Source organism: Zingiber officinale, chromosome 11B (genome assembly GCF_018446385.1).
Source record: "Zingiber officinale cultivar Zhangliang chromosome 11B, Zo_v1.1, whole genome shotgun sequence".
Lineage (NCBI taxonomy): Eukaryota > Viridiplantae > Streptophyta > Magnoliopsida > Zingiberales > Zingiberaceae > Zingiber > Zingiber officinale.
This window is the reverse complement of record NC_056007.1, coordinates 56,540,821-56,612,909: the sequence shown is the minus strand read 5'-3', so window position 1 is coordinate 56,612,909 and position 72,089 is coordinate 56,540,821. Positions and strand designations below refer to the sequence as shown.

The 72,089-nt window shown below is 37.1% G+C and overlaps 2 protein-coding genes across 4 annotated transcripts; one reads left to right on the top strand and one right to left on the bottom strand.

Moving 5' to 3' along the window:
- Positions 1-29,610: 29,610 nt before the first annotated feature.
- LOC122034975 (probable protein NAP1) lies at positions 29,611-32,073 on the top strand. Of its 2 annotated transcripts, XM_042594330.1 has the most exons (5): positions 29,611-30,267; positions 30,611-30,655; positions 30,726-30,868; positions 31,576-31,609; positions 31,868-32,073. In XM_042594330.1, the coding sequence occupies exons 1-5, from the start codon at positions 30,259-30,261 to the stop codon at positions 31,904-31,906; spliced, it is 270 nt and encodes an 89-aa protein (XP_042450264.1). In that variant the 5' UTR covers positions 29,611-30,258; the 3' UTR covers positions 31,907-32,073. The 2 variants fall into 2 exon arrangements, with proteins under 2 accessions (XP_042450264.1, XP_042450263.1); XM_042594329.1 differs by having other exon boundaries at positions 31,576-32,073.
- Positions 32,074-34,665: 2,592 nt separating this feature from the next.
- On the bottom strand, positions 34,666-49,197 carry LOC122033712 (phragmoplastin DRP1E-like). 2 transcript variants are annotated; one of them, XM_042592861.1, is made up of 16 exons: positions 49,032-49,197; positions 48,736-48,921; positions 48,578-48,641; positions 48,345-48,452; positions 44,661-44,762; positions 43,734-43,784; positions 43,591-43,652; positions 38,976-39,066; positions 38,699-38,763; positions 38,411-38,605; positions 38,202-38,321; positions 38,057-38,127; positions 35,771-35,996; positions 35,592-35,642; positions 35,063-35,506; positions 34,666-34,975 (listed from the first exon to the last, which is right to left on the bottom strand). In XM_042592861.1, exons 2-16 carry the CDS (start codon positions 48,874-48,876, stop codon positions 34,847-34,849), a joined length of 1,920 nt encoding a protein of 639 aa, XP_042448795.1. In that variant the 5' UTR covers positions 48,877-48,921; positions 49,032-49,197; the 3' UTR covers positions 34,666-34,846. The 2 variants fall into 2 exon arrangements, with proteins under 2 accessions (XP_042448795.1, XP_042448794.1); XM_042592860.1 differs by lacking the exon at positions 49,032-49,197 and having other exon boundaries at positions 48,736-49,010.
- Between the last annotated feature and the right edge of the window lie 22,892 nt (positions 49,198-72,089).

Below are 72,089 nucleotides of genomic sequence, written 5' to 3'. Positions count from 1 at the left end.
AGGCTACGAGGCCGATCGTTACGTAATGCTGTGCTAAATTACTATTGCGGAAAATCTGGATTGATTAAAATTTTTACTAAACTAATTACTGTAAAATGAACTTAATATTCTAAGTATACCTAGGAGTCGTACACATGCTAGGGGAGATATTCTATGCCTTTCGGATGTCCTGCTAGCTGTAATCAGGCATTTCAATCGATCCATGGATCGATTGGGATATCGGATCGATCCCGTGATCGATCCAGCTTGATACTGGCACAGAAGAAGGCCCTGGATCGGTCGGCTGACCGATCCACAAGCTGTCTTGTTTCTGTACGCGGCTGGATTGGTCTACCGACCGATCCAGGAGTGCACTGATCGGTCGGTAGACCGATCCAGTGGCTCACTGATCGGTCGGCTGACCGATCAGTGAGTTGCTGCACCCTCTGTTCGCATTTGGATCGGTCGGCTGACCGATCCTTAAACTCTTTGTTCGCGACTGGATCGGTCAACTGACCGATCCAGTGGCACAACTCAACTCTGATCGATCCGTGGATCGATCGGAGTTTCTGATTTCGCACTGAAACTCTGATTTCAGCACAAGTTCGTGCCAAAATCTCACATTTCACTTATATAATCCATAGAATATAATCTAATGACATAAATCTAGCATTCTAAACTGGATATAAAGCATGGTTTACTAGTTCGTAGCATTTAACAATTAAAAGTGCGTGAAAATAGAAATACTAAAGGTTCAATTGTTTAAGCTTGCTAGATCGCTAGATCCCCTAAGGATCTTTTATTCCATGTTCCTGCCACACACACCATCTCTGCATTGACCTCCAGCTTCCTCTGCTAGTCCATCTTCCCTTTACCTTTTATCTGCAGTATAAGGGAAAATAGTATCTGTAAGCTTTAAGCTTAGTAAGAAACCATCTACCTCACTAAAACATGCAACGATGCAAACATGCTTTTAAAGAATGATATTTGAAAACATGTACTGGCATGGCATACTATGGTTGCAAGCATAAACTGAAATAACTGAACATGTAAGCTGAAGCATGGCATAGCAGGCTAATCACATAGAACAATAATAGAGAACTAAGCTAACTGAAGCTAACCTGAAGCTGGAATCAAACTCAACTAACATAACTGATTTTATAAGTTTTGAAAACTAATAGCATAGTAGATCAAAATAATAATCATGTGTTGTTGGGCCCGGCAACTGTACTTACTGTGCGCGCATCCCTAACTAAATCCGGGTTTGCAAGTCCCGAATTTAGTAGGGTTTACTAGGTTATCTGAACCTAGGGACGACTGTGGGAGTCCAACCCAATGGATATCTAATCCGGTACAGTGCCAACTGATAAGTAAAAATACTGAATATAACTAAACTGTTCTAATTTACAATCATCTAATTATTGGCTCTAGGGCTCTAACTAACATGTGGGAGCCCACCCATTGGACCGTAGTCCCATATAAGTTAGAATAAACTGATTTACTGATTTAGATGCTTCTAATGCATTCAACTGAGCTGTTAAAATGCCTAGTTTGCATTTTTACTTAACTAGCTATTTTATCGAACACTTAGTGTGCCCCAACTCTCCTCTCTATTAGGGAGACCACTTCTAGGCACCCGACAACGTCTAGAAATCCCCACTGAAGAGGGATTACGTGTCCGGCCCATCTAGAAGTGCTCACTAAATCCCTAAACCTGCGAGGAGGGTCAATTTCACGCTATGCGTTGATAAAAATCTGCATATAGCTAAACTAATGCGTAGAAAATCCAAACGGAGCTACTTATACTGCAGGTGAGGGGTTTCTTACCTTGTACGCTAATTTCCTTACAATTCTATTCGCTAGAATTCCGGTGGAGACGACTTCTCGACGATCTTCTCGCGTCTAAGCGTTCCCCTCGCGAAGGAGAGCGTCCTCGTGCCGGAGTTATCGCCGGAAGATGTCCTTGGGGCCCTAGGGAGAGAACCCTAGGTCTTCCTTGTGGTTGGCGCCGAGAGAGGGAGGAGAGGAAGGGTGTTCGGCGTGAGGGTTTGGAGGGGAGGAGTTTGCCGAACCAAATTCTAAAATAAACCAAACCCAACCTAACTCTTCTATTTATATTAAGTGGATAATTGAACCCAACTCTAATATAAATATAATTGATTCCTCTTTCTTTCAACACGGCCCTGCTGGGTTCACCGGTTACTAAGGCTAACTAAAAGTTATCGTATCCAAGAGGTTTCGGGTTCGATTCCCGCCTAAGCTATTTTGCGGTTCTAATTATTTTTGCTGCTTCCGCTACTCGGAAAATTCCGGAAAAATATCTAAAAATTCCAGAAAAATCATAGAATATTTATAATGCAGTTTCGAGAATTTTCGGGCGCTACATTTTGATACCCAAAAATCACTCATCTAAATATATTGTGTGAAAAAAAAGTTTGAGGCTATTATTATGATCAGAAGATCGATATGAACTCATAGAAACTTGTTTCGTGTGATTCAGGGCCCTTTAGGTCCACCTTCCGCATTTTAAACGCATTAATTTTGATTTTTGAAAAAAAATAAATTTTGCAACGAACTTAGAAATTCGTCCCTAATCTGGGGCGAACTCTGAAGTTCGTCGCAACATTTAGGGACGAAATTTCAAATTCATCCCTAATTGTTTTTTTTAAGGTTAGACTTTTAAAAATTGGAAGATGACCCTAGAGAGCCCGGAATGACACGAAACAAGTTTCTATGGGCTTGTATTGATCTTCTGGTCTTGTTAGTAGGGCCAAACATAATTTTATACAAATACACTGACATTATAAATTTTTGGAACAAGAATTAAATATTTATTACTCGTTCGGGGTAAAAAATTTATAAACGTCAGTGTATTTGTATAAAAATATGTTTGACCCTACTAATAAGATCATGAGATAGATATGAGCTTAAAGAAACTTTTTTCGTATCTTTCCGAGCTCTTTAGGGTCATCTTCCAATTTTTAAAAGTCTAACGTTAAAAAAAAAACTGTTAGGGACAAATTTGAAATTTCGTCCCTAAATTTTGCGACGAACTTCAGAATTCGTCCCAAATTAGGAAGAATTTCTAAGTTCATTGCAAAATTTAATTTTTTTCAAAAATCAAAATAAATGCGTATAAAATACAGAAGGTGGACCTAGAGAACTCAGAATCGCACGAAACAAGTTCCTATGGGTTCGTATCGATCTCCCGATCACAATGATGACCTCAAATATTTTATAAAAAATTTTAATTGTAATAATAATTGGACGAAGTCTATAAGCCTTAAGACTTGGCTTAAAAAGAGTTAGAGTTTGAAAATGGTTAGGTGATTTTGATTTCCAAATATCACTCACCTAAATATATTGTGTGAAAAAAATGTTTGAGACTATTATTGTGATCGGGAGATCGATACGAACCCATAGGAACTTGTTTCGTGTAATTCCGAGCTCTGTAGGTCCACCTTCTGCATTTTATACACATTTATTTTGATTTTTGAAAAAATTAAATTTTGCAACGAACTTAGAAATTCGTTTCTAATCTGGGACGAACTCTGAAGTTCGTCGCAACATTTAGGGACGAAATTTCAAATTCATCCCTAATTGTTTTTTTTTAAGTTAGACTTTTAAAAATTGGAAGATGACCCTAGAGAGCTCGGAATGACATGAAACAAGTTTCTATGGGCTCATATCGTTCTTCTGGTCTTGTTAGTAGGGTCAAACATAATTTTATACAAATACACTGACGTTTATAAATTTTTGGAACAAGAATTAAATATTTATTACTCGTTCGGGGTAAAAAATTTATAAACGTCAGTGTATTTGTATAAAAATATGTTTGACCCTACTAATAAGATCAGGAGATCGATACGAGCTTAAAGAAACTTGTTTCGTGTCATTCCGAGCTCTTTAGGGTCATTTTCCAATTTTTAAAAGTCTAACGTGAAAAAAAAAATTGTTAGGGACGAATTTGAAATTTCGTCCCTAAATTTTGCGACGAACTTCAGAGTTCGTCCCAGATTAGGATGAATTTCTAAGTTCGTTGTAAAATTTAATTTTTTCAAAAATCAAAATAAATGCGTATAAAATACAGAAGGTGGACCTAGAGAACTCAGAATCGCACGAAACAAGTTCCTATGGGTTCGTATCGATCTCCCGATCACAATGATGACCTCAAATATTTTATAAAAATTTTTAATCGTAATAATAATTGGACGAAGTCTATAAGCCTTAAGACTTGGCTTAAAAAGAGTTAGAGTTTGAAAATGGTTAGGTGATTTTGATATCCAAAGATCACTCACCTAAATATATTGTGTGAAAAAAATGTTTGAGGCTATTATTGTGATCGGGAGATCGATACGAACCCATAGGAACTTGTTTCGTGCAATTCCGAGCTCTGTAGGTCCACCTTCCGCATTTTATACGCATTTATTTTGATTTTTGAAAAAATTAAATTTTGCAACGAACTTAGAAATTCGTCCCTAATCTGGGACGAACTCTGAAGTTCGTCGCAACATTTAGGGACAAAATTTCAAATTAGTCCCTAATTATTTTTTTTAAGGTTAGACTTTTAAAAATTAGAAAATGACCCTAGAGAGCTCGGAATGACACGAAACAAGTTTCTATGGGCTCGTATCGATTTCCTGGTCTTGTTAGTAGGGTCAAATATAATTTTATACAAATATGCTGACATTTATAAATTTTTGGAACAAGAATTAAATATTTATTACTCATTCGGGGTAAAAAATTTATAAACGTCAGTGTATTTGTATAAAAATATGTTTGACCCTACTAATAACATCAGGAGATCGATATGAGCCCATAAAAACTTGTTTTGTGTCATTCCGAGCTCTCTAGGGTCATCTTCCAATTTTTAAAAGTCTAACCTTAAAATAAATAATTATGGACGAATTTAAAATTTCGTCCCTAAATTTTGCGACGAACTTCAGAGTTCGTCCCAGATTAGGGACGAATTTATAAGTTCATTGCAAAATTTAATTTTTTCAAAAATCAAAATAAATGCGTATAAAATATGGAAAGTGGACCTAGAGAGGTCGGAATCGCATGAAACAAGTTTCTATGGTTTCCTATCGATCTCCCGATCACAATGATGGTCTCAAACATTTTATAAAAAATTTTAATCGTAATAATAATTGGACGAAGTCTATAAGCCTTAAGACTTGGCTTAAAAAGAGTTAGAGTTTGAAAATGGTTAGGTGATTTTGATATCCAAAGATCACTCACCTAAATATATTGTGTGAAAAAAATGTTTGAGGCTATTATTGTGATCGGGAGATCGATACGAACCCATAGGAACTTGTTTCGTGCAATTCCGAGCTCTGTAGGTCCACCTTCCGCATTTTATACGCATTTATTTTGATTTTTGAAAAAATTAAATTTTGCAACGAACTTAGAAATTCGTCCCTAATCTGGGACGAACTCTGAAGTTCATCGCAACATTTAGGGACAAAATTTCAAATTAGTCCCTAATTGTTTTTTTTAAGGTTAGACTTTTAAAAATTGGAAAATGACCCTAGAGAGCTCGGAATGACACGAAACAAGTTTCTATGGGCTCGTATCGATTTCCTGGTCTTGTTAGTAGGGTCAAATATAATTTTATACAAATACGCTGACGTTTATAAATTTTTGGAACAAGAATTAAATATTTATTACTCATTCGGGGTAAAAATTTTATAAACGTCAGTGTATTTGTATAAAATATGTTTGACCCTACTAATAAGATCAGGAGATCGATACGAGCCCATAGAAACTTGTTTCGTGTCATTCTGAGCTTTCTAGGGTCATCTTCCAATTTTTAAAAGTCTAACCTTAAAAAAAAACAATTAGGGACGAATTTGAAATTTCGTCCCTAAATTTTGCGACGAACTTCAGGGTTCGTCCCAAATTAGGAACGAATTTCTAAGTTCGTTGCAAAATTTATTTTTTTTCAAAAATAAAAAAAATCGTATAAAATACGGAAGGTGAACCTAGAGAGCTCAGAATCGCACGAAACAAGTTCCTATGTGTTCGTATCGATCTCCCGATCACAATGATGGTTTCAAATGTAACGACCCAAATTTCCTTATTCTGAGTTTCAAATGTCCATAAAGATATTTGAAAATGCTTTTAAAATATTCTAGAGATTTTTAGAAATTTTTAGAGTATTTTTGCGTAATTTCTGGAGGTCGTTTAGTATTTTTACAAAACCAAAGAAGTTTAGGCAAAAAGCGTTGGAAGCGAGGTTTGAACCCGGGACCTCGGGTCAGACTGACCTAAGCCAAAACCGGCCTGACCAACTAAGCTAGGAGATTTCTGTTAACCCTAGAGAGAAAGAATTAAGGATATAGTATAGTTTGGAATAAAACCCTTATATATAAAAGGGAATTAGGTTTTGGATTTTCCAAAAACCTAACATTTTCTCCCGAAATCTTTCTTCTCCTTCTCTCTCGCGACGGCGCCTTCTCTCTCAGCGGAAATCAAGAGGAAGCTAGGTTTTGTGTCTCCGGCACCGGCGAAGCCTTATTCCAGTCATCCTTCACCGTGGGTGGTGATCCCGACGGAGAGGAGCTCGCGGGTACAAGAGGAAGCCAAAATTTTGCAAGCCGCCGAGCCCTAAAAGTCTTCCCCTTTCTTCCTCGGTCGGTTGTAAGTCCAAGAATCGTCTGTAAGTGAGCATGATGTTTTGATTGGTCGGTGTTGGTTTGATGTAGCTGCCGTGTACCTCAAATGGGCAGCAAGTTCAACTTGAAATTTTGCAAAAATAGGGATACGAGCAGCTTCATTTGGAGCTTAGAACAGCCCCATGCCTTTTGCATTTCTGCAGGCATGAACCAAGCCATTTGGAGCTTACGGATTGGGTCTGTTTTTGGTAATTGCAGTAGATAGTTAGAAGGGAACAATACATTTAGCACTGTTGGTTGTTGTTCATTAAGTGCAGAATTCTTTAAGCATGACATATGTTTTATTTTAATAGGAATCTATTCCTTCTGGTAATTGCTTCAAGTATTGCTTCTGGTATGCATGACTTTAAGTTCATCATATTTCTAAACATGATTCATCTTATTGCTTCTGGTATGCATCACTTAAAGTCCACCATAGCTTTTGGTACGTTGTTTATACCCAAGTTTAGTTCTGAGTTTCATGAAGGCAAGATCAAATTAGTTTTCTTTTGCTCCATTTTGTAGCATGATTAGCAAGATCAAATTAGTTTTCTTTTGCTCCATTTTGTAGCATGATTAGTAAGCTTAAGGTTACTTTCTTTGGCTCTATTTTATAGCATGATTAGTAAGCTTAAAGTTGTTTTCTTTTGCTCTATTTTATAGCATGATTAGTAAGTTCAGATTTGCTTTCCTTTGCTTTGTTTTATAACGTGCTTAGAGAGTTCAGATCGGCTTCCCTTTTAGTTATTTTCATGTAGCATGCTTGGTTAGTTGTAATCCTACAATTGTTAGATATATATCTAAAGGATTCTAATAAGCTCTAATAAAGGATTATGAGAAGTATGAGTAAAGAAAAAAAAAAGACCAAAGTCTAATTAAAAAGAGATAACAAGTAAATTAAAGTAAGAGGCTAGTACCCGACATTCAAGAGCTTGTCGTTAAACAAATCCAGGTGACCATTTCCGAGGTCTTGGCCCTGGTAGACCGAGGTCTGTTCTTTTAGGATTGGTGGCTCGCAACCCCAACCTATTAGGGAACACGCATGAGTTGGTACTAGGCCTGGGCCCAAGAAAAGAAAACCAAAGAAAAGAAAACCAAAAGAAAGAAAGAAGAAGAAAGTAAAAGATAGAAATTAAAAGATTAATTTCTATTAAAGGATATAAGAAAATATAATAAGTTTTATGCTTAGAATAAATAAAAAGTTAGTTTCTTTAATTCTAAGCTTACAGTGTTCATTTCTTATTATCCTGTTAGATAGTGAGCATGTTTAGTATTCAGTTTCATTTTCTGTATACCATGAGTACATGCAGATTTGCTTTAGCATTTCAGTTTCAGTATTATTGCATTACATTTATGCATTTCGATTCTTGTGAGATAGATTAGTACTTACTAAGCGTTTTCGCTTATAGATCTTTTCTTTTTTTTTTTTCCTCCTACCGCAGATAAAGGAAAAGCTAAGATATGAAGGGAGGCGACAGGGTGGTGGTGATGATGGATGTGTGTGGTGACTGAACTATGGAGGGGTCCAGAGGGGACTAGCAAGACTTATTTATTTAGAGTCTATGTCTAGTTCATTTTCCTTATTTCCGTTATGAAATTATGAGTTATGATTGAGTTTGATGTGCATTGTAACTTATTATGCTTCATTCTGGGAGATTGAGTTTAGTTCATGTTGCTAGATTAGTTTTTGATTATGATATGATTTATTACTGCATGGTTGTGAATAAATTGTGATCCAGCCACATGTGGCTGTGTATATATCTTGTGTATTATAGATTTGGTCACCGGTACAGGGGAGACTCTGCCGAAATTTTTCGGTAGGAATTTCTCTGAACCGTGATAAATCTAAGTGTCGCTAATAATAGCATAAGTGACACTAGTAAGTAGAGTAGGAGTTAGGTAACGGTCGCCCTTAGAGAGTAGTAGTAAGAAGGGTGGTTGTTATAGTTGGTATCAGAGCAGTGTTCCATTCTCCAGCATCACACACACATCAGCATCATCCTTGCCGTCTCCAAGTAAGAAAGTATTTAAATCCTTTCTTATTTCTGCTTTTCTTATTATTAACTGCAGTATAGAGTACTTATTTGTTTGAGTGCTTAAGTAAGATAAAAGATTTAGTTTCCATTTTCTTTATTCATATTTAAGTATGATTAGAAGGGTTAAAGTAAGATATCAAGCCTTTACCTTTCATAATTAGATGGCAAGAAGAGGACGTCCCCGTGCTACTCACACTGAGGAACCAGCTCAAGGGAACGAAGTGCCTAGAACAACTGAGCCCAACCTTTCTGAAGTGGTTGCTCAGCTCCAGAGGCAAGTAGCAGAGCAGCAGCAAGTGATTGCCAATCTGATGGCAAACCAGCCAGCAGTTCCTCCCCCTCCTCCAGCTGTCACTGCAGAGACCCCAGTGGTAACTGAGACTCCACCAGCTACTCAGGGAACCGTCACAGCACCCCAAAGACCAGAAGCTTATCTTATACAGTGGCTGAAGCTGAAACCAGAGAGCTTCTCAGGCACAACTGAGCCCTGGGATGCCCAGGCTTGGTTTAAAACACTAGAGAGCACTATGGAGTTTCTTGACTGGCCAGAAGTCGAGAAGGTCAAGTGCGCCTCTTTCTGTCTGTCTGGAGATGCTCGCATGTGGTGGGAGAGGATAAAGACCAAGAGAGCAGCTGATCAGATGACCTGGGCAGATTTCCAGTCAGAGTTCTATGAAGAGTTCTTCCACCTGCAGATTACCAACAAGCACTACGAGGAGTTTATAGAGTTCAAACAAGGTGACTTGTCAGTGGAAGAAGCAGCCAAGAAGTTCAACAGACTAGCTCGTCTCTGTCCAAAGCTAGTGAGTACAGAGAAGGAGCGAGTCAGGCTGATGCTCAGAATGCTGAGACCACAGATAGCACTGAATGTGAGCAGTGGAGCTCATCGGCCTCAGACTGGCGAAGAATTGATCAGTAGAGCATTAATTGCTGAACATTACATGAACAACATCAAAGCACAGCGAGCACAACATCAGCCAGTGAAGACAGAGGACAAAACAGCAGGAAGCCAGAAGTCACAGTCAAGTAAGCAAAACTGGAAAGGCAAAGGTAAAAGGAAACAGTGGAACACAGGAGGTGGCCAGAAGGGAGGACCAGCAAACAAGCAGATCAAGTTCCCTCCCTGTCCCAAATGTGGGAGAACACACCCAAGAGCCTGCCTTTTGGGTAAAACTGGATGTTACTCCTGTGGTTAGGAGGGACACATGGCTAAAGAGTGTCCTAACAAATTCAAAGTACCCCAGCCACAGCCATTGCAATATGGAGGCCAGCCTGCACAGTTACACCATATGGAAGCAGCATTTGAGGGACCCTATATCAGTCGAGGAAGGTTAGAAGCTCCACCAGTTCCAGCCTTTGATGGTGCCAGAGTATTCTCCCTCACCAAAGAAGAAGCTGCTAGTGCCTCCACAGTCGTAACTGTTGGTGCGGGTAGCATTAACGGTCTAACCCAGGTTTTGATGAATGACAAATAGGTTAAGTTAGTTGTGTTGTTGTCTGACACTTTGATCAAGTGTGCAGGAAAAGTCCAGACAGGTCGACGGGCTGACCGGATGTCTGGCACGAAGTCCAGCTAGGTCGACGGGCTGACCGGATAGCTGGCAAGAAGTCTAAGCGGGTCGACGGGCTGACCGGACGCTTGGCGAGAAGTCCAGCTAGGTCGACGGGCTGACCGGATAGCTGGCGAGAAGTCCAAGCGGGTCGACGGGCTGACCGGATAGCTGGCGAGAAGTCCAGACGGGTCGAAGGGCTGACCGGACGTCTGGCAGGTAAGTAAGGTAAGTCACTGGAAGGGAGTGAGGACGCGTTCCCGGGAAGGGAACATTAGGCGTCGATCCGGCTTAGATCCATTTCGGATATCTAAGTCGAGATCGTGACTAGATTCCGGTCTCGGAAAGACGGAATCTAAGTCATACTCTTTGCTATTACTTTGTTGAACTTTAATTGTGCTAACAATCTGTTTTACAGGATATATATTTGCCTCGGACTAACTCTATTTTGCAGGAGAAGGAGTTCCTAGAAATAGGAGGTCCGGGCGCCCGGAAGGGATCCGGGCACCCGGGAGGCAAACTTTATCCTGATTGCGCGTCGCCACGTGGAGCTCACTGGTTGGACCTGCCACGTCTCACCAGGGCGCCTGGAAGGGATCCGGGGCGCCCTGAGCTTCATATAAAAGAAGGGGCAAGGGTGGAGCTTCATATCAACTAAGAATCTAAGATCTGCTGCTCTGTGCTCTTGCGACGCTACGAAAAGCTCTCCGACTCAGTGCTGGTTTTGTTTTAATTTTATTGTCGGTATTTTCTTTATCTGTCAATTCTTGTACTTAACTCTGTAATATTCGAATTGATAGTGATTGCCCAACGAAAGTGGTCAAGGACCACGGGCCTTCGAGTAGGAGTCGTCACAGGGTCCGAACGAAGTAAAACCATTGTGTCTATTTTACTTTTCCGCTGCATTTATACTCGTCTTTTTCGAATCGATATTCACCCCCCCCCTCTATCGAATCTAACGGTCCTACAAGTGGTATCAGAGCAGGTACCGCTCTGATTTGGTGCAACCACCAATCAGACAAAGAGGGGGTCTTTTTAAAGAAAAATTATATATCGTTCGTTTTTAAAATAAAACCTTACGCCTTTCGTTTTTTCCCTCCAAAACTGTTTTTGAAAAATACATCGTCATCTTTTCACTATTATTTAGTATCGAAAAAATATTACATTTTCAAAAATTTGAGATAATATTTTTTATTAATATTTTAATAATATTTTATTATTTTTAAAAAAAAATTAGTGAAATATTATTTTTTCCAGCACTGCTAATCCAAGACCAAGTCTTGGGATTTTGTCTTTGTTTCATTGTGTGCAAGAACAATGTCTTTTCAAGAAGGATGGAACCCCAATGAACCACCATTGTACGATGAAGATTTCAACTACTGGAGGCGAAGAATGGAATGCTTCTTAGGAAGCGTAGATATCGATTATATGCTAATATTGAAAAAACCTTCTCAGAACTCGGAACTGAATAAAAACGTAAGTAAAATTATTTGTAATATTTTACCTAACAATATCATATGCAGACTAGAAAAATACAAGAATGCATATGAGCTGTGGACCCAGTTGATCAAGCTTCACGAGACGCCAATGGAGCTAGAAGATCAAGTTAAAGTCGAATCCGGACTCAAGTCAGATCCAACGGAGAAGCCTGCTGAATTAGGGGTTGCGCTCAAGGTTAGTAATATTTACCAAAACACCAGAGACCTGCCGGTTTACTTCAGAGGATCCCTATTCCAGAGTGGAAGTGGGAGCATATTACTATGGATTTTGTGGTAGGACTGCCTAGGACTCGACGAGGCCATGATGTGATTTGGGTAATCGTTGATCAATTAACTAAATCCGCACATTTTTTAGCGATCCGGAAGACTGATTCTCTGGATCGATTAGCAGAGTTATATTGTCGAGATGTTAACAGATTGCATGGTGTTCCGTTGAGTATTATATCAGATAGAGACCCACGGTTCACGTCCCGGTTCTGGCAGAGTCTGCAGCAGGCCTTGGGTACACAGCTCCGTTTCAGTACGGCATTCCATCCGCAGACAGATGAACAGTCAGAGCAGACAATTCAGACTTTGGAAGACTTGCTGAGGTCTTGCGTTATGGATTTCGGAGGCAGTTGGGAGGACCACCTGCCATTAGTGGAGTTCCCATACAACAACAGCTATCATTCGGCTATCCAGATGGCACCGTTTGAGGCGTTGTATGATAGGCCTTGTCGGACACTCCTCCTCTGGGAAGAGGTTGGGGAGGCCCAGTTGGTAAGACCTCAGAGAGCTCAGCAGGATGCAGAGTTAGTTCGTACTATCAGACGGAGGATGTCAGAGGCTCAGGACCATCAGAAGAGTTATGCTGATCAGAGACGGAGACCCCTGGAGTTCGTACTATCAGACGGAACATTCGGGTTTACTACTATTGTTTTCCGCTGCAGATATTTTCATTACTTCGTGGATTTGGTTTTCTTCGATGTAGTGGAGTAGGATGTGTACATATATTTTCGAGATTTTATATCGTCTTTCCTTATTAAACTGCGTGATTGATTATATGTTGAATTATGTGGAATGTTGATATAAACTGCGTGGCTTGTTCTTTTGTATTGTATTATTCCGGCCGTGTGTGGCCGAGGTATGGAGATATATGTATACTGAGCTTCATATTGTCCGCCGTACAGGGGAGATGCTGCCGAAATTTCTTCGGACAGGGACTACCTGGGGGCGTGACACTGCTAATCCAAGACCAAGTCTTGGGATTTTGTCTTTGTTTCATTGTGTGCAAGAACAATGTCTTTTCAAGAAGGATGGAACCCCAATGAACCACCATTGTACGATGAAGATTTCAACTACTGGAGGCGAAGAATGGAATGCTTCTTAGGAAGCGTAGATATCGATTATATGCTAATATTGAAAAAACCTTCTCAGAACTCGGAACTGAATAAAAACGTAAGTAAAATTATTTGTAATATTTTACCTAACAATATCATATGCAGACTAGAAAAATACAAGAATGCATATGAGCTGTGGACCCAGTTGATCAAGCTTCACGAGACGCCAATGGAGCTAGAAGATCAAGTTAAAGTCGAATCCGGACTCAAGTCAGATCCAACGGAGAAGCCTGCTGAATTAGGGGTTGCGCTCAAGGTTAGTAATATTTACCAAAACACCCTTGCTAGTAGTAGTTTAAAATATGTGCATGTTAATTTGGATATATCTGAAAGTATATGTGAAAATAGTGTACATGACAATACTTGCGATAATACCCCTAGGACATTTTCTGATAAAACAAATATAATTAATTCAGAAAATACAGAAAATACCCCTAGGATATTTTCTGATAAAACAAATATAATTAATTTAGAAAATACCGAAAATTCGAAAATAATTAATAAATCTAAAAATTCGAATTTAAACCTAAATAAATTTGAAAATTCAAACAAAAAGGAGGACAAGGTCAATATCAATCTAGACACAATTAATAAATTATTTAATAATCTAGACAATATCAATCTAAAAAATTCTATCCAAACCCAAGATAATTTAATTAACAAAAAATTAAATTTTAATGATAAGACTTATTTAATAAATTCCACTAATTATATCAACTTAAAAGGTAAAGAAAATATAAGGATAAAATCAAACACTTTGATAAAATCAAAACGGAAGTTAACAAACTTAAAATTAAATGTTAAAGATAACATATTAAACAAAAATAATCTAGAAAATTCAAAATTAACAATTAATAAAAAGTTAAAAGATAAACCCTTAAAGAAATATAATTCAAGCAATTTAATTAACTCAAAATTAAATAAAAACCTAAACTTTAAAAATAAGCTACTAAAGAAAGATAAGTCAATTAACCCAATAAAATTAAAATTGAAAGAAAATTTAAATATTAAATATACTCTTTTAAAGAAAGATAATTTGACCCATTTAATTAATTCAAAATTAAAAACTTAAATTTAAATTACAAATTAAACATTAAAACTTAACTAAAACTAACTCTAATTATACAAGAAATCTTAAAAATAAAAATCAACAATTTAGGGGGAGGCTCCAGAATAGCTGACACCTCCAAAAATAATTTACCCGACAGGGTAACCGAAACAAACTTACCCGGTAGGGTACCCAAAAACCAACCTACCTGGCAGGGTAGTTAGGAATAGAATAAACAGGGACAAAAGTTTAACTTGACAAGTAGTACTGGTGAAGTTTTGGATGATAGTACGTTGGGGAAGCTTGGGCATCGCATGTCTAGAAAGATATGGCTTCGATCTGGTGCATTTGGCCAAGTGGAACTGACCGAAGCTACCCCTTACGGATCCTAACTAGGTAGACCAAGGTTTGGTACTAAGCTCCGTGGATAGGACTATTCGGAAAACCTCGAAGGGTTGGTTACTTCTAATGATGTCCAGGTGACTCACCAAGCTTAGAAGTTTGTCCGAAGAATGCATATTTGTTGAGACCAAAGCCAAACCTGAATCTAACACAAGTTAAACTAAACTCTGTAATTAAATCTAATTCATCTCACCAAATTATAGGATTCCCTGATTGATAATCTAGATCGGGTGAGATGAACAAGGATTAAATTAAATAAGTTTCAAATTAAAATTAATTTTCAATTTTCAAATTAAATTAAAATTAATTAAAATTAAATTTTGAATTTCAAATTGAATTTCAAATTCAAATTATAATAACTTTAAAAACCATTTTAAAAATTCTTTAAAAAACTATTTTTAAAAATTCTCTAAAAAAAAAACTATTTTAAAAATTCTTTAAAATCTATTTTAAAAATTCTTTAAAAACTATTTTAAAAATTCTTTAAAAACTATTTTAAAAATTCTTTAAAAAACTATTTTAAAAATTCTTTAAAATCTATTTTAAAAATTGTTTAAAAACTATTTTTAAAATTCTTTAAAAACTATTTTAAAAATTCTTTAAAAACTATTTTAAAAATTCTTTAAAAAACTATTTTAAAAATTCTTTAAAATCTATTTTAAAAATTCTTTAAAAACTAGTTTTAAAATTCTTTAAAAACTATTTTTAAAATTCTTTAAAAACTATTTTTAAAATTCTTTAAAGTCTATTTTAAAAATTCTTTAAAAAACTATTTTTAAAAATTCTTTAAAAAACTATTTTAAAACTTCTTTAAAATCTATTTTAAAAATTCTTTAAAAACTATTTTTTAAAAATTCTTTAAAAACTATTTTAAAAATTCTTTAAAATCTATTTTAAAAATTCTTTAAAAATTATTTTAAAAATTCTTTAAAAAGTATTTTAAATTTCCTTAAAAACTATTTTAAAATTCTTTAAAAGTTATTTGAAAATTTCTTTAAAAACTATTTGAAAAATTCTTTAAAAATTATTTTTAAAATTCTTTAAAAACTATTTTTAAAATTCTTTAAAAACTATTTTTTAAAATTCTTTAAAAAACTTTTTAAAAAATTCTTTAAAAACTCTTTAAAAAATTCTTTTAAAAATTCTTTTAAAACATTTTAAAAATTATTTTAAAAACTCTTTTAAAAATCATTTTAAAAAACTTTAAAAAATTCTTTTAAAAATTATTTTAAAGCATTTTAAAAACTTTTAAAATCATTTTAAACTTTAAAAAATTATTTTAAAAATTATTTTAAAACATTTTAAAAACTATTTTAAATCATTTTAAACTTTAAAAAAAAATATTTAAAAAAAAATATTTAAAAAAAAATCTTTTAAAATCTTTTAAAAATTATTGTTATTTTAAAAATTATTTTAACTTAAAAATTATTTCAAAAATTATTTTTAAAAAAAAAACTTTTAAAAATCATTGAAAAAATATTTTAAAAATCATTTTAAAACTATCTAAAAATTTTGTATCATTTTGAATGAAATTTTGTTAACTTAAAAATAGTAATAATAAATTATTTCTATAGATTATTTTCACTTTAAAAATTGTTATTTTGACTTTAAACTCATTTTTAATCTTAAACATCATTTTAACCTTAAAATTAATTTTTAATTTGACTTAACTAAAAATTAAATCTTAAATTAAAACTTAATATTGAAATTACAATTAAAATTAAAATTTTTAACTTAAACGTGAAATTAAACTTAAACTTAAATTAACCACTAATATTAATTTAAATCTAAAATCAAAACGGAATCAAACATATGTTAATTGACATAAAACATATTATAAAAATTATTTTAAATTCCTGTTAAATGCTATTTTAGAAATCCCTTTAAAAAAATTTTTAATAATAATAATTATTATAACTAACACTTTCATTGACCAGCTCAATCAAGTAATATGAAATTTAAATTATTTCACTAAGTATTAAATTATTAAATCAAGTAAAAACTTATCAATAAATTATTGATAATGCTTAACTGTTATTGAATTAATAAAATCTTATCTTATTTAACCTTAAACTAAAGTTAAGCACCTAAATATAAAATTAATTAATAATTGATTAATCAAATTCAGATAAACAGTTATACCAAGGATACAGAGATAATAATATATGTATTACTAAATTAGACAAATGTGTTAGGGCTTTGAAAATTAACACAACCAAACCTTAGTATTAAAGGGGAGATATTAAATTAAGGGGAGTAACCAATTCAGGGGGAGGTTCAATTTCTTTTAAATCCCCTAGAAAAATTAATAAATAAGGAGGATTAATAAATTAAAGGAATATCAATATCAAATTCAGGAGGAGGTTTATTTTTTAATTATCTCCTTAAGCGTTATTTTTTTAATCTTCTCTTTAAAATCTCTCTAGAAAATTCTACCTCATTTAAAAAAAAAAAATTTACTTTGAACATTTTTAGCAAATATTTTCAAACTTTTAAGTATCAAGTTCAGGGGGAGAAATTAATTAAAATTTTGTGTGTTTGAAAAATATTTTTTTACATCTATTTTAAAACTAACTTATTTTTAAAACACTAGTTTTCAAAAAGTTAAATTTAACTTAAGTTTAATCCCACCTAATTTTCAAACCTGATTTGAAAAATTAACTATTTCCAAAATTAGCCTTAAAAATTTATTTTGGCAAAAATTTTATTTCTTGAAAAGTTTAATTTTTGCTTTGTTTTAAAAATCGAAGTTGAAAAATTTACCTTTTTGAAAATTAAATGTTACTTAACATAAAAAGTAAATTTGAAAAACCTGTCATGAAAATTTCTACACGCTTGAAAAGTTAAACTTGATTAACTTTAATTTTTCAAAACTCAACTTGTCTACCCCAAGTCAACTTGACTATTTTTTTAACTTGGTGTTAAAAATTGCACTTTTATCTTTCAAATTTTGTACCAAACTTAGTTATCTTTCAAAATTTGATTACCTGTTACAGTAACTCTTCACTATGATTATTTACCTTTGTTCATTTTTTGATGAATGCCAAAGGGGGAGGAGGGTTAGGTGGTTAAGTTAGCTAAACCAATTTGAAAATACAAACTAACAAACTTTAAAATCACATAAATGCATGTTGTTTCTTGCATATGTTTTAACTAACTTAACCAGGTTGTCATTCCATCAAAAAGGGGGAGATTATTGGTGCGGGTAGCATTAACGGTCTAACCCAGGTTTTGATGAATGACAAATAGGTTAAGTTAGTTGTGTTGTTGTCTGACACTTTGATCAAGTGTGCAGGAAAAGTCCAGACAGGTCGACGGGCTGACCGGATGTCTGGCAAGAAGTCCAGCTAGGTCGACGGGCTGACCGGATAGCTGGCAAGAAGTCCAAGCGGGTCGACGGGCTGACCGGACGCTTGGCGAGAAGTCCAGCTAGGTCGACGGGCTGACCGGATAGCTGGCGAGAAGTCCAAGCGGGTCGACGGGCTGACCGGACGTCTGGCAGGTAAGTGAGGTAAGTCACTGGAGGGGAGTGACTGCGAGGACGCGTTCCCGGGAAGGGAACATTAGGCGTCGATCCGGCTTAGATCCATTTCGGATATCTAAGTCGAGATCGTGACTAGATTCCGGTCTCGGAAAGACGGAATCTAAGTCATACTCTTTGCTATTACTTTGTTAAACTTTAATTGTGCTAACAATCTGTTTTACAGGATATATATTTGCCTCCGGACTAACGTTTGTCTTGCAGGACGGATTCTGCAGGAGAAGGGATCCGGGCGCCCGGGAGGCAAACTTTATCCTGATTGCGCGTCGCCATGTGGAGCTCACTGGTTGGACCTGCCACGTCTCACCAGGGCGCCTGGAAGGGATCCGGGGCGCCCTGAGCTTCATATAAAAGAAGGGGCAAGGGTGGAGCTTCATATCAACTAAGAATCTAAGATCTGCTGCTCTGTGCTCTTACGACGCTACGAAAAGCTCTCCGACTCAGTGCTGGTTTTGTTTTAATTCTATTGTCGGTATTTTCTTTATCTGTCAATTCTTGTACTTAACTCTGTAATATTCGAATTGATAGTGATTGCCCAACGAAAGTGGTCAAGGACCACGGGCCTTCGAGTAGGAGTCGTCACAGGCTCCGAACGAAGTAAAACCATTGTGTCTATTTTACTTTTCCGCTGCATTTATACTCGTCTTTTTCGAATCGATATTCACCCCCCCCCCCTCTATCGAATCTAACGGTCCTACAGTAACAGGTCAAGTAGTTATTTTCCAGCACATAGCTACTGTACTATTTGACACTGGGGCGACCCATTCTTTTGTATCGATACCTTTTGCCAGTAGTTTACAGGTGCCTACAGAGAGTACGAACTCCAAGTTCCTGACGACCCTACCTTCTGGGGAAGTCATGGAATCCAATCAGTGGCTCCGAGCTGTACTGGTTAAAATCGCAGAAAGGGAATTATATGTAAATCTGATAGTTCTCGCCATGCAGGATTTCGATATCATTTTTGGTATGGATTTCCTCAGCAAGTACAGTGCCTCAGTGGACTGCCGCAGAAAGAAAGTAATTTTTAGTCCAGAAGGTGAGCCAACTTTTGAGTTCACAGGAGTGCCAAGGAAGAAGACCCAGAAGCTCCTCTCATCTCTAGCAGCACACCAGATGTTAGCTAAAGGGTGTGCAGGTTTTCTTGCATACATAGTAAAGGCAGCAGAGCAGAAGGGACCCAAGCAGGAGGAGGTCCGGGTAGTATGCGAGTATCCAGAAGTATTTCCAGAAGAGTTACCTGGACTACCTCCCAACAGAGAGGTGGAATTTGAGATTGAATTGGTTCCTGGAACCGGTCCAATTTCAAAAGCTCCGTATCGCATGTCTCCAGCAGAGCTGAAGGAGTTACAAGAGCAGCTACAGGAGTTACTGGACAAAGGCTTTATTCGCCCTAGTCACTCACCTTGGGGAGCTCCTGTGTTGTTTGTCAAGAAGAAAGATGGGACAATGCGGATGTGTATAGACTACAGAGCTTTGAATCAAGTGACAATCAAGAACAAGTACCCCCTCCCCAGGATCGATGACTTATTTGATCAGTTAAGAGGAGCGACGGTGTTCTCAAAGATAGACTTGCGCTCTGGGTACCATCAGCTGAAAGTGAAAGAAAGAGATATACCCAGAACGGCATTTAGAACCAGATATGGACACTACGAGTTTGTAGTTATGCCATTTGGAGTGACCAATGCACCTGCGGTCTTCATGGACTTAATGAACAGAGTGTTCAGAGAGTATCTTGACAAATTTGTCATTGTATTCATCGATGACATTCTGGTCTATTCAAGGACCCCAGAGGAGCATGACACGCACTTGAGGATAGTACTACAGACTCTTCGCAGAAGCACTTTATGCTAAATTCTCAAAGTGCGAGTTCGTTAAACGGTGGCGTTTTTAGGTCACATTATCTCTAAAGAAGGTATTCAAGTGGATCCAGCCAAAGTGGAAGCGGTCAACAACTGGAGTAGACCCAAGAACGTCAGAGAGATCAGAAGCTTCCTTGGTCTAGCAGGGTACTACAGGAAGTTCGTGGAGGATTTTTCCAGGATAGCTTCTCCGCTAACAGCCCTCACCAGAAAGAACAAGAGATTCGAATGGTCAGATAAATGTGAGCAGAGCTTCCAAGAGCTAAAGAAGAGATTGATCAGTGCTCCCATTCTGACTGTTCCACAGAGCGACAAGAGTTTCGACATCTACAGCGATGCTTCCAAGATGGGCTTAGGAGCTGTACTCATGCAAGAAGGAAAAGTCATAGCTTATGCTTCCAGATAACTCAAAGACTATGAGAAGAACTACCCTACTCATGATCTCGAGCTGGCAGCTGTAGTTTTTGCACTTAAACTCTTGCGACATTATTTGTATGGAGTCCAGTGTAGAATTTTCACAGATCATCAGAGTCTTAAGTACTTCTTCACTCAGAAGGACTTAAACATGAGACAGCGCAGGTGGTTAGAGTTGGTCAAAGATTATGACTGTGAAATCCTCTACCATCCAGGCAAAGCTAACAAAGTGGCAGATGCACTCAGCAGAAAATCTAGTGCATCACTGATGTCTTTATCATCACTAGCCCTGCCACTGCAGAAGGAGTTGTCAGATTTTGGACTTGAAATTATCGAAGGACAGCTCTCTGCATTGACCTTAGAGTCTACATTGCTTGTGGAGATACAGAGAAAGCAAAGTGAAGATCCGGACATCCAGAAGATCAAGCAGAGGATACAAAAAGAAGACAACTCAGAGTTTAGAGTAACAGACAGCGGAATTCTTTATCAGGGGAGTCGCATTTGCGTGCCCAATGATGAAGAACTGAGAAAGAAGATCTTAGAGGAAGCTCACAGTACACCATACTCCATGCATCCTGGGTCTTCCAAGATGTGAAACAGAGGTTTTGGTGGTCAGGACTCAAAAGAGATGTAGCTAAGTATGTCAGTACCTGCTTGACATGCCAGAGAGTCAAAGCAGAACACCAGAGACCAGGAGGAGTTCTTCAGCCTCTTCCAATACCAGAATGGAAATGGGAAGACATTTCCATGGACTTTATAACAGGTCTTCCAAGAACCACCAGTGGATATGATGTGATATGGGTAATAGTAGACCGATTGACCAAGTCTGCTCACTTCCTAGCCATCAAGGTGTCCCACTCCATAGAGCAGTTGGCCCAGCTATATGTTAAAGAGGTAGTCAGACTTCATGGAGTTCCTAAATCTATCGTTTCTGATAGAGATGGGCGCTTCACCTCACATTTTTGGGAGTGCGTTCAGAATGCACTAGGCACCAAACTCAAGTTCAGCACAGCTTTCCATCCGCAGACTGATGGACAGACAGAGCGAGTGAATCAAATTTTAGAAGACATGCTCCGAGCTTGTGCGCTAGATTTCAAAGGAAGTTGGTGCAAGTATTTGTGCTTAGCTGAATTCGCTTACAACAATAGCTATCAGGCTACCATTAAGATGGCACCTTATGAAGCACTATATGGCAGGAAATGCAGATCACCCATATGCTGGCAAGAAGCAGGAGAGAGAAAAGAGATAGAAGCAGAGTTGGGCATTCAGACAGAGGTGATAGATGAGACTACTCAAGCAATCCAGAAAATCAGACAGAGAATTGAGACTGCCCAGAGCAGACAGAAGAGTTATGCTGACACACGCCGTAGGCCATTGGAATTCCAAGTAGGAGATTCAGTTTTCCTCAAGGTCGCTCCCATGAAGGGAGTGATGAGATTTGGCAAGAAGGGCAAATTAAGTCCTCGCTATGTAGGACCTTACCTGATCATAGAGAGGATTGGGAAAGTAGCTTACAGGCTGGACTTACCACAAGACATGTCAGCAATACACAATGTATTTCATGTCTCCATGCTAAGGAAGTGTCTCCATGACCCGAGCCAAGTGATTCAGCCTCAGTCAGTGCAGATCCAAGAGGATCTTAATTATGAGAGCAGACCTACACAGATAGTAGACAGAGCAGTCAAGAGATTGAGAAACAAAGAAGTACCACTAGTGAAGGTCGTCTGGCAGAACCAGAAGCACGAGGAAATCACTTGGGAGCGGGAGGACAGTATGAGACAAAAGTATCCAGAGTTATTCTAAGTTCGAGGACGAACTTTTTATAAGGTATGGGGGATTGTAACGACCCAATTTTCCTTATTCTGAGTTTCAAATGTCCATAAAGATATTTGAAAATGCTTTTAAAATATTCTAGAGATTTTTAGAAATTTTTAGAGTATTTTTGCGTAATTTCTGGAGGTCGTTTAGTATTTTTACAAAACCAAAGAAGTTTAGGCAAAAAGCGTTGGAAGCGAGGTTTAAACCCGGGACCTCGGGTCAGACTGACCCAAGCCAAAACCGGCCTGACCAACTAAGCTAGGAGATTTCTGTTAACCCTATAGAGAAAGAATTAAGGATATAGTATAGTTTGGAATAAAACCCTTATATATAAAAGGGAATTAGGTTTTGGATTTTCCAAAAACCTAACATTTTCTCCCGAAATCTTTCTTCTCCTTCTCCCTCGCGACGGCGCCTTCTCTCTCGGCGGAAATCAAGAGGAAGCTAGGTTTTGTGTCTCCGGCGCCGGCAAAGCCTTATTCCAGTCATCCTTCACCGTGGGTGGTGATCCCGACGGAGAGGAGCTCGCGGGTACAAGAGGAAGCCAAAATTTTGCAAGCCGCCGAGCCCTAAAAGTCTTCCCCTTTCTTCCTCGGTCGGTTGTAAGTCCAAGAATCGTCTGTAAGTACTACTCACCTGCGGTAGGAGTTGTTTTCGGATTTGTTTCGGCGTTGGTTTGATGTAGCTGCCGTGTACCTCAAATGGGCAGCAAGTTCAACTTGAAATTTTGCAAAAATAGGGATACGAGCAGCTTCATTTGGAGCTTAGAACAGCCCCATGCCTTTTGCATTTCTGCAGGCATGAACCAAGCCATTTGGAGCTTACGGATTGGGTCTGTTTTTGGTAATTGCAGTAGATAGTTAGAAGGGAACAATACATTTAGCACTGTTGGTTGTTGTTCATTAAGTGCAGAATTCTTTAAGCATGACATATGTTTTATTTTAATAGGAATCTATTCCTTCTGGTAATTGCTTCAAGTATTGCTTCTGGTATGCATGACTTTAAGTTCATCATATTTCTAAACATGATTCATCTTATTGCTTCTGGTATGCATCACTTAAAGTCCACCATAGCTTTTGGTACGTTGTTTATACCCAAGTTTAGTTCTGAGTTTCATGAAGGCAAGATCAAATTAGTTTTCTTTTGCTCCATTTTGTAGCATGATTAGCAAGATCAAATTAGTTTTCTTTTGCTCCATTTTGTAGCATGATTAGTAAGCTTAAGGTTACTTTCTTTGGCTCTATTTTATAGCATGATTAGTAAGCTTAAAGTTGTTTTCTTTTGCTCTATTTTATAGCATGATTAGTAAGTTCAGATTTGCTTTCCTTTGCTTTGTTTTATAACGTGCTTAGAGAGTTCAGATCGGCTTCCCTTTTAGTTATTTTCATGTAGCATGCTTGGTTAGTTGTAATCCTACAATTGTTAGATATATATCTAAAGGATTCTAATAAGCTCTAATAAAGGATTATGAGAAGTATGAGTAAAGAAAAAAAAAAAGACCAAGGTCTAATTAAAAAGAGATAACAAGTAAATTAAAGTAAGAGGCTAGTACCCGACATCCAAGAGCTTGTCGTTAAACAAATCCAGGTGACCATTTCCGAGGTCTTGGCCCTGGTAGACCGAGGTCTGCTCTTTTAGGATTGGTGGCTCGCAACCCCAACCTATTAGGGAACGCGCATGAGTTGGTACTAGGCCTGGGCCCAAGAAAAGAAAACCAAAGAAAAGAAAACCAAAAGAAAGAAAGAAAGAAGAAGAAAGTAAAAGATAGAAATTAAAAGATTAATTTCTATTACAAGGATATAAGAAAATATAATAAGTTTTATGCTTAGAATAAATAAAAAGTTAGTTTCTTTAATTCTAAGCTTACAGTGTTCATTTCTTATTATCCTGTTAGATAGTGAGCATGTTTAGTATTCAGTTTCATTTTCTGTATACCATGAGCACATGCAGATTTGCTTTAGCATTTCAGTTTCAGTATTATTGCATTACATTTATGCATTTCGAGTCTTGTGAGATAGATTAGTACTTACTAAGCGTTTTCGCTTATAGATCTTTTCTTTTTTTTTTTCCTCCTACCGCAGATAAAGGAAAAGCTAAGATATGAAGGGAGGCGACAGGGTGGTGGTGATGATGGATGTGTGTGGTGACTGAACTATGGAGGGGTCCAGAGGGGACTAGCAAGACTTATTTATTTAGAGTTTATGTCTAGTTCATTTTCCTTATTTCCGTTATGAAATTATGAGTTATGATTGAGTTTGATGTGCATTGTAACTTATTATGCTTCATTCTGGGAGATTGAGTTTAGTTCATGTTGCTATATTAGTTTTTGATTATGATATGATTTATTACTGCGTGGTTGTGAATAAATTGTGATCCAGCCGCATGTGGCTGTGTATATATCTTGTGTATTATAGATTTGGTCACCGGTACAGGGGAGACTCTGCCGAAATTTTTCGGTAGGAATTTCTCTGAACCGTGATAAATCTAAGTGTCGCTAATAATAGCATAAGTGACACTAGTAAGTAGAGTAGGAGTTAGGTAACGGTCGCCCTTAGAGAGTAGTAGTAAGAAGGGTGGTTGTTACATCAAACATGTTATAAAAATTTTTAATCGTAATAATAATTGGACTGAGTCTATAAGCCTTAAGACTTGGCTTAAAAAGAGTTAGAATTTGAAAATGGTTAGGTAATTTTGATATCCAAAGATCACTCACCTAAATATATTGTGTGAAAAAAATGTTTGAGGCTATTATTGTGATCGGGAGATCGATACGAACCCATAGGAACTTGTTTCGTACGATTCCGAGCTTTATAGGTCCACCTTCCGCATTTTATACGCATTTATTTTGATTTTTGAAAAAAATAAATTTTGCAACGAACTTAGAAATTCATTCCTAATTTGAGACGAACTCTGAAGTTCGTCTCAACATTTAGGGACGAAATTTCAAATTCGTCCCTAATTGTTTTTTTTTAAGGTTAGACTTTTAAAAATTGGAAGATGACCCTAGAGAGCTCGGAATGACACAAAACAAGTTTCTATGGGCTCGTATCGATCTCCTGGTCTTGTTAGTAGGGTCAAACATAATTTTATACAAATACACTGATGTTTATAAATTTTTGGAACAAGAATTAAATATTTATTACTCGTTCGGGGTAAAAAATTTATAAACATCAGTGTATTTGTATAAAAATATGTTTGACCCTACTAATAAGATCAGGAGATCGATACGAGCTCATAGAAACTTGTTTCGTGTTATTCCAAGCTCTTTAGGGTCATCTTCCAATTTTTAAAAGTCTAACCTTAAAAAAAATAGTTAGGGACGAATTTGAAATTTCATCCCTAAATTTTGCGACGAACTTCAGAGTTCATCCAAGATTAGGGACGAATTTCTAAGTTCATTGCAAAATTTAATTTTTTCAAAAATCAAAATAAATACGTATAAAATACAGAAGGTGGACCTACAGAGCTCGGAATCGCACGAAACAAGTTTCTATGGGTTCGTATCGATCTCCCGATCACAATGATGGTCTCAAACATTTTATAAAAAATTTTAATCGTAATAATAATTACACGGAGTCTATAAGCCTTAAAACTTGGCTTGAAAAGAGTCAGAGTTTGAAAATGGTTAGGTGATTTTGATATCCAAATATCACTCACCTAAATATATTGTGTGAAAAAAATGTTTGAGACCATTATTGTGATCGGGAGATTGATACGAACTCATAGGAACTTGTTTCATACGATTTCGAGCTTTGTAGGTCCACCTAGACCCGACCCCGGGCGGGGTCTGGCCCGGACCCGACCCGGGCCCGTAACCGGGTCAACGGGCCGGTTGCCCGTTGACCCGGTTCGCCGGGTCGAACCGGAACCGGCCCGGCAAGTTGCCGGGCCGGTTCCGGTTCATTTGGTGTAAAAATCGGCGAACCGCCGGTTAACCGGCGGGTTGAACCGGCGGTTCAGCCACAAAATTTTTTTTTTTTTAAAAAAAACGGCTTGAACCGCCGGTTAACCGACGGTTCATAGCCGTTGGAACCGCCGGTTAACCGGCGGTTCGTAGCCGTTGGGAGGGTTTTTTAGGTATTTTTTTTCAACGGTTAGGATCATTTGACCATTTTTTGATCAATGGCTATGATTTAGTGTCTGTTACTATCAAAACTCTATAAATAGAGAGTTTATTTCATCATTTTTCACACACATCTTCTCTACTCTTAATCTCATTTTCGTATTCTCTAATCTCTACACGCTTTCGTTTTCAATTTCAATTACAATGGAAGGAGGTCGCGGAGGTGCATCATCTCGAGCTCGGAAGGGAAAGCAAATAATGAATCCGCGAGAGGAGGACCCCAACATTCAATCCACCGATGATGAGATCGAGCATCTTCCGAATCCGACACCCGACACACAAGAAAGTACCGATGCAATTACTTCTAAGGTTCGGGAACTTCCTCCTCTAAAGTCTTCTATTTTTACTAAACATTTTGAGAAGGTCACTCTTCCGTCAGGAGAAATGCGTGCAAAATGTAAGCACTGCAATGCTTCCTACAAATTCCAAGCCGGCGGCGGCTATGGGTCGTTGAAACGACATGTAGAAACGAAGCACCCGACGGAATATGGACTCGACCGTTCTCAAACACAATTATCAAGATTTTCTTCAACTAGCGGTAGTACCGATTCCGGTTTATTTTTATATTCGGATAATAAATTAAGAGAATCATTAGCTAAATTTGTTTCCGTAGAACATCTTTCTTTTAGTTTTGGATCTAAATGCACATTTGAAGATTTTTGTAAAGAATCTCTTAATCCATGTGCTAAACGTGTTCCTAGGACTACACTTACTCGTACAATTAAAAAATTAGTAAAACAAGGAAAAAAGAATTTAATTGATGAATTTAGTAAATTAGATAATAAAGTTTCTTTATGTTCCGATATTTGGAGTGATCATTGGCAAACACATTCGTATATGGGTGTGACTTGCCATTGGATCGATAACTCTTGAAACCTCCAAAAAAGATTATTAGCTTATAGAGTTTTTGATGAATCACATAATGCTCATAATATCGCACAATTATTATGTTTAATTTTAGAAAAATATGGTTTAACTCATAAAATATTTTCAATATCATTAGATAATGCTAGTTCTAATACCGCTTGTATAGATGATCTAAAATTTGTTTGTCAACCTATTATTGGAGGTTTATTTTTTCATATTCGTTGTGTATGCCATGTTTTAAATTTATGTGTTCAAGATGGTTTAATTGTTTAAGAATGTTATATTAAACCAATTAGAATTGCAATTTCTTATTTATGGTCTCATCCATCTATAATGAAACAATGGGGTAGGTTTTGTAAAATTAATGGAATGAGACCTAAAAAATTTCCACGTGATGTACCAACACGTTGGAATTCAACATACCAATTATTACAAGATTCATTTCAATATAAAGAATTATTATGTTCATTTTTTGCACAAAATACTAATACTAATATTTATTTATTTTCACAACAATGGAATATTTGTAGTAGTATTTGTGAAATTTTAAAAGTATTTAATGATGCAACCGAACAACTTTCCGGTGTTTATTATCTCACTGCTCAATTAGTTTTAGAAAATTTTTCTAATATAGTATTAGTTTTAAATGAACATATTAATAATGAATCTTTATCTCCTTGCATCTTAGCTATGAAAACTAAATGGGAAAAATATTTTTATTTAATTCCTGAAATTTATTTAATTGCATTTGCTTTAGATCCTAGATTTAAATTAGAAGTTTTACAAGAAATGTTAACTTTATATTATGATGCTTTAATTCCAATTAAAGATTCTTCTTCCCCGAATCCAAATTAATATTATATATAATGTTAGAATTTATTTATATGATATTTATAATCAATATTATGCAAAATATGGAACACAAATTAATATTTCTGAAATTCAACAAACTACTAGTAGTAATTTAAAACTTACAAAAGCACAACTCTTATTAAAAGAACGGACAAAACGTCCACGGGGATCCTCAAGTTCCACACAGGAACTTGAGAATTATTTTACGACTTCTTTTGATTTTAATGAAGCAGATAGCGAAAACTTCGATATCTTAAAGTGGTGGTCACAGAAGGCTCAAAGCTTTCCCGTTCTCTCCGTGATCGCAAAAGAAATTTTAGCTTGTCCAGTGTCAACTGTTGCTATGGAGCAGACGTTCAGTGCCGGCGGCAACATATTAGATGAACGACGATCAACTTTGTCTCCCGACTCATTGGAAGCTCAAGCATTACTGGACGATTGGACCAGAGCGGAGAAAAGAATCCAAGGAATGCAACTTTCAGATAACGAAGTTGAAGATTTTGATACTGAAGGAACAAATACGACAGGAACAAGAAATGGAAGTGAATGAAATGTAAAAAGGATAAAAATGTAAAAGAACTACGTGGGCTTTGATTCCCCTAAAGGGATACGTAGGCAACTTAAATAAGTGCAAGCCCTTTTTTTAATAAATTTTAATTTTTAATTTTTAATGTTTAATGTTTAATTTTTAATTTTTAATTTTTTTTAACATATTAATCTTGAACCGTGACGAACCGTGAACCGGCGGTTCTGAACCGTGAACCGTAACCGTCTTGGGCGGTTAAGGTTAAGGGTCGACCTGCCTGGAACCGTCGAACCGGCGGTTCCGAACCGTCGAACCGTCGGTTCCGAACCGTGGTCAAGTCTAGGTCCACCTTCCGCATTTATTTTGATTTTTGAAAAAATATTAAATTTTGCAACGAACTTAGAAATTCGTCCCTAATCTGGGACGAACTCTGAAGTTCGTCGCAACATTTAGGGACGAAATTTCAAATTCGTCCCTAATTGTTTTTTTTTAAGGTTAGACTTTTAAAAATTGGAAGATGACCCTAGAGAACTCAGAATGACACGAAACAAGTTTCTATGGACTCGTATCGATCTCCTGGTCTTGTTAGTAGGGTCAAACATAATTTTATACAAATACACTGACATTTATAAATTTTTGGAACAAGAATTAATATTTATTACTCGTTCGGGGTAAAAAATTTATAAACATCAGTGTATTTGTATAAAAATATGTATGCCCCTACTAATCAGATCAGGAGATCGATACAAGCTCATAGAAACTTATTTCGTGTCATTCCGAACTCTCTAGGATCATCTTTCAATTTTTAAAAGTCTAACCTTAAAATAAACAATTAGGGACGAATTTGAAATTTCGTCCCTAAATTTTGCGACGAACTTCAGAGTTCGTCCTAGATTAGGGACGAATTTCTAAGTTCGTTACAAAATTTAATTACTTGTGTCATTAAAATTCTAATATCTGTAAGGTTATTTTTAAGTTTTTCGATTATTTTATTAAAAAAATTAAATCCGGGACGAATCCTTATTCGTTCCTTAATCTGGGTCGAATCCTGGATTGTCCTAGAATCCAATATAATTATTTAAACCTAGGTTATTTTCTCCTCTCCTCGCTGTTTCGCCGATTCTTTTCCCACTTCCCCCGATCCACCGCACCACCCCTCTTCTTCTCCTCTTCATCGCCGTCAACCACCGACAGCGAGATGCTGGTTGCCGCCGGCCCCTTTCCGGTCACCCTTGCCTCCCCTTTGTCGAAGATTTCGGTGCGGGAAGCCCGAAGTCGACGCCCTCTCGTGCCCTAGTCTCGAGCCACAACTGCCTCTTCGTCGCCAGCCCTCTCCGGCCACGAGCAAGAAGCTGTCGGAGAACATTGATGACATCCGCGTCTATATCCCAGGGCCTTCACAGCGAATAATCGGCCGCCACAGCATCCTCTACTCGGCATCGCCGTCACCGGAAGGGCTGAGACGACGCCGGAGATCTGCGTTTGTTTCTTTCCCCACGCTTGCGTCCCCGTGCAGCTACTGCTGCTGCCATAAGCGAAGTCATCGCTGCCTGTTCTTCCTCTCAGAGCCGATCCTTCTCTTCTTCGGCAGCCGCAGCCACCACGGCCAGCCACAACCGTGGCCAGCTTCGCGACCACCAGCATCCCTCATTTGATCTCATCACCAGTCACCTGCCGTGAGGATTCCACCACCGCCGGAGGAGGAGCTAATGTACAGGGTAACAAATTGTCTTACCTAAGTTTTTGGTACAAGTTAATTAACCTACTGTTACTGAGTAGAATCTGAAATTGGAATGTCGTTGTTGATATGGGGTAGGGCAATTTGATGTTAACAATGGGATTGCGGGATTAAGCGAATAGGGGTTAGTGAGATGTTGATTATGAGTGTCATAATCCTTCTTGTTTAAGTTGAACTTTGATATACCTTACCCGCCTTAATGAGAAAGTTATTTTTCTTTAATTATTATCATTATAGTTTTTTATCAGTGCATCCAAGTTCAAACAAGTTCAAAATAAATGTTCTCTTCCCTTTTCTTAACAAATATCACATTTTTGTTTCAGGTAGTATTGAAAGAACACTTGGTTCAAACTTTGTTTAGAGATGAGGTAGGTAAGCGTTGTACTATAGTGTATTTTTGTTAAAATTTCTAAGCAGATTTTAACATTTTTCATACAGTATGATCTATTACATGAAGATTATCAGCTTTATCTTCTTCCAAGCATTTTGGAATCCAAAAAGTTAGCTAAATCTGGACAAGCGAAACAAAAGTATGCAGATTTGGAATATAATGTCACAAAACAAGTTGAGAAGATGATAAGGTTTGTACTTTAAATAAATTGCATTCATATATCCTAACATTTTAACTTATATTCTTGTGCTTTTCTAGATACTTAAAGGATCTTAGCATGCAAATATTTTGTGTCTGCTTACTTTAAAACTTTTCCTTGGCTAAATTTCTGAATGTTTCAGTTCTAGTAAAATTAAATTTCGCAAGTGGACTAAACATAGAAGTTTTGCTTGGAGTAACTCTTTATCTTCTGTGAGGCGGATGCCATGAAGTGGTCTCTATCTTTTTTGGTCAAAACAATAGAAAACATACTTGGATGAGTACTATTGGAGTTTTCCCTTTTATAAATAAAAAATTTCAAGTGGATTAAACATATATAGGTTCTTGTTAAATACACATTATTGTTAACTTGTGATCTACATTATCTTTGAAGTTTTGCTTGGGGTAACTCTTTTTCTTCTGTTTCGTTTGTGAGATGTAGTGGTATATATCCTTTATGGTTGAAATAATATTGAACATAATTGGAGGACTAGTGGAATTTGTTCTTTTAAGTTTTTCTTGCTTTGTTTTGTAACTTGTGTTTAATTTCAGGTGATAAGTTGGCATGTCTTTATACTTTGAAGAACATAAATTTCTCTTGCTTTGTTTTGAATTTTACAACTAGTAATATTGAGTATATGGATTGTGAACTTTTCAATTTTCTATCTTTTTATTAATATTGTTTATTTGTTTGAACAGAGTTTGTGAGGCGAAATCTATGTCGGAGGAGAAGGTAAGTATTAAGTTTTTTACAAACATAAGAAATTTATTGCACGTATCTTGTTTCTATATGTTACAATATTTCTCTTGTTAGTTTAAGTAATCTTGTTAGAACTGAAATGTTTTGTTTGTTTGTTTATTTCAATATCTCTTGTGAATGTCATACTTGTTTCTACATATTATAATTATTTTTCTTGTTAGTTTAAGTAAATATCTTTCTTGTTAGAAATGAAATTTTTGTTTGTTTGTTTGTTTGTTTGTTTTGATGCAGGAAAAGAAGATTGGATTGAGAAGAAGTTTGTTAGTTTAAGTTTTTTTGTGTAGTTTATTGTGAACTTAACTTGTTCGATGTGTATTTTGTCATGACCTGTATGGATTTTTATGGTACTTTGTTGTATGGTACAACAAACTTTGTGGTATGAAACTTGTATGTATTTGATATGTTAGTTTAAGATTTGATATCATTTTGTAGATTTATTTGATGTGTGAAATGTTAATTAGGATGTGTGATATGTTAAATTGGATGTGTAGTATGTTTCTATTTTAAACAAGTGTGTTGTATTGTATTAACACGATAAATTGAGGAAATAAATAAAATCTGGTCAAAATTTTCAGATTTAGGAACAAATTTGGCGACGAAAATAATTCATTGCCAATTTATTAAAAATACTGTGAAATGATAATATTATGACAAATTAATTTTCGTCCTAAAATTCGTCTCAGAATCTGGGACGAATCCACATATTCGTCCCAGATTTTTTGGGATGAATTTTGGGACGAAAATAAATTCGTTGCAATATTCGTTCCAAAATTTGTCCCAGATTCTGGGACAAATATGTGAATTGGACCCAGATTTTGAGACAAATTTTGGGACGAAAATTAATTCGTAATTACCAACGAAATTCTTATTCGTCGCTAAATTTTGCTTATCCGAATTCAGGGACAAAATGTTTTTTTGTTGCTAAATTTGGAATAAATTTTTTTTTTTTTTTTTACAAAATTAGCAACGAATTTGGCGACAAACTGAAACTTCGTTACTAAATTTGGCAACAAAATCTATGTTTCGTTGCAGAATATTTGCAACGAATTTGGTGACAAAAAGATAATTTGTCCCAAAATTGGGGACGATAGTTTTGGTACGAAAATATTTTTGTCCCAGAATTCGTCCCAAATTTTTTTGCAACGATTTTTTTTTATAAATACATCCCTAAATTTCCCCAGATTGGAACTTTTTTTTGTAGTGTAATAAACACCATTCAAGAATTTGTAATTTTTTAATATAAAACAAGGCATTTTTTAATGTTGTATGCTTGTTATTTATTTTTAAATAATTTATTAAGTTTTCATTCTAAAATACGTTTAAATTTTAGGTGACAAACTTCTAAATCTTTTATTTATCTATTTATTTGTGTTGGACATGTAGGGACCTCCATCTGTGTTTCACCCTTTGATCGAGATAGGGCAATCGATATTTTTAAATTATGCTAACATCCTGTATATTTCGAGGTGCGGACAAAAGAAAAGATGGATTGTCTAGATATCAAAATCTTTTTCTCTGTAAATCCCTAAGTGGTTTGAAGCGTGCAGCAGACACTAATATGCATTGAGGGCGAACTCGGAGCTTATGATCTCCATATTATATTATCGAAACCAAATGCAAGAGGGAAATAGATTTCCCTCCTTACTTTAAGGCTGTCAAAAAATTCCAGGCATCTAGTAAAACACACATCCACCCATACTGAAAGTCGTCAGTTCCTGAGAATCGACCCCTGACCATTACGCCAGAAATACCATGCGCCCACCGTCTGTGCTACGCCCTGGGGGTTTACCCCGCCATGCGCCTATGGCCTGTGTACCTGCATGAACCTCCCTCCATATCCGTGGGGCCGGCACTAGGGGGGCCGCTAAGGTAGCGGATCTACCTTTTTTTCTTAAGTAAGAGAGTGAGTGCATCGGACAGAGTGATTAAATTCTGACACAATTTTTTGTACTAAAATCCAATGTATTAAAATTCGCTAGACACTAATCGGGCGCTAGATCAGTGCCTAGCGCCTAGGCCGCCTAGGCGGGAATTAGGCGCCGCTAGGCGGATTCCTCGGATTAATAAGATTTATTAGATTTATTAATTTTAAATATAAAATATCAAAATATAAATTAATTAATAATAGTTATTAGAATTTTTAAATTTTAAATATAATATTATTAGAATATAAATAAATTAATAAATTTTATTAGGATTTTTTTAAAATTTTAAATATAAAATTATGAATATAAATATGATTTATATGGATTAATAAGATTTATTAGAATTTTTTAATTTATACCTAAAATATTATAAATTAATTAATAATAGTTAATCCTAGTTTTAAAATTTTAAATATAATATTATTAGAGTATAAATAATTAATAAAATTTATAAAAAAGATTTAAATTTTAAATATATTTTTTATTTAGTTTGTTGGGATAATTTAATTAGGGGTATAAAAGCCTATTGAAATTATCCTATTTAAGTGAGAAATTGTTTAATTAAATAAATAATTAAAAATTTAAAAAAAAAGGAAAAGAAAAAAGAAAAAACGCGAACTCAGTAAATGACGCGCGGGACGCGTCTGCTGTCGCGCGCCGCTGGACCTGTCGCCGGAGGCTTCCGGCGGCACCGGAAGCTTCGCCGGAGGCTTCCGGCGGCACCGGAAGCTTCGCTGGAGGCTTCCGGCAGCACCGGAAGCTTCAACGTCGCGTCCCGTACCTACGCTGGACGCGACCCTGGTACCACCGGAAGCCTCGGGCGAAGCTTCCAGGGCCGCTGGAAGCTTCCGGCGACGGCTCTGGCTGCAACAGACGCGTTCGGGAACGCGTCTGGCATTGGCGGGCGCGTCCCGTGTCCCGTGATGCGGCGCCCAACGACTACCATCGACGCCGAGCGCCGCCTAGGCGGCCCAGCCGCCTAGGTTGGCCGCCCAGCACCTTTCCAGTGCAGTTGCCAACCGCCGAGCGCCTAGGCGGCCGCCTAGGGCGCTTTTTAGAACACTGCTAAAACCCTATAAAATATGATGAATGGTGGAATATACATAAAAAAACAGGAGAATACAGAATTCGTATATAATATACAGTAGCTAAACTTTGAGAATACAACTAATGTGCAAATGTGATACGAATGGAAGGAGAAAAGGATAAAATAAAATAAGCTGATCAAATACAGTGAAGCATTCACTGATGTAGTAGTATTCAACCTTCAACAGTTAATAAGATCTCACCTGCTCCAGGAAACGGACTCAATGTCATCCCTTGCAGATTTGTACAATTCAAGCCTCTTTGCGCATTGCAGCCTGCGCTCCATCAAAGCCGGATCCTCATCCAAAAGCTTTGCGAGGTGGTCTCCCTGAGCAACACAAGTAGCATTACAGCTGTATCTTGACCAGAGGGACCAAAATATGAGATCAAGTAATGAGTTGAAAAGAGGGGCTACCTCTGTTTTCCCCACTTTCGTATAGAAATGATTGAGCAGGGATCGTTTTGCTTCTCGGACTTGACAGTAAACCGCAGCTTTCGGGATAGTGTTTCGGAGTGTTTCTGATACCATGCTAATGTAGGCTGACACATTTGATCCTATCCTCCTGAAATGCCCATCACCATAACGATCAATTGTAGCAGCAGCAGAATTAGCTCCAGGATGCTTATTGCTGGCAGGAGTAACACCAGGAGGATTATTGGTAGAAGGATTAGTACCAGCAGGGCCAGTACCCCTTTCTACTTCCAGTGGGAGCTTGCGGAAGAAATCAACTGTCAAGTATGATGCTTCCATGTCAACAAGCCTTATTGAAGTCTTTCGACTATCTTCACGGAATCTTTCCAAGGCTTCATAGCATGCTGCAGCCAATTCTGATTGCAAGGTGGGGAATCTTTTCAACTCCTGTTGGTTAAGAGCTTGGTATTTGATTTCTTATTTCATAGGAATAAACATTACTTAAGATAACAAAAAGATCGTAAATTCCCACCTGAGTCTCTCCTATTGATTGCCTTACAAGTTCCTTTAAGACAAAGTGCACCTGAAATATGAACAAATGCTTTTGAGTGCAACTTGTTGTTTGTTAACCAAAATTTCCAACAAAACTGGAGTGTCTCAGCTATGAAACAAAAAAATATATAATCATCAAGATGGGGAAAAGTGGCATACAGCATCAACGGAGGCTTCAGCTGGGCCTCGAAAGTAAGCAAGTCCTCTTTCAATTAGACGCCGATAACCTTGCTCAGGAGCAATTAAGTGTGGCTGATAACCATCAGCTTCCGAGACCACTTTCTTGACATTTTGCAAAGACAGGTAGCGGTCAAAAGGAAGCTTTTTCAGAGCAGCAGGGAGTTGATTGTCAAATACACCATAAATCCTATCACCTCCAGGTCGTCTGTGCTTGAGAAGTACAATTTTCCAATGAACAACATCATTTATTCACCATTGGAACGTCAACCAATATGATAAATTAAACAATTAACATGGAAAATAATTGGAACATTCACAATGTTTTAAACTACTAAGAATGACTCATTGCAGATAGTCAATACCTAACTCAGAATTGTTCCTAACAGAACATGACTGCAAAAACATACACCCTTGAACATGTGGATAAGAAGTCTGTAGTATTTCCTAATATTCTAAATGAAAAGAGATAAGCTGATGACTATTAAACTCTGCATATAATAAAGTTTGAGTTTAGATGGAATTCAGGACAAATTGGAAAAAGCCCAAACGGCTTGGTACTTTGCATACAACAAACAAGTTTAGTTGGAATTTATCTGTACTTATTTAGGTAATAGTCAAGAATATATTATCTAAATCAATTGTGCTTGACCAGTGTTCATGAAGATAGTGTTACTTAGACTGAATTAATGAAAAACAAATTAGCAATTATTTGTCAAAGGAATACAAGTTAATTTTACACATGGATTTGAACTGAATGACGTTGAACACCAAGTCAGCCCACAACATACATTTGCAACTTGGATGTTTGTAACACCATTCAATTTCACGTGCCCTCACATGAATATTCACAACTTCATTCTCCCATCTTCAATATAATTTATAGTTAAACTATAGTGAAAATTGTTAAATTTCTAGTCTAGCAAAGAGGTAAATTTTGAAAGCTTTTAGCAACAAGAATTGAAGCTTCATCAATAGTAGGCACCTCTATGTTTGATTTAAGATTCATTTCAACTCAGGAAAATGAAATTTGAAGATAGGATTACATTTAAAAATTAGATGTAGGGTTCTAACTGTTGAAATATGCATTGTATATCTGTCAGGTTACACCAACCTGACCAAAACAGAAAAATTCTGGTTCTTTTCCAGCTTGGTAATAATTTCAGGTTTTATTTAACTTGATTCTTACTGGTCGAGTTTTAATCTTGACATATGAAATTAGATGGAATAAAACTAATAATAAAGGAATTATTTAACTACAAATATCTACATAAAGAAAATTAAATACATTAAAACATTCAACCTAACCCTACCCAATTGGACATCTTGATCCTAATTTAGTTTCGAAATAAAAAAAATTGATTTGAGGAAAAACCAGCCAAAGCAAAATATAATCGTCTTCTTTTCTCCCAAACAGGACTTGTGATGAGGCCCATATTCTTTTACTTGAGCAGAAAATTGTCAAGTTGGATTTTTCAATAAAATTTGACCAAACCCCCAGCTACTTATTGAGTGCTAAAAGACACTCACAAGCAACATGCAGTTTTTTTTACTTTTTAGGGAAATGTTTTCGTGAAGGATGTGCAGGTAGAAGGTACTAAAAGAAAAACAGATATAATTTAGCCTATAACACATGAAGAAACAATAGCATGTGGGAAGCATATTGAATATGACGCCCAAATCAGTGAAAATTGATTGGGTTTAAAATTTAAATATAATTACAATACTCTATCATTATATTCTATATATATTCAATAGGTAAAAAAGAAAAAAAAATCAACATTAGCAAATTTTATTAAATTTTTATCTTATTTAAGCCCAAACGATTTTAGGTTTCAAGGAAAATAGAAACTTGATAAATGAGAGACTATTTAAAATTTTGACAAATAAAAATAGCAGAGTCAATAAATTCAATATTTTTTATTTTATTAAAGTTACATATAAAAATAAATGTAAAGATGAAAATGATTTGCTATTTACTTGGCATTTGATGTGCAACACATTGATCATGATATGCTCCTACGGATTGATACAGTTGGTAACTACATGGGTGGTTGTTCTAATAGGTCTTGGGGTCAGCGGATGCAAAATGCCTCGTTAGATGTCTAACCTCCCCATCTAAAGGGGTTGTGCTAGGGCAAAACACCCCCCATGATTTACTTGCTTGTATCTAGCCGGGGGGCTAGCAACACTGGCCGCCTAGGGTGAGCGTTATCACCTTTTTGCTCCAATTAATTTGATCATTATAAAAAGAAACAACACACTTACCCTCCATCCAAATGTTCTTTGAATACTTTATCAAAAGCTCGGCAGAGTTCCAGTATAGTGTACAACTGAGCCTAATAGGAATGAGAATCATTATAAAGATTTCTATTTAAATGGATCAAGGCAAATGAGGACATTTCTGTCTTACCCCTGCATCCACAGCAACAGGCCTACCAATATGATTCATCTCAGCCTCAAGTTCATCTATGGTCTGGTTAATTGAGGATGTTATGCTTGGAATACGAGATTTGATTACAGATTCTAGATGCTGAAAACACATTCCAACAGTTTACAAACACTGCATCATCCACCATCATATAATAGCATTTCTCCCAGATTAGTGTTCAAGTAATTTACCTTTGAAAGGAGTGCCGCAAGGTACTCAGAGCCCATTCTACTGGCTAAATGTGAATAGTCAGGGCTAGTTGCAAAATATTCACGTTCTTTTCTCCTAGAAAGAATCATATCTACATTCCTGTTAATATCAGCCTGTGAACGATTAACTACCCCGACCCATGGGCGTTGTAGCCGAAATGACCTTCCTTCAAGAACCTTAGAATAGAAAGGGGAAAAAAACAACTCAGCACCTACAAAGCATCAAAAGAAATCTGTTTTTTTAATAATCAAGAAGTATCAGAATCTTACATCTAGAGCATTTGTCCCTTTGTCCATCAGATCTAGCTTTGTTAAAACTCCAAATGTCCTTTCCCCTAAACCATATAGTTTAGAATAAGTTTCATTAAATATGAAATCTTCTCTAATGAACCATGATGGTACAGCATGCTTTTATAATGATGGTACAGCATGCTTTTATAATGCCAACATCATTAATAGTACATTAATAAGAGTTCAAAACATCCATCTCATTTGTTCAATTGAAATAGCTTCAAACTACAACTATGACCTTAATCTATGTACACACCTGTTGGATCGACTTCCCTAGCAAGCTTCATCGCATCAGAAGTTGCAATATCTTGATTGGCAGGGGATATAGCCAGTATAATACAGTTGGGCTGCAAGACAGATTTTAGATATATGATTTTGCAATTATGGGATACTGAATAAAATAATTTATAAAATAAAAGGCAACCAGATGAAAAATCAGTACATATGAGATAAAGAGTACATGGATAAAGTATAACCAAACAAGATCAAAAGATAAAAGATGATATTAGTTTTGTTAGTATATTTGAAAAAGAACCATGGTCAAATATTAATTCTACATGAACTCACTCTAGTTACTAGTCAAGATAAACTTTATTGAAGGCAGATTAATTGGTCAAACCATCACACCATCACAAGTGCAGTTCTTTCTCACATCTCTGAAAAGATCTCATCTTTCATGCTTTGCCATGAATGTAGACTTCACCAAAGCTTTTGATATGGTTTGCCTGAACGCTGTCTCAAATTGCATAAATGCATTTGGGTTTCATGAAAAATATATTCATGGATCCTTTCTTTGTTAGAAACTGAAAAATCCTTGATGCTTCTTAATGTACATGTGGGTCATTAGTGCTCAATTAGGAAGAGGCATGAGGCAAGGTGATGTAACAAAAAAAAATTGCACCACAAAAAAGTAACTCTCAACTTATAGAAGAAGAAACATATTATTCACTGGAAGGTAACTCATTATATGTGATTGTAAACTCCTTTTAATTCTGAGTCAACATTTCGGTTCCCAACTGGAATAAAAAAATGCTATTGTCAATTTGCTAAGAAATATTTCGAAACTGTATAGAGAAAAAAATCAAGGAAGAAAACACACAAAGTCATCATTGGCACTTATCAAAAGGAAGAAGAGTTTCAGACATGGAGGATAATATGCTGCGAAAAAGAACTACAGACAAGTCTTGTTTTATAATTCAATTAGAGAGCGGAACAGTAAAATAGCTAAGTCTTTAAGACCTCCTATCTTTGAACCAAGATAAAGAAAGTGTGAGGACCCATGTGACATATTGTAAATATATAAGGATGTATTTATGTTGTAACAGCATAATGTATATGTAGGTAAAATAAGTAAAGATTATGGAAGTAGTTAAGATGAATGTTACATAAATTCTTGTAAGTTTTAGATATATTGCATCTATTATTCGAAATATCCTTACTAAAACAAACAAATGGATAGTTGAACAGTAGGGTTATCAGAAAGAACATATATAAAAAAAACTAATACAGTAGAAATAGATTGCTAAGATGAATGTGCAAGATCACTAGAATAGATAATATAAATTATACTAATATCATGGAAATTAGGTGCAACTCTAATAAACAATAATATAATGAGAAATATGTTAAAGTGATATAGATACATTTAACTACGACCAATAGATTTTATAAATAAAAACTTGAATTGATTAGAGTGGAAAGAGATGAAAAAAATACATTGTTAATCTAAAAAAAAAATAATTGATTTAAATATTACTCTACTGTTATGCCCCTTCATAGAATGCAATAGAGTAATAAGATACTACTTATGCTTGTTATTGTTGTATTTATATGAGCATATAGAAATGATACAATCATGGTTTAAAATCTCATATGGTATCAGCATTATAGTCAAAATATCCTACTCTAATAAATTACCAAAACCAATACTGATAAGAAAATGTGTCATGATGTGAGTGTCAATTATGCCAATAAGTAAGAAAGCATCAACATGCATTCAATTTTTTTTAACTTGTTTCTCTAAAACTCTAATTTAATTTATTTAAATATAGATGATGATATAGTAGAAATAGAACCTAATAGCGTAGAAAGATCCATATATCCACCACCACCTAACGGGATAAAACTTGATTGTTGTTATTGTAGTATCATTTTTATACATAAAAAGTAGAAAAGATTATAGAAGTAAAACATATATGAATTCATCTAAAGACATTGAAATAAAAATAATAAAATAATTTTTAATTTAATATTGCCTTTACTAAAACAAAACACACACACAGAGATTAAATAACTAAAACCCATTTAAATTCATCTCTATATGCTTTAGCGCATGCTAAAATATGTTGAGTATGGATATGGTATATGGTACCATAAATTAAATTTATTTGACTGTTTAATAGTTACATATAGTTTTATTGTATAAGTAAATAAACTAAGTGAAAGAGAATTAAACGAATAAAATCCAAATTTTTCGGCATGCTTCAATGCATGTCAAACCATGCCACAATGCTAAAATCATATTATTCTAGATGGGAACTTATACTCCATTTTGGAATCGTCCTTTAAACCTTGCCCCAACATACCTTGTCTAGATATGCAGCTATTTTACCTTCTTCATTTTATTCTTCTTTCTTCTTATTCATTTTCTTTCCTTTGACAAGCCAATTCACCACTAGTATCATGTCTTGACTCTTTGACACGATACCGAAACTCTATTGTTTCGACCAACCACTAAAACTCTTGCTAGGAATGAGGTTTTAAAGCTTTGCTACAGATTTTAAACTCTTGCCCAGATTTTAAATCTTTGCTACAACCACATCTCAATTTAGCAGCACGTAAAATTAGATGCTATGAAAATGAATTATTCATTATTCATTATTCATTATTTAATCTACATGATTGGATTTTTTTTTTCTTTTTCTTGTGATATCATATAACAATTATTGATGCTTCTAACAAAGAATCAAAGTGTGAGTTATATCCATTGATAGATGATCTTAGCAATTTCACTTGGGATTCGAACAAGCAAACAACTCAACTGATTTTATAACATGGACTAGCACTCCATGAAGATTGATTTCAATTCTCAATTTAGAATTTTCATAGGCTGATCAAGCTAATCAAGCTACTTATTGTTTTGTTCTTTTAAGCAAAGCTAATAAATTTTAAAGCTGCTTATTCTTAAAATATATATTTTGTATTTTAGTTCAACTAGTTTGTGAGAAAAAGAAAATTTGTATTTTAGCTATTTATTGAATGTTTTATAAAATTATTTAATATGATATTGAAAATGAAAAAAAATGTTTGATCAATGGAAAGTACTCTAGTTCCCTTATATAAGAGTAAGGAAGACGTACATATTTGTACAAACTATAGGGATATTAAACTAATTAGTCATATTATGAAACTTTAAAAAAAAAATAATATAAAAAAGATTAAAGGGGCCACGGTGATTGAAAATCAATTTGGATTCATGCCTGAAAGATCGATAATAGAAGCTATACATCTTAGACAAGATTGTATTCATTGACTTAGAAAAAATTTATGATAGAGTACCGAGAGAAATTATATGGAAAATTCTATAAAAGAGATATGTTAGCGTAACATATATTGAACTAATTAAGGATATGTATGAGAATGAAATGGCCAATAAAGACTTTAGATGGAATAACTGAAGCATTTCCAATAGAAATAGAGTTACATCAAGGATCAGCTCTAAGTCGCTATCTTCTTACACTAATTATAGACAAACTCACTATACACATTCAAGGTACATGTTGTTTGCCGATGATATTATTTTGGTAGATGAAACACGTGAAAAAACAAATGTTAAACTATAATCTTGACGGAAAACACTAAAAGGGAAAAGTTTTTGGCTTAGTGGAATAAAAACAGAATATATGAAATTTAAGTTTAACAATATTAGACGTAATGAGACAATTGTTAAGATAGAAGATGACGAGTTGCTCAGAATCGAGAGCTTTAAATATTTAAGATCATTTTTGTAAAACAATGAAGGGATTGAGAGAGATGTCTTACATAGAATACAAGCATAATGATTGAAATGGAGGAGAACATTGGGTATTTTATGTGACCGTAAAATACCTTTAAAATTTAAAGAAAAGTTCTACAAAACCATAGTTAAACCTGCTATGTTATATGGAACTGAATGTTAGGCTATAACTCAAGCACATGAGCAAATATGAGAGTTGGAGAGATGAAGATGTTAAGGTGGATATGTGGATATACGAGGATGGACAGAATAAGAAATGAGAGCATTAGAGAGAAATGCATCTATTGAGAGAAAACTCCGAAAGACATGTTTAAAATGGTATGGGTACATACTTGGACAATCAATAAATACTCCAGTTAGGCGATATGAAACTATGACAAGCACACATATCAAACGAGAAAGAGGAAAATCAATAAAAACTTGATTAGTAACAATAAAACAAAATAAAATTTATTTAAGTATAGATGATAATATAGTAAGAGGTAGAGCTTAATAACGTAAAGGATCCATATAACTGATCCCACCTAGTGATATAAGATTTTGTTGTTATTGTTGTAGTTTGTGAGAAAAATGAGTAAAATTCTTTCTTTAGTGCCACATCTAAAGTGAAGATAATTTCGTGTTTGATTTCCATATAAAAAAAAAGAGAATATTGTGAGTTAGAATGCCCAAAAAGAAACTGCTGAGATAAAAGAAATATTAGCATGAACAATAAAAAAAAACAGCTGCTAATGTGAAAGAACAGCAAATGTTTTGATACTATAGAATTTGAATCCAATTTGTGTGTTCTAGAAAATTTGAAAGAATTTAAAGAATAACCAATTACACAAACATCTCACAAGCTGCTAATGAATACCTTGGCAACGTATGAATGAACCATATTCTCAATGTCCTGAACAATACTATCTGGCTGACCCTCTGTTGGTTAGTCATTTAAGAGTTAGATAAGGAAGATGATCTTTACTGATGTACAAAATTCAAGAAGAAAAGAGTCCATACCAACAGCAACTTTTGTAAGCCCAGGGAGATCAATCAAGGTTAAATTCACAACTGCACAAGAAACAGATATCAATCTGAAAGAGTGGAAATTTTCAAGCAGTTGATCAACAAAAAAAGGTTAAAAGTTACAGGACATAAACAGGAAAAGGTGAATACTCCTCTATCAAAAAACAATATGATGAACATGTTTGCCAAAAGTATACCATAGAAATGAGTACTTGCATTTGTATACAGAAATTCCTTAAACTCTGCCAGTTTAGCCACAGGTTGGGAATTTATTATATTTGGAGATCTTTTCATATATAACAAGACAACTTGATAAGTTATGAATAATCATTCAGGCTGATCTTAGTACTTCAGTTGTCATAGTTGTTGCTATTTTCTCTATTCTTAAGGCACTAAGTTTCGCTAAATAACCTGATTCCATCATGAAGTATGATAACGTACATTTTGGTTATGAAAATGTCTTACTAACACTTTGCTTTAAAACAGTCCAAGTTTTGACATCTGTGCATAATATTGATGATACCAGATATTTCTAGTTTTAATATTTATCTCATGTCGTATCAGAATCCTTCATATGAATGATGCATCCATGGTCCATTTCACATCATCATAGTACGCTGAGTCGCTGATATATTCAAAGGGAAGGTTGGTTCATCCTGTATTCTTGAAATAAGTTGCATATATATGGTGAATAATTTGGGCTACACTGAAATACATAATAATCTCCAAAAAGGATAAATTTCTTATCTTCCAAGGCTACAGAATTCTATAATGATGGAGGTCCAAGATATTATCTAGAAAATATCAACAAAAATTATTGCAATAGATGAAAAGAAATTCCATAGTACTTATTGCGTCTTGTTAGGAAAAAACAAGAAAATTCTTCAAATCATCCATCAAGTAAAGAACAAAAAGGAATACCACTTGGCGAATAAATGCTGAGATGAATTGGATGCGGAGATATTTGCTTTGTTTTTCCAGTTACCCTGTCTGTTTCATCCTCAATTTCCTTGCGCACAAGAGCTAAGCATGAGAAATTACAACGTCATCAGTAAGAAAAATAGAATTGACAATTACATTAATATAAGCACAAAATTGTTAAAGAATATTCAATAAACGTGTAAATTATATGCACAAATTGAGATTTTCCCAAGCATATATGTGATCAGAACCACTAGTTTACAAGTTTTCTTTGTGGTTTTACTTGAGAAACAACACGATGGCGAAGTTGAAAACATTGGATTGGACAAGGAAACACAAAATCATGACAGAGAAAATTGTTGTAAGAATCTGTGGTATTCTTTAGGGAGGACAAGTTTACAACAACAACAACAACCAAGCCTTTTCCCACTAGGTGGGGTCGGCTGTATGAATCATTTTACGCCATTGAGCTCTATCTCCTATTATATCATCATCTATATTTAAATAAATTTTATCTTGTTTTATTATTGCTAACCAAGTCTTTTTTGGTCTTCCTCTTCCTCGTTTGATATGCATATTTATCATAGTTTCACATCGCCTAACTGGAGCATTTATTGGTCGTCTAAGTACATGTCCGTACCATCTTAAACGTATCTCTCGGAGTTTGTCCTCAATAGATGCAACTCCGACTTTCTCTCTAATGCTCTCATTCCTTATTTTGTCCATCTTCGTATGTCCACACATCCACCTTAACATCCTCATCTAGAAAATTACTAAGGCATGACATATTGATAAAAAGGCAGTAAAAATTACTAAGTTCTGCATATTACAATTAACAATAGATTGTGGAATAAATTCCAATTTGCTTGGTGACCGTCAAAAGCTCATGGTATTCTAAATAAACATCCATATTGATAAAGTAGCATGACATATGATGATCTAGAAAATAGATGGGGAAAAAGAAAAGAGCACCCTAATTTGAAATATATATATATATATATCAAAATAGCACCTCATCCCAAAATTGTCCTTATTCTAGCGTTGTAGCAGTTTTGGACAAAGCTACTATATGATATTTCAGTCAAATTACTCTGTTGTAGTAAATTTTGGCTAACGCTACTACATGTTGTAGCATTTTGATCAAAATTGTTATAACATTATTGAAGTGAATTTGACTAAGTTGATGCTATTTTGAACAAGTTGAAACAATTTTTATCAAGTTGGAAAAGCATATTTTAATATAATAGTGTTTCATATGTAATAATTTTGATCAAGCATGAGCAATTTTGATTTAAGTTGTCGCAATTTTGGCCAAAACTATTATAATAGTGCTAAAGCAAGGTTATTTCCGAGGTGAAAAGTAATCCTAGCATTGATTTGATATTTTTTTTCAAACTGAGGCACCCTTCTAATGATAATGAACAATAAGGGATGCCCTTTTGATTTTTCAAAAAAAAAAAAATATTTACTCGAAGCTAGACGTAATTTGAGAGTACAATATCCACTACTCCTCCCTTCAATACTGGTATACTCAAGTACAAAAGGGATCACTTTTGACATTAAGTTAGATTAGGATGTTCAATGTGCTTTCAAATAGTAAAAGATCAATATTACCTTGAAGATTTGTCTACCAAGGATGAAGGAAGTGAGAGGGAAAGGAGAGGAAAAGGGGGCGGGAAAGAAGGGAATTTTTTTTACGTGGATAAAGAGAAATGGAAGAGGGAAAGGGGATGCAGAGAAAGGAAATGATGAAAATTTCCCTCCTCGTCTTCCTTGTCAATCTCACATCGCTTACACTCACACCACTGTCGTTGCATTGGTCAATCAACATAAGTTGCACCAATGGCATCCCCTCCTCTCACCAACCCCAATTCGCACTATAGTGCCACAAACCCAATCTTAAGTTTGTCCAATTGCATCCATTTGTCAATCAACAATAATCAAGTTACCCACCCATCCCAACTATGCTATTAATCTCGCCTAGCACAACCTAGGAACTACTGCACTACCTGTTGACCCTAGTTGCATTGTCCAACTTCATTGCACCACTCAACTATGGGGAAAAGAGGAGATTTGAACTTTGTTTCCATGGAAGAGCATGCTTTCACACAATTTTAAACCAAATTATATTGTGCAAAAATTGAATCATGGAGGAACCTTAAAAGTTACTCCCTCCAGGGACTTTCATACCACGGTTTAAAGTGTCGTGTCGAGATGGTTGAAACGAACAAAACATCTCATTCCACTGGGCGACCGGCACCGGCACGACCTTGGCACAGACCCACAACAGCTGCGACGTGTTGCTTGACCCCGTGGCTGCAACGGAGGGGTCAGCATGACCCCGACACCAGATCCACGATAGTTGCGACGTGTTGCGCGACCTTGTTGCCGCAGCGGAGGGGTCGATCGACCTCGCAACAACATCAGAGGGGCGCATAACCCTTTCGCTACCGCCACAGAGACGTTGTGAGACCCTGTGGCTGTTACAGACGAGTCGCACGACCACCGTGGTCGCGTCGGAGTCACGCGAACCCCGCTGCCATGGCTGAGGGATCGCGCAACCCCACGGTATAGCCGAAGTAGCGCGAGCTCGCGAGTGGTGTCGAATTTCGGATTTTTTTAATTAAACTTAGGTTAATTATTTTAATCAACTCCTAGTTATAATGGAGATAATCTAAATAATCTATTTTCATATCTTTTCCTTTTTTTTTAAAGATTATTTTTTATATTGTTTATTTTTTAAATATTTTATTTTTTAGTTAACATATTTTATACTTAAAAAACATCGAAACTATATCGGCACAACACGATACAATACCGAAACTGTATCGTTCCAGTCCAGGACCAAAACCTCGGCACGAGTCGAAATTTTAAACCTTGTTTCATACAATGGGACTCAATCATATGAAAGAAAAGATCAAAGCAAAATCAATCAAATAGCAACTAATTTAAAAAAAAAAAATAGGAATTAGTTGACAAAAGGAAGAATTAGTGCAAAAATATCTCAACCTCTAATTGTAGCTTACACATAAATAACCTTATTCTTTTCTTAATTCTCTTTCACTCATTGTAGTTCATTCATCTAACTACAAGTCACTCTAAGTAGCTTATCCATGCTAGCTCCCAAAGGGGATCAAAGGTTCTCTACCTCCCTGTCTAAGACTAAGCCTAATCATCAGTGGACCCTATCCTATGCTCGTAACTATACCGATCTACATGGATATACGGAGGAGGGGAGCCCAAAGCAACCTCAAAAACATCACCCTTCCATGGAAAGGCTTTCTTTCCTCCAAGGTAAAGATATTAGGACAAAGAATCATGCTGAGAAAGGAAGAGATTTCTCACTTCAGTACCAACATGGCTATGTATCTAAGAGGCCTCCACAAAAGAGCTTTGGCATCGTGGATTATACTAGACATCACCTTGGGCTTCACAACTACAAACTCTCATGGAGTGTGACTGCTTGCCATAATAAATTAACAAGCCATTACTCTACTGGCTTGAACCGATTATATTTTTAAAACAATATTATAACGGGCTTCCAATAATTAAAAAAATGGCCACGACCTCAATTCTTGTTTAAAAGCAACAAAGCAGCAAATCAAACCAAAACAATCAACTTGTGCGAGACAATAACTTATAACTAAAGAGAAATATAAAAGATGCAAATAGAGAGTGACGCACAAAAGTCCGTGAATCTCCTATTTGGCAGGTGAAGAAATTCGGCATATTCCACTTGTCCTTCTTCCATCTTGTGCAGCTGTAGCACTAAAGGCCTTCTGGTCACGATGCCTTCCAAGCAAAACAGGAAAAGGAAAGCAACAATTGGACAAAAATCGGTGAAAAAATAAAAGAAAAAAAGAAAAAGGAGCAAACATAAGGAAAGAACCAAGAGCTTAGAGCAATTAATTTCCTACCAGAACCACGAGGAAGGAAATCACGACCGACAAAACTCTCCAACACCGAGGACTTCCCCGAGCTCTGCTCAAACGGACATCAATCAGCATATCTCACATGATCAAACACAGTAGAAACATCAACCAGAGGCATACAAAAAAATAACCAAAGGAACTACCTGTCCTCCGACGACGGCCACGGAGGGAAGCGACTCCCACAGAGTGGGCAATCCGACGCCTTTCCCATCGGCATCGCCGAAGTCGCCAAGCGACGTGCACGCTCTTTGAATCTTGTTCACCAATCCGATCAAGCTCTCCATGATCACCGACTGGATAACCCCCAACAAACCCTAACTGAAGCCGCTCTGCAGAGAGCGAAATAAGAAGGACGACGACTCTGTCGCAGCTTTGAACTTGGAAGTCGAGTCGAGGAACAAAAGCGACAGTGATATCGCAAGAAACCAGATATACATACGCTTCTCGAACTGGCGGATCGGCCGTCAGAATTCTCGATTGAGCGAATCGTGGTCGTCCAATTCCGAAGCCGTGGCTTCTGCGGCGCTTCCTCGTCTAATACCCGCCTGGCGAAGAAATCGGGGGAAAGTGGTCGTCGGTTAATGCATTCGTTAAGCATGCATGCGACACTTGCGCACCAAGTTTTTGTGAGCAAGACGATTGACATGAGTTCTGCGGTGGTTGAAAAGTAAGAGTCGTGACGCGTCGACAGGTTTGAATCTGTGATCGCCAGGGAGCTCTTTGATTTCAAACTTTGTTCTTTGTTTGGCTTGGTATAATTAATTATTTCATAAATAAACAAATGAGAAAAAAGATAATATATTTATATTTTTTAGAAAATATATAAAAATTAAACTAACTGATCCATATAAATAATATCATATAATATAAGAATTATTTAATTTTTTAAAATATATTAGCTTTAAAATGTGCATTTATTTATATATTTAAATTGTATTATGTTATTTTTAGATTTTAGTGAACTGATGCTATCAAATTGCGCTGACATTATAATTCTGCTTAAACCAGATTAGATTTGATAAGACGTAAAAAGAATGATATTTAGGATGTATAATGATATTATTCTCATGATGATAAATTAGGAAAAATAATTATTGAAGATATTGTTGCATAATTGAATGAGACCAATTCGAGAGGTGATATAAAATTCAGGGGTGTTTAGTTAAATGATGGGAATGACTATAGGTATAGATTTGATAGTATAATGGAATAGGAATAGGAATAGAAATGAAACCCATCAAATTATATGGGTTTGGTTGATTCCCATAAATTTAGTAATCATTTCCAAAATGTCATTCCCAAACCCACAATCCAAATACTATCTTTTACTATCATTTCATTCTCTCATTCCCAAACTCATCAACCAAACACCCCCAGTATACACTCTAACAATTTCCCACGTATACTAAAAGACTAAGCTGTCATATTTGCTTCCATACATCTGATTCTCATCCCCTCCACATGCTGATCAAAAGCTTTCATCGGAAGGACCTTTGTGAAAGGATCTGCTAGGTTATCTGCTGATGCAATCTTGGCGACGACAACTTCTCCTTGCTTTACGATGTCTCATATCAGGTGGTACTTGTGCTCTATATGTTTACTCGCGTTATGGGCTCGTGGTTCCTTCGAGTTTGCAACTGTACCGCTATTATTACAATAAATTGTGATGATTTTGGGCAAACCAAGAATCACATCTAAGTCCATTAGGAAGTTCCTAAGTGATACAGCTTCTTTGGCTGCCTCAGAGGCTGCCGCATACTCAGCTTCTATGGTTGAGTCTGAAATGCATTTCTGCTTAACACTCCTCCATGCAATGGCTCCACCTCCTAAAGTAAACACATAGTTTGATGTAGACTTACTATTGTCCCTATCTGATTGGAAGTCTGAATCCGTGTAACCCACAAGGAGCATATCATCTACTTGGTAAACTAGCATATAATGTCTAGTCATTCTCAGGTACTTTAATATATGTTTTACAGCAGTCCAATGTCCTTATTCAGAGTTACTTTGATATCTGCTAACCATGCCTGTGGTAAAATATATATCCGGTCTCGTACACAACATTGCATACATTAGGCTTCTCACAGCCGAAGCATAAGGAACTGCCTCATGTCCTCTATCTCCTTTGATGTCTTCGGAGACATCTCTTTAGATAAAGCTACTCCATGCCGAAAATGTAAGAAACTTTTCTTGGAGTTTTGCATGCTAAAATGAGCAAGGATTGTATCTATATATGAAGCTTGAGATAAACACAACATCCTTTTCTTACGATCCCTTATGACTTTGATCCCAAAAATGTGTGCACATTCTTCTAAGTCCTTCATATCAAATTGTTTGGACAACCATACCTTACGTCCGATAACACTTTGACATTGTTGTCAATTAACAAAATGTCATCTACGTATAGTTTAAGAAATACCACCACGTTTCCATTACACTTCTTGTATACACAAGACTCATCCGGACACTGAATAAATCCATATGACTGGATTACTTCATTAAACCGGATGTTCCTGTTAGGAGATCAATGGCCGGCTTGAAGGGGGTTGGATAGCTAGGTCACCCCCAATTCGATTTCTTCTCTACAAGATGGTTTGTGCACAGTGGAATATACTAAACAAAACAATGAAAGCAAACAAAGAAGAATACAAACGCTAACATGCTTGATGTAACATGGTTCAGAGATTGTTTACTCCTACTCCACGACATGTCCTTGGGTGGACGAGCCCTTGATCCTTCGATGGATCAGTCCTCGGTAATCTCCGGCTAGAGCTTCTCCTTCTCGGTGGAGCAAACCTCTCATAAAGAATCTCTCCCTCTTTACAAGATGAAGTTTAGGTTTAGGAGGAAGAGAGTGAACTTTGGAAGCTTTGGGCAGAGACTAGAAGTTATTCAATGTGCATGAGTAACCTTCTTCATGCCCCAAAGCTCCCCTTAAATAAGAGGAGAGAGTTGATCAAGATATCAACTTAAACCTCGACACCAATCGATTGGTCCTAGCATTAGTCGACAGGTGTGTCGTTGGACCCAGCCAACGGCTCTTTGCAGAAAGTCAATTTCTGCCAACGGCTATGTACCAGTCGACTGGTCCCATGACTAGTCGACTGGTCCCCATAGTCGACAAGCACATAATGCTTCTGTGCATTCTGTAAAGCTGGATCAGTCAACTGGTCCCAGTACATTCTCACACACTCATCCTTTCCAGAGTTGCCTTTGAAGTCCTCTTCCTTGGCCTTCGTCCCTCAGATGCAGCCGAGCTCGCGGCTCCTCTCTATGTCATCCTTCACGCTGCCTTAAAGTCCACATCCCTCAGCTCCACTCTATTGCTCCTCCTCCGACGGTCCCTCGGATGTTTTCCATACCATCCTTCATCGACTCAAGGATCCGAGCCCTTGGATGAGCTTTCCATACTTGGCCACACCAAGTTCCTCATGTGTTTCTCCAAGTCCTGCACAACTTAAACACATATCAAATACATATGAAAGTCTAACTTAAACTCTTTGACACACATATCAAAACCTAAGTCGATTGCACCAACAATCTCCCCTTTTTTGATGTGTAGCAATATATTTAAGTTAGGCACATATAATAACATTTGAAAATTAGAAGCAATATGTAAACATGAATCGTAAAACCCAGCTCCCCCTTAACATATGCTCTCAATCTTAATTTTCAAAATTTTATACACAAGTATGAGAATAAAGATTTCTAACTTAAACCTTCCCTTTTCTCCCCCTTTGACACCATCAAAAATATTGTACCAAACACGTACACATTCTATGGTATCAAATCTAACAAAATTTGGACCACAAAATTAATTTCAGAAACCATCAGAATGCTGGAAGGCTGGTACCAGTCGACTGGTACATTCTGAAATTAATTTTTAGTCTTTTGAAGCCACATTCAGAAATTCATAGAAAAATCCAGAAAATTCGAAAACTCATGAAATTTGGACAACATATTTCTTGAAATGTCCTTTAACTAGGAAAAATATGTTTTCATGAAAAGTCAAAGTATTTTTGAAATTTTGACCAAATCTCAAAAGTATCAAAAATATGTAAGTTTTGTATCAAATTAACACCAAGCTTTGCAATCTTATATTTCAATATAGCTATACCATAGTAAATAAAACATAGAATTGTTTTCAAAACATTTAAAATGTCCAACTATAATCTATGGGCAATATGTCCACTAATTAAACATTTGCTTTCCCCATAGTTGGCTTATTATCACTAAAAATTTGATACATCTCATAATTCATCAAAATGTCATAAGCATAAGTGAATTATTTGTATCATCCTATTATCTCACATCTAAGGTTCAAAAATAATGCAAGTTATTGTGAGATAAAGATAACCTCTACTTAGCCCTTTTAATCATGAATCTCTATCGAGGCTAAGTACTCCCCCTTAAGGTCTCAAGTCAACCATTTTTCAAGGATTTGAATTATGATTTCTATGGTTGACTTGACCTAAAATCCTCAAACCCTTGAGGATTGATTTTGGCACCCAATAGAAATTCTTTCTAATTGGTTTAACCAAATATTCCTTGGGGATCCATTTTCTCTCTATGGTCTTGGTTTTTGATTGCCCCTAACAAGTAGACAATGGTAGGTCTTTTCATTGTTGGGTTCATTGTATCCTAACCCATTTTTCTTAAAACTTGCCCTTTGGCTTCCAATGATCATATTTAGGATTTTAGAGCCAATTTCAAATTTCCTAATGGCATTGGTAAGGTATTCTACTTTTTCCCTTAAAGCCTTATTTTCTTCTTCTAAACATGAATCATTTGAACTAGAAGAAGAAGAAGCATGCAAATCATTTTCCTTAAGAGTCATGGATTCTAATTTTTCTTCAAGCATGCAAATATAATTTTTCAAAGATTTATTTTTCCTTTTTTCCTTAAACAAATCATCATTTGTACTTGAAATAATTTTAATTAAAATATGGGGAGGAAGATTATGTACCTCACTTACCGAGAAGTCTAAATCCAAAGTTTGACCTCCCCCTTCACTTGAGCTCCCCTCTTCATCTTCACTTGCGCTCTTTCCCTCTTCATTTTCGAATGAGGTGGAGGTTATATCATCAATTCCCATTAGAGCAAAATTGACTACATGGTGCTGTTAGAGTATATACTAAAAGCCTAGCTTTTGTATAAACATTTATTTAGAAATAAAGAATCACATTGGTAAAAAATGTCTACATTTATATGTTAAGTGTAGTTGTTCAATTAATTTATATTATAGATAACATGGTGTGTGGTGTCACACATAGAAGATCATATTATCGGTTTTTTATAAATTATAAATAGTAGCTCACGACTAAGATTGATAGGAACAAACCATTGGAATAGTCATAGTGTAATTTGGTATTAGTTTATCTTAACTATAAAATTACACTAGTACACTCTGAGTGTATTGAGTAGGACCATTTAAGGTAAGTTCTTTTTATACTGACTTAATAAAAGAATAAGACCTTAGTTATTATGAAAGTGTGTGCTCTTAATCCTAATATAATAACAAGCACATATATTTAGTATTTATTTCTTTGACTTATCAAAGGGTGAGATTTAGCTCGATAAATCAATAGGCCCGATAAGTTGGGAAATGATATTACTTATAGTGTGTGTTATTGATTATAGAAGAAACTATGTCCTAGTAATCTAGGATGATAATGTCCCCAAGAGGAGCTCATAAGGATTGTCATGTTAAACCCTACAGGTGGATTTAGTCCGACACGACAATGAGATTGAGTGGTACTACTCTTGGACTAAGATATTAATTAAAATGAGTTGTGAGTAACACAATTAATTAGTGGGCATCCGACATCTTAAACACAGGGAGATTAACACACTCATGATAAGAAAGAGCCCATAATGTAATTTGGCATTGGTGCGGTAGTGTAATAATAACTGTTTAGTGGAATGAGTTATTATTGATGAATTTAAGTTGGGTGTTCAAGGTGAACACAGGAAGCTCAATTTCATCAGGAAATCAAAACCAATTTCTCCTCTCGGTCCTTGTTGTAGCCTCAATAAAATCTTGTATCCATCTAAGCCTATCTTCTAGACCGTACACTACAAAAAGAGTCGCGACTAACGACTGAATACCCCATCGGCATTCCGTCGGTAAATGAACTTTCCGACGGAATTTCTGGCATCGGGAAGAATTGGGTCGGCACTTAATTTACCGACGGAAATTGTATTCAGTCAGAAATTACCGATGGAATGTATGACTTCTGTCGGTATTTATTAATGACAGAAAACTTATCCCGTCGGCAAAGGGCAAACGGCATGTAACGGAGGTTGCCGACTGAATCAAATTCCGTCGGTTTTTTACCGATGGAAATAAACTTTTCGTCGGTAATCACCGATGGAATTAACCTTTCCGTCGGTAAAATACCGACGGAATTATACTTTCCATCGGAGAATACCAACGGAATTCAATTTTCCGTCGGTGATTCTCCGACGAAATGTAGAATTCCGTCGGTGAACATTGACGGAAAGGTTAATTCCGTCGGCATGGTATCGTAAAAACTTGTTACTGTTCGATAAATTACCGACGGAATGTAGATTTTCGTCGGAAATTACCGATGGAAAATTGAATTCCGTCGGCAATGTTGGACCCCGTGGTAGTTTTGATGTGATTAACCAAGTTGGTTAGGTCCTACTGTGTTTGATCCCTGTGTCTGAGTGTGCAGGAGCTTAGGAACACAGGAAGTCGAGCGGAAGATGCAGCTAGTGAGAAGGACGGCACGGGAAGGAAGTCGACGGGCTTGGTGCATCCAAAGGACGAGAGAGTTGCGGAAGAGTACTCCGGTGGGCGTGAAGAGCGTGCGTGGTGTTCGAGGGACGTTAAACCGGGACGGAAGCCTGCTCGAGGAGAAGACCGGGAATTGGGTTCGGGTGTGCCCTATTCCGGTTGGCCGCAATCACCCAAAAGAACGAAGCATCGGAAGCTGAAGAAACCAAGCTGAAAAATGGAGCTGCCAGCTTGGAGGCGCCTCCAGCAGGCTTGGAGGCACCTCCATCATGAAGGCGCCTTCAACCCTGTTGAAGGCGCCTTCAACAGGTCAGATTTGACCGTTTGCGTTGCGGATAAAGTTTTATCCGCTGACCGAGCTGGAGGCGCCTTGAACCTTGTTGGAGGCGCCTTGGACCCTCGGGATAGACTTTCCAGGAGCTATATAAAGGCCCCTGGAGCTAGGAATTTAACAACAACTCAAGCATCCAACTTGTAATCAATTCCTAGCAACTAAGTGAGCGTTCTAAGTGTAAAAAGGCTTCTCCGCCTACAGTAAAGGAGATTCTACTAGTAGAGTTTTTCATCGCCCTGGATTAACAACCTCCTTGGTTGTAATCAGGTTAAAATTCTGTTTCTGTTTCTTTTTCTGTCTCCTTAATTTAGTTGTTATTTTATTGCTGATTTAAATTCTGAGTTAAAATCCGAGGAGGGTATAGTTTTGATTTTTGTTTTCAGCAATTCACCCCCCTCTTGTCGGCCTCCACTGCACCTACAATTGGTATCAGAGCCTGAGCGCCTCAGAAGGACTAACCGCCAACTGAAGCACTATGATCAAGACGATGGCCGGAGCGAACATTTATCCCCCGAAGTTCGACGGAGACTTCGCCACATGGAAGCGCAAAATGGAGGTATTTTTTAAAACAGATTTTGATATTCTTATTATAATGAAATATGGTTTTGCAGCGCCGAAAGATAAAGAAGAAACACATGGAGCAAGAAGGAGCAAGCCGATTTCGTCGCCAACGGAAAGGTTGAGTTCCATCTACTCAGTGTACTGCCACCTCAGGAGGTAAATCGGATCGGAAGCTACGACTCCGCAAAAGATCTCTAGGAAAAATTCCTGGAGCTTCACGAAGGTACTTCTGAAGCGAAGCTAGCGAAACGCGACATCCTCCGGAACCAATTAACGAACCTCCGGATGAACCAAGGCGAGAAGGTAGCGCAACTCCAAGCGAGAATCAAGGAGCTGATAACGCAACTAACAAACCTTGGAGAAGAGGTAACCAACCAGGATTCTATCCGATACGCGCTCAATGCCTTCCCGGGAACTCCAGAGTGGGCTTCCTTAGTAGATGCGTATTACATCTCTAAGGACCTCGAGGTAAGTACTTTAGAACAATTGTTTTCTACTTTTGAACTTCACGAGTCTCGAGTTTCAGAACCCAACGGAGTAGAGAAGACAAGTCAGAACATTGCCTTAAAGGCAAAGATGAACAGTTCTGACTCTGAAGCCTTAGTCGACGAATCCGAAGCGGCACTACTGGTAAGATGCTTCAATAAATTTTCCAGTTCTAATAAATTTAAATCGCAGAGGCATCATAGAAAGAAGAGGACAGTTCGTTGCTACAACTGCAACAAAGAAGGGCACATCAAGGAGGACTGCCCAAAATTGAAGAGAAAGGAGAAAGAAAAGGAAAAGCCAAAATACAAGAAACCAGAACCCTCCAAGCACAAGAATCTGAAGGCTACTTGGTCAGATTCGTCAATCTCTGAGTCGGACATCGAAGAATTCTCAGGGTTAGCGCTATTGGCGAACCATCAATCGGAAGAAGACTCAAGCTCAAAGATGAGCATCGATGAAGGGGGAGGAACATCAGAAGAAGAAAGCAGCAGTGAAGGGGAAGGGGGAGCGTCACCAGATCAAGTAAGTAAGGTACGCAATCTAACCCCGTCTCAGTCATTTCGATTTATTAAATCGCTTTCTAAAGACTTATTCGAATTAGAAAAAGAAAATAAGGAATTAAAAATGAAATTAACAAAAGCATGTCCACTTGAAATGTATGATAGTATAAAATCAGAAAATGATAAATTAAAATTAGAAATTGAAAAACTAAAATCTACTGCATGCTTAAATCAATTTCCAAATTCAAAATTAAGAATTTATGGAAAATTAAATTGGTATATAAGAAAGCACCAGGGTCAACTTAGGAAAATTCCTAAAGATTATATACCCCCTAAGTTTTTGACTAATCCTATTGGAAGGAACTTTTATTGGGTTCCAAGATCCGTGCTGAATTAATTTTTTTTATTAAAAAGCTTAAAGAGAGAAAAATTAAACATTGAAATTCTTTATGAAAGCTTTGACTAAGGAAGTGGTTGTTGCTCCAATAACCAAGAAGGCCTAGTGCCTCGCCACGACCTGGAAGCTAAAATATTGAAAGCAAATGTTTAATTAACTTTCTGAAAAAGCATTAAACAATAATCAAATAATGCTTTGAAAGGTTATCAAATATTTGTTAAAATTTCCTTAGAAATTGTTTTGAAATATTCTAACTTAATTTCTTGGTTAGAAATTTTGTTTTGGAAAACTTCATTTGACTTAGACTGTTTTTTTTTAACATTTAAAAATTTACTTAGGTTTTTTTTTACTTAGAATGTTTTTTTTGGAAAATTCAATTTAAAGACCCCATTTTTTTTCTTACTTAAAGACCCCCATTTTTGTTGTGATCAAAGGGGGAGAGTAAGGGAGAGAGTAAGGGAGTTAGATAAATTTAAATTTTTTTTTATTATTTTTATAAATGTTTAGGGGGAGTTAGACAAATTTAAGATTTCCTTTGTTTTTATAAAAAGTGTTGCAATTTTACTAATTGAAAAAATTATGTTTAACTTGTTAGTTTAGTAATTTTTCTTTAAAATTACTTTTTATGTCTATTTTAACCCTAACTTGAACTTGGGTTGATGCACATCAAAAAGGGGGAGATTGTTGGACCCCGTGGTAGTTTTAATGTGATCAACCAAGTTGGTTAGGTCCTGCTGTGTTTGATTCCTGTGTCTGAGTGTGCAGGAGCTTAGGAACACAGGAAGTCGAGCGAAAGACGCAGCTAGCGAGAAGGACGGCACGGGAAGGGAACCGACGGGCTTGGTGCGTCCGAAGGACGAGAGAGCTGCAGAAGAGTACTCCGGTGGGCGTGAAGATCGTGCGCGGCGTTCGAGGGACGTTAAGTCGGGACGGAAGGCTGCTCGAGGAGAAGGCCGGGAATTGGGTTCGGGTGAGCCCTATTCCGGTTGGCCGCAATCACCCAAAAGAACGGAGCATCGGAAGCTGAAGAAACCAAGCTGAAAAATGGAGCTGCCAGCTTGGAGGCGCCTCGAACAGGCTTGGAGGCACCTCCATCATGAAGGCGCCTTCAACAGGTCAGATTTGACCGTTTGTGTTGCGGATAAAGTTTTATCCGCTGACCGAGCTGGAGGCGCCTTGAACCTTGTTGGAGGCGCCTTAGACCCTCGGGATAGACTTTCCAGGAGCTATATAAAGGCCCTTGGAGCTAGGAATTTAACAACAACTCAAGCATCCAACTTGTAATCAATTCCTAGCAACTAAGTGAGCGTTCTAAGTGTAAAAAGGCTTCTCCGCCTACAGTAAAGGAGATTCTACTAGTAGAGCTTTTCATCGCCCTGGATTAACAACCTCCTTGGTTGTAACCAGGTTAAAATTCTGTTTCTGTTTCTTTTTCTGTCTCCTTAATTTAGTTGTTATTTTATTGCTGATTTAAATTCTGAGTTAAAATCCGAGGAGGGTATAGTTTTGATTTTTGTTTTCAGCAATTCACCCCCCTCTTGCCGGCCTCCACTGCACCTACAGGCAATATGCAGTAAAAAATTTGAAATCCCTGCCCTGCATTTCCCACTTATCATATATACAATTTTTATACAATAAAAACCATCACAAACGATGGTAAGACAAGCACAAATCATACATAATCACAATGCACACAATCTACAACCAACACAACATACAATATGCTCACAAACAAATAATAAAACCGTCTAAAAAATAATACAAAACATATAACAAGTGGTCATATCTCCAAAATTTAATACAAAATAAAACATAACCAAATATCAAGTACTGACAATCATAAACATCCAAAAGTACTGATAAGTCAACGTCAAATACAAAATATCCAAACTTACCATGATACATCACCTACACATAAATCTAAATATAATCCTGTAAAAGTCAAATATAAGAGATTATAATCAGACTGAATCGATATAATTGTAATATATAACTAATTTTGCATGTAATAAAATACCTGAATTATATTGTAGATATCCAATGATAGTACAGTGATGAATGTATCAATATGGACTCCTGCAAAATGCAATACAATTTAAGATAAATATCTAAGAATATCCAAATAGAATAATTATATTTGACTTAATTAATGTATGATAAATTAAAACCACTTAAGAATCTGAAACCTAAAAACAACTACAATATACTTTAAGCATACAACTACTAAAATTGAGCCACCTCCACAACCACTTAAGAATCTGAAACCTTATAAAAACAACAACAATATTTATTTTATGATTGAAGTAGTTCAAGTTATTGTATCATAAGCCTAATGAGGACAACAGGCAAATCTGAACCTTTAGGTTATGCTTGGAACCTTGTCCCATTAGAGGACAGATTATGCATGAAATCTAGTGTCTATGAGTTTGCTTGTCAGCAGAGTTGTGTTGGAGTTGGTCTGGCCATGGAACAATACAACACTAGTACTCAAAGGAACAATAAGAATATCAAGTTAGTTTCTGAGTGTGCATAAGCTGCACTCCGAATTTACTCGATAGTTGAATTAGGGAAAGGTTGTCTATCTCGAAAATTAATCGGGTGAAGTTTGGACACTTGGATTATTAAAAAAACAACAAATGAAAGTTTAACAAACTTAGAGTTTGTCACTAGGCAAAACAACTTAAAGTTTAACAAACTAGAGGTTGTGGAGGGCTTGGTTATTCATGTTAAGGATGGTTAATCAATCAAATAAGACACTGTTAGTATATCAATAATCTAGCTTCTTTATTTTTTCTACTTCTTCCAGTAGCATGGTTAAAGTGTGGTTATGAGAAATTTTATGATGGAGAAAGTAAACCAGATGTTCGGTTCACAATCAAACAACACTAATATTAAATTAATAACAACTAGGAACTGTAGATAACAACACTAATATTTAAGACATAAGCTATATGTTTAAAAAAGGAACATAAATTACTAATAATTAAAAAATACTTACGATTCTCAGACAACCCTAAGAACTGTAGATCCACGAAGTGGTGGTGCTGGATGATCTGCCATGAGATATAATATCTACAAAATAGCATTACAACACATCATAATAAAGTTTACAAATATGATAATCAGGCAATAAAACAGGATTGAAGCATAACTTACTTGATGAACAATAATGCTAAAATGTAATCAATGCTAGACTCTGGAAACAGTTCTACTCAATATCAACAGTTTGTAAGTCGTCGTCGCTAGACTCTGTTATTTTCTAATCAAAGTTATATCAGACCTACAATTGTTTTTTATAAAGTTTACATTTCTGCATAGTTAACATCTTCCGGAGAAATCTCCAAAGAATATTACCCAACGAAAGACAGACAATTACAAATAATCTAGATTCCTCTACAGAGATCCTATTATACAGCATAGAAATCAGCAGCGTAGATGAGATTTAAACCGACATAGGCTCTCTCTCGCACATTGGAGAGACAAACTCAGTCGCTAACAGATCCGATCTCATACGAGAAGCAAAAAAACTAGAATCGAAAAGCAGTAAGCAGTGTAGATGGGCACGGGCCTGCGGCAACTGCCTGCCGCAAGCAAGGGCCTGCGGTGCCCGGCCTGCGGCGAGTAGGGGCTTGCGGCGGCCGGCCTTACGACAGCCAGCCGCCGCGAGCAGGGGCATGCGGCGCTGGCCTGCAGCGAACAGGGCCCTGTGGCGTCGGCCTGCGGCGCCAGCCTGCATCAAGTAGGCGCCATCGGCGGCCGGTTGCCACGAGCAGGTGCCTGGGGAGCAGCCGGCGGTGGAGCACACGCCCGGGGAGCAGGCGCCGGCGTAGCGCCGACGTGCGCGTCAAACAAAAGAGATGAGGGAGGAGAGGAGCGTACCAAAGTCGCCTGTTGCTGATCGCCGACAACGAGAGAGGACACGAGGCTGGACGCCGAGATCGCCAGTTGTCGGTTGTCGATCACCGAGGAAGCGGAGAGGAGAGGAGATCAAGTTTGCGTGGAGAGGAAAGTCGCACCGTGCCCTAATTTCACTCTGTTTTACCGACGGAATGACAATTCCGTCGGTAATTACCGACAGAATTGTGATTCCGTCGGGGTTTACCGACGGAATTATGATTCCGTCGAGGATTACCGACGGAATTGTGATTCCGTCGGTAAACTCTAACCCTGATCGGATTGCCCGATTAGCGATATATACTGACGGAATGTTAACTCCGTCGGTAAACATCAATACCCGAACTCGTTAAATGAATTGCCGACTGAAATATATATTCAGTCGGAATATTACCGACCAAAATATATATTCAGTCAGTATTTACCAACTGAATTTAATTCAGTCGGTAGTTACCGACTGAATTAAATTCAGTCGGTAGTTATCGACTGAAATATATATTCAGTCGGTAAATACCGACTGAATTAAATTCAGTCAGGAATGCTGTCGTTATTTACATACTACCGACTGAAATATATATTCAGTCGGTAAATACCGGCTGAATTAAATTCAGTCGGGAATGTCGTCGTTATTTACAGGTTTTTTTTGTAGTGGTACGTTGACGTTGCTATCCAAGGTTGCTTCTCAACACTAATGTGTCAACCTTTGAGAAGCTTATGTGTCAACGTTGATGTTGAGAAGCTTTGAGAAGCTTATGTATCAACGTGAGATGTTGAGAAGCTATGAGAAGTTTATGTGCCAACGCTGATGTTGAGAAGCTTTGAGAAGCTTATGTGTCAACGTGAGAAGTTGAGAAGCTTGCCAACGTTGATGTTGAGAAGTTTTGAAAAAACTTGCCAAGCTTGATGTGTCCACGTTAGAGCATATGGTCGGTCACATTATAAAAAAGATGTTTTATTTTTTTAAAAAAAAATCTCTTCTATATTTTAAAGAGAGATTTTAAATTTTAAAACTTTCCTCTTTTATAATTGGCCACATAATTTTAAAAGAGAAGTTTTTAATTAATCTTTCTTTTTTTTATTGTCTATAATGTTTAAAAGAGAGAGATTAATTTTTGATAAAATTTTTCTTTTTTGTAACCATGATTTAAAAGAGAGGTTTTAATTAATCTTTCCATTTTTGTAGTTGTCTACATGGTTAAAAGAGAGAGATTAATTTTAAAACTTTCTTTTTGTTGTCATAGACAATAGGAAATTTAAAAGAGAGAGATTTTAATTGTTATTAAAATTTTCTTTTTTACCAAGACCAAGGATTATAAAAGAGAGGGAGAGGGTGCCTCATGAGACATAACCTTAGGCTTTCTCCTCTCTTCCTTGGTGTGGCCGACCCTCCTTATGCTTCTCTCTTTTCCTTGGTGGCCGGCCATGGCTTCTTTCCCTTCTCTTTGTTTTCTTCTCTTAGGCCGGCTGCACCTTTCCTCTTGTCTCCTTTTTTTTTGCTTCCTTAGGGCTGGCGACATCAAGGCTTTGAAAACCTTGTGGCTGGTTGCTTAGAGAGGAAGAAGAAGAAGAGGAGAAGCACATGGTGGCCGGTTGTTTGGAGAAGAAGAAGAGAAGGAAATTTCCTATTTTGGCATCGTTTGGTGGCTAGAGATTCTTGGAGAAGAAGAAGTGGCTCAGGTGGTTTCATCTTCGAAGATCATCGCCCACACAACGTCCAAGAGAAGGAGAGGAATACAACAAAAGATCAAGGGGTTGTTGCTTACAAAGAAAGGTATAACTAGTAATTTTATTCCGCATCATACTAGTTTTCTTTGTTTGAATTCCAAACACAAGAGGCATATAATTCTAGGTTTCGATTTTGTGATTCGAGTTTGTGTTTTTTTTATTTTTTGAATTTGTGATTCGATTGTTCCTTTTGGTTAAACCTAGGGTTATATAAGGAAATTAAATATTAGATTTCATTGAAAGGCTTTATCTAGGAAGTGGTGGATGCTCTCATACCCAAGAAGGCCTAGTGCCTCGTCATGTTTAACCTAGAAGCCGATTTCTGAAATTAATATTTAATTGAATTTGTAACATGGGGTGGATTTGGATCAATAATGTTAAGCATCGTTTGCGATACAAGTCTAAACCACTAAGAACAGATTAGTTAATTTTGGAATCAATAATGTTAAGTTCCGTTTACGATTCTGAATTTAATTTCTAAAGAACACAATATGTTGTTAGGAAAGGTTCGACACTTGTACAAAATTTTTGTATAGTGAAACCGGTACGATATTCCGAGTAGCAACCAACAGGTGCTCTTCTTCCTCCGATAATGATGAAGGATCATCCCATGTTGCTTTTAGGTTTTGAGTCTTCTTCCCCTTTTCTTTTGTCTTCTTTTCCTCCCTCTTCTTTCCTTCCTTCTTCTTCAAGAGAGGACAATCATCTCTCATGTGTCCCTCTCCTTGGTAATTGTAGCAAATTACCCTCCTTGTTCTACTTTTGCTTCTTGAGCTTTTCCTAGCATGAGATTTGTTAGTAGAAAACTTTTTAAATGCCCTTCTCATTTTCCTTACCATATACGCCTCTTGATCACTATCCATTGAGGCGCTTGATTCTTCGGAGTCGGAGGATGGTGGGGATAAAAACTTCTTCTTCTTACCCTTTCCCTTATTTGCCACAAGGGCTACTCCTCTTGATCTATGAGCTTCTCCATCTAATCCTTCAACTCTTGTTTCGTTGAGCTCCATTTTTTAGAAGAGTTCATCTAGAGAGGATTTCTCTAGGTCCTTTGATATGTAGTATGAATCTACAATGGAGCTCCAAGTTGTGGTTCTTGGGAAAGCATTTAGGGCTTTCATTATCATGTCTCGATTTGAAAGTGTCTCACCTACACTTGATAGTCCATTAATAATTTCCTTAATTCTAGAATGTAAAATTGATACCTTTTCTCCTTTCTCAAGCTTGATATTGTTGAGTTGAGTTCGAAGGAGGTCTCTTCTTGCCAATTTTGCTTCCGATGTCCCTTCATGAAGCTCCACTAGCTTTTCCCATAACTCCTTGGCACTTGAGTAGGTTCCAACCCTTGTTACTTCTTATTGGGGAAGAACATTTAGTAGATGATGGATTGCCTTGGAATTTGCTAGATGCTCTTCTTTTTGCCTTTTGGTCCATCTTGTTATGTTGATTGTCTCATTGTGTTCATCCTTGGGCTCTTCAAAACCACTTCTCATGATTAGCATAATGTCAAAATCGGTATTGAAAAATACCTCCATTCTCATCTTCCACCAAGAGAAGTCACCTTCGAATTTGGGTGGATTAATGTTTGAGTCGACCATTTTGATGAATGCTCTTCTCGGTGATTACTCCGTTGAAGGGCAACCTTGCTCTGATACCAAATGTTAGGAGATCGGTGGCCGACTTGAAGGGGGGTTGGATAGCTAGGTCACCCCTAATTCGATTTCTTCTCTACAAGATGGTTAGTGCACAGCGGAATATACTAAACAAAACAATGAAAGTAAACAAAGAAGAATACAAACGCTAACACGCTCGATGTAACGTGGTTCGGAGATTGATTACTCCTACTCCACGACTTGTCCTTAAGGTGGATAAGCCCTTAATTCTTCGGTGGATCAGTCCCCGGCAATCTCCGGCTAGAGATTCTCCTTTTCAGTGGAGAAAACCTCTCACAAAGAATCTCTCCCTCTTTACAAGATGAAGTTTAGGTTTAGGAGGAAGAGAGTGAACTTTGGAAGCTTTGGGGAGAGACTAGAAGTTATTCAATGTGCATGAGTAACCTTCTTCATGCCCCAAAGCTCCCCTTAAATAAGAGGAGAGAGTTGATCAAGATATCAACTCAAACCCCGACACCAGTCGACTGGTGTGCCGTTGGACCCAGCCAACAACTCTTTGCAGAAAACTAATTTCTGCCAACAACTATGTACCAGCTGACTGGTCCCATGACCAGTCGACTGGTCCCCATAGTCGACAAGCACAGAATGCTTCTATGCATTCTGTGAAGCTGGATCAGTTGACTAGTCCCATGACCAGTCGACTGGTCCCAGTACATTCTCACACACTCATCCTTTCCGGAGTTGCCTTTGAAGCCCTCTTCCTTGTCCTTCGTCCCTCAGATGCACCCGAGCCCGCGGCTCCTGTCCATGCCATCCTTCACGCTGCCTTGAAGTCCACTTCCCTCGGCTCCACTCCATTGCTCCTCGTCCGGTGGTCCCTCTGATGTTTTCCACACCATCCTTCACCGACTCAAGGATCTGAGCCCTTAGATGAGCTTTCCATACTTGACCGCACCAAGTTCCTCATGTGTTTCTCCAAGTCCTGCACGACTTAAACACATATCAAATACATATGAAAGCCTAACTTAAACTCTCTGACACACACATCAAAACCTAGGTCGATTGCACCAACAGTTCCAAGATCTTGAAGCTTGTTTCAGTCCATAAATAGACCGATTGAGCTTGCACACTAGATGCTCTTTGCCTTTTTAAATGAACCCCTCTGGTTGCTTCATATGGATGTTTTCTTCAAGACTTCCATTAAGGAAAGCTGTATTGTCATCCATTTGCCAAACCTCATAATCCATATGAGCGGCAATGGATAAGAGTATCCGGATAGACTTAAGCATAGCTACTGATGAAAAGGTCTCCTCATAATCGATTCCCTCTTTCTGAGTATACTCTTTCACAACAAGCCTTGCTTTGAAGGTTTCTACCTTCCCGTCTGTCCCTCTTTTCCTTTTGTAGATCCACTTGCATCCAACGGCTTTTACACCATTTGGTGGTTCTACAAGCTCCCAGACCTTATTAGAATACATAGATTCTATTTCAGAATTCATTGCTCTTTGCCAAGATGTTGCATCTTTATCTTGGAGTGCTTCGTCATATGTCCGGGGATCAGGTTCATGTTTTCCCGGGATCAAGTCCAAAGACTCTCCTAAAAACATGAATCTCTCAGGTTGGCTCACAACCCTCCCACTACGACGAGGCACTGTCTGCGGTTGTGTATCATTTGTGACATGTATTGCAGTTTCTTGTGGTACTTCATCTTGTACTGTTGGTACTAAAGTAGACGTATCCTCTCTAATTTCTTCTAGAATAATTTCACTCATGGTTTTATGGTTCATTACATAATCTCCTTCTAAAAATCGAGCATTGGTGCTAACAATGATCTTCTGATTTTTAGGGTTATAAAACAAACCACCTTTCATTCCTTTAGGATATCCCACAGATAGACAAACTTCTGTACGTGATTCCAACTTGTAAGTATCCCCTTTCAGCACATGTGCTGGACTACCCCATATCCGAATATGACTCAGACTAGGCTTACGCTCATTCCACAATTCCATGGGAGTAAAGGGTACTGTTTTAGAAGGTACCATATTCAGAATGTACACTACTGTTTCTAGAGCAAATCCCCAAAATGAATTTGGTAATTCTGAATAACTCATCATCGATCTAACCATTTCCATAAGAGACATATTCCTTCGTTCTGCCACACCATTCTATTGGGGTGTACCGAGTGCAGACAATTGGGATTGGATCCCAGCCTCTGATAAGTAATTCCTAAACTCTCCTAAGAGGTATTCGCCACCACGATCAGACTGTAGTGTCTTGATACTTTTACCATGACGTTTCTTCACATCAGCCTTGTACTCTTTGAACTTATCAAAGCACTCAGACTTACGGCGCATCAAGTAAATGTATCCGTATCTCGAATAATCGTCTATAAAAGAGACAAAGTATTCGAAACCACCTCTTGCCTCGATAGACATAAGACCACACAAATCAGAATGAACTAGTTCTAACACATCTTTATCTCTATACCCCTTGGCCTTGAAAGGTCTCTTGGTCATTTTACCTTCCAAGTAAGATTCACAGGTTAGAAAGCTTTCCACCACTAATGAACCCAAGAGTCCATCAGCTATAAGCCTTTGAATCCTACTTAAGTTAATATGACCAAGCCTTAGATGCCAAAGATATGTTTGGTTCATTTCTGAAGGTTCCTTTCTCTTATTAGAATTAGAAGATGTGTTATTAATTTTCATTTATTGCTTTGTGGGAGAAATTGGATTTAAAGTATATAAATTGTCAACCAATTCACCAGAACATATAATAACCCTATTTCTTTTAATAACCACATTGTTATTAAAAGAAACAGAATATCCATCCAAATACAGTTTAGAAACTAAAATAAATTTTTTTCTGAAACTGGGTACATAAAGACAATTTCTTAAAACCAAACTTCTATTCCTATCAAATTATAAGTAGATGTCTCCCACTGCAACAGCCGCCACTTTATTAGCATTGCCCATGTAGATGGTTATCTCTCCTTCAAATAGTCGTCGGGTTTCCTGGAACCCTTGCAAAGAATTGCATACATAATCAGTGGCTCCCGTATCTACACACCAGGTGCTGGTAGATAACACCGCTAAACATGTTTCAACTATTAAAGAATGAGATATACCTTTATTGTTTTGGTTCTTACGAGAACAGTCTGCCTTCCAATGTCCCGACTGCTTGCAGATGAAGCACTTGCCTTTTAGCTTATTCACTTTAGCTTTAGGTCCAGTACTTTGAGATTTGTTTACCTTCTTTGCTGAGCCAGCCTGTTTCTTCTTCTTCTTGCCTTTCGACTTAGAAGTAGAATCATTTTCAGCAAAGTGAATTTGAGAATTTTGACGAAATAACCCTTTTGCTGCCTGAAGTTATGTCAGCAGTTCCGCCAATGAATACATCCTTTTATTCATATTATAGTTCAGGCGAAAATGCTCAAAACTTTTGGGTAGCGTTTGGAGAATAATATTGATCTAGGTTTCCCCATCAATTTCTTCTGCAAGGATTTGTATTTCGTTTAAATAAGCCATCATCTTTAGGATATGATCCCTTACAGGTGTACCCTCTGCCATGGTGGCTGTCATTAATTTTCTTATAGCTTCTTGTCTAGCAGCCCGATCCTAGTGTCCGAAGAGATCCTTGAGATTGTTCATTATATCATAAGCAGTTGGTAAATCTTGATGCTGATGTTGTAGCACATTTGACATTGAAGCCAAAATGTAACACCGCGCCATCTCATCTGCCTTTACCCATTTCTTATGATACTCAATCTCCTCTTTACTAGAATCACTATTAGGCACATTAGGACAAACCTTTGACAGTACAAACTTATAGCCTTTAGCAGTCAGGACAATGTCCAGGTTTCTTTTTTAATCTGTATAGTTGGGACCAGTAAGTTTGTTCTCTTTCAGTATAATGGCCAATGGGTTGAAAGTCATCCTAAGAATCACAAAATAAACTTTGGTCAAGACTCTAAATTTAGAATAATATTGATTCCTCAAACAATACTATTTAAATTTACCAACACCTCAAAACACCGTAAATTTTGCATGCCATGTTAGTGTGGACATATACAAATTCAACATTTGTAAGAGGAGGGTCTTACCCATTAATTTTATTATCTTGTCATCCTAACTTTATGACAAATAAAATTAATAGTTGGTTTTTATTGAGCTCCACAAGTGTACGGAAATGTCACAAGTAATATAAAAGATTATCGTATCCACATGGACTGGAATAAACACTAGAAATGTTTCAACATGAGTTAGCTAAACAACTAATCAATTGGTTTCCAAAAGCTAAATGTAACTAATAAAAAGTAAACATAGAAATGAAAGATCAACAAACAAGATTATGGGCTATGATAAAGGAATGTTCTAGGAGTTTTGATTTCTTTATAAGATTCCTTAATGTAAATGATCCTCCAAATCCTATTTCTCAATTGTCCAACATTTATAGAAGGTTGCCGATTCTCTCTTGCAATAGACAACCGGCCTAGGACTAAAATCTATACCTAAATGTGATCAAGTAGATATGAACTTATGTTGTCCTTACACGGGCTTGTTCCTGTCACGAAGATCCCTCGGATGATCAACACAAGATCATACTCCTCAACCCATAAGATATAAAGATTAATCCCTAAATCTATCCTACCCTCTTGAATTATCCTATTTTTCCCTAAATCTTATCCCTCAAACGTCCTTACACGGGCTTGCACCTTTCGCGTGCTTCCCTCAGAAAATCGAGTGGGAGATAATCTATACGAGATCCATAGGGCATTCAAACAATCAATCTAAAATGAGAATTAGATCCACATCACAACAATTCATTCAAGATTGAATTGATACAAACAAGACAATATCATAGAAATAAGGAAATGGCAAATCCACAAGAGTTTACATCAATTCATCATACAAATACACCCTTCATCCTAAAACAAAGAGATCTACTCCATGAATCGAAGAGAGAAATCCGAAAATACAAAGATTACAAGCATTTCTTGATCCCCAATCCAAGAAGAGGAGAGAAAGAAAACTTATCTAAGATAAAGCTTGGTCTTCGGATCCAATCCACGCTCCCGGAGTCGAATCCGTTGAAGATCCTCCTTTAGATCGCCCAGAAATCCTCCCAAGATTGGAAGGAAAGACCCAAATCTCATTCTCTTCCAAGAGGGAGAAGATCCCCTTTCAAATCTTGAAGAAGAGTTTAAATAGAGGTGAAGTTTGGGCGCCACACGGCCCCGTGGCACGGCCGTGTGAGGTTCACACGACCCTGCCCACTCTCCTCTCTACCAGCCTTGCACGGTCGTGTATGAGACACGATCGTGGCAAACATCCGCCAATGGCCCCTTTACATGGTCGTGTAGATCTACACTGCCTGAACTGCCTTAGCCTCTGGAAATCTGGCACGACCGTGTGATGCACACGGCCTGCTTCCTTCCCTGCCACTAAGAACCTCACACGGCCGTGTGAGACACACGGCCGAGGCTTCTCCTATCTCTGGAAAACTCACATGGCCGTGTAATGCACACGACCTAAGCTTCTTCTCATGTCTGGGTTCTTCAGATCCTTGCATGGCCGTGTGAAGTTCACACGACCATGACCACTTCGTTTCCTGCTGCAGCCTTCTGGCCTGTGATCTCCACACGGCCTGGGCAACCCCTAGAGCAGGGCAGTGCGTGGTTCAGGTAGGGCACCTTCTTCCCTTGCTTTGCTCATAGATTTGGCTTCGAATACGAAATCTTCACCAATTTCGACTACTATGTACAAAAAATGCACAAAAGCAGATCTCCGAATAAAGAGAGTAAATATGCTAAAAAGGAAAATTGAAAATACAAAAATGCATAGATCAAGCATGCTCAAAATGTGTGAATGTGCGTCAAAACATGCCAATAAGTGTATACAATCTACGCACATCAGTTTTCCTTTGTTCACGCAAAACAATAGCAGTGACTCCGTTGGGGAGGATACTATTGAATGCATCTAAGTGTATACCATTACTTGATACTTAGTCCATTAAATAGGATTGTGCCCCATCAGTTAGAGAAGATTACACACTCCTAATTAATTTCCTATAACCATCCATAAAGGAAGTTTGATCTAGTGATCCATAACAAACCCATTTGTTGTGGAGGGAGGCACTCAGAGCCAACACGCAAGCTTGTTGCATCACTTACAAACCAGTAATGGAGACCTTGAAATTTATTTTAAAATCCCTCTCCCACTTAGTTATTTAAGGAGAGGAATTTTAACCTAGCAAGCACACATCACAGTAAATAAAAGCAATAAATATGGAAATTAATTTTCCAACTATTATGGCCTTTTCTATCACTGTCCTTCACGTGTTGCCAGCCCTAGGGGTCATGCCATCGGGTCCATCGAGCTTCCTTTTCTGCAACGCCTCTAGTCCTCCAATAGCACCACGGCTCGCAAGGATACGATCCACGACAGAAAAAATAAAATTTTACATACATCGATCCTATATTCCACAAGGGAATGTATATCAAGTCTAGATCGAACATAAATGTAAAATCCTAGGGCTAATACAGCTCCTGCTATATTAGTTAAATACAATCATGCACACACAATAAAATGCCCTTGACATGTCCAAGGTGTTGGATCGAGACCGTGCTAGAGGGGGGGTGAATAACGCTCGTGGCTAAATCATTAGTTCATCGGAATCGTAAAACTATCAGAGTAATTAAAACCTCGTTCAGAAATTAATGCAGCGGAAATAAAATAGAGAAACACACACAGAAGAACACGGAGGATTTACTTCGTTCGGAGCATAAGGCGACTCCTACTCGAAGGCCCGCGATCCTTGATCGCTTCTGGTGGGCAACAACTATAAGCTCGATAAGAATTACAAATTATAATGAAAGTATTGAAATAACTTTGTACCGACAACTTAAGAAAGAAGGAAATTGGAGCTCCGGGTCGTCGGAATATCGCAGCAGCACTTCGGAATGACTTTGTTAGTAGCACGTTGAAGAAGGAAAGCCTGGAACTTGATCATTTGAAGTGCTAGTCGAAACCCCCTTATAAAGGGTGTTCAAGGCGCCTTGAAGGCTGTTCAAGGCGCCTCCATGCTGCCGAGTCTTCCGTGTGGATCAAATCTGATCTGGTCGAACTTCATCCCTTTAAGGCGCCTTATCCCTTGCTCAAGGCGCCTTCCAAGGCGCCTTATACCCTCATGAAGGTGCCTCCATTGAAGCTTCGCAGCCGGTCA

Bases quoted from the DNA above. Each gene is read 5' to 3' on its own strand.
- LOC122033712 (XM_042592861.1), bottom strand. From the start codon at position 48,876: ATGGAGAGCTTGATCGGATTGGTGAACAAGATTCAAAGAGCGTGCACG. The intron at 39,067-43,590 runs GTATTCATTAGC...TCTGTCTTGCAG, and splicing joins TTCATTCATACGTTGCCAAG to CCCAACTGTATTATACTGGC. The intron at 38,606-38,698 runs GTAAGATTCTGA...TTCTATTCTAAG, and splicing joins AAGGGACAAATGCTCTAGAT to GTTCTTGAAGGAAGGTCATT.
- LOC122034975 (XM_042594329.1), top strand. The intron at 30,656-30,725 runs GTAGGTAAGCGT...TTTTTCATACAG, and splicing joins AAACTTTGTTTAGAGATGAG to TATGATCTATTACATGAAGA. The intron at 30,869-31,575 runs GTTTGTACTTTA...TTGTTTGAACAG, and splicing joins CAAGTTGAGAAGATGATAAG to AGTTTGTGAGGCGAAATCTA.